Source organism: Artemia franciscana, chromosome 18 (assembly GCF_032884065.1).
Source record: "Artemia franciscana chromosome 18, ASM3288406v1, whole genome shotgun sequence".
Taxonomy (NCBI): domain Eukaryota; kingdom Metazoa; phylum Arthropoda; class Branchiopoda; order Anostraca; family Artemiidae; genus Artemia; species Artemia franciscana.
The window spans coordinates 232,811-304,899 of NC_088880.1; the positions used below are offsets into that span (position 1 = coordinate 232,811).

At 34.5% G+C, this 72,089-nt stretch overlaps 1 protein-coding gene across 2 annotated transcripts; it reads left to right on the forward strand.

Annotated features, from left to right (window-relative positions):
- Positions 1-11,874: 11,874 nt before the first annotated feature.
- LOC136038468 (uncharacterized) lies at positions 11,875-43,909 on the forward strand. Of its 2 annotated transcripts, none has more exons than XM_065721534.1 (4): positions 11,875-12,073; positions 31,667-31,929; positions 35,820-35,901; positions 42,053-43,909. In XM_065721534.1, the coding sequence occupies exons 1-4, from the start codon at positions 12,058-12,060 to the stop codon at positions 42,136-42,138; spliced, it is 447 nt and encodes a 148-aa protein (XP_065577606.1). In that variant the 5' UTR covers positions 11,875-12,057; the 3' UTR covers positions 42,139-43,909. The 2 variants fall into 2 exon arrangements, with proteins under 2 accessions (XP_065577606.1, XP_065577605.1); XM_065721533.1 differs by having other exon boundaries at positions 11,958-12,073; positions 31,664-31,929.
- The last annotated feature ends 28,180 nt before the right edge of the window (positions 43,910-72,089 follow it).

Sequence of the window (72,089 nt, forward strand, 5' to 3'; positions counted from 1 at the left end):
AAAACGTATTGTGAAGTTGTCATATTTTTTTATTGTTACTATTGTAAGTAATGAGGCTTCTGCTGTATAAAACGTAATACTTATGGCTGATTCAAAATGATATTTTGATAATATCAAGATTTAAATTGATGAAATGTAACTGACATATGCGTCTAACAAAGCAACAGAAACGAAGCATTTTCATTAAGACCTCCCGGAAATATCTTTTAATATGACTTCAATTTACTTCTAATAACAACCCTTCCCTCTGGAATTACTTGCTAAGGCAGACCAGCCACATATGTCATGGTTACGTGAGAATGCAGAGTTTTGGCTCAAAGAAACGTGTCATTTTCATTAAAACCTCTTAGAAATATCCGAATACAAAAAATTATCAGTTTTTTCTTTGCTTGTATGTTTCATTTACTAGTGAAAACGTATTGTGAAGTTGACATTTTTTCTTAATATTACTATTGTAAGTAAGGAGGGTTCTGCTGTATAAAGCATAATACTTACGGCTCATTCAAAATGTGATTTTCACAACGCTAAGATTTGAATTGTTAAAATTCAACAGGCAGGCTCACTTAATAGGACAACAAATCAATAGCATTGAGATGCTTGCGCGCCCTAATGTTAAAAGGCTTGGAAACTTGCGATCCATGGATTTTTCGAAACGCACCATTATAAAGTATTCCGAGGATAATAGTAACATCAATTGATTCTTGATCCAGCCATCTAGTAAACAGTTCCATCGGGGGATGTCTCATTTGAATCCTAATGTGGACAAAAATCTTTGGTTATAAAGTTTCCCCTTAAAAAAAAGAAAATGAAATCCTGAGAAAAAATATCTTAAAACATTATGTAACATCCCACTCTGCATCGTCATTACGCAACACCCACACATGTTCCGTGCTCAAATACAAACGAGGATTCCGCATGGGCCCCCTGAAGAAACATGTCATGCGAGAACGCGTTATCCTTAAAATAAGCAAACCTTCCCCTATTACGTTACAACCGAATAAATCTTGAAGAAAAATATCAAAAAACATTTTGAAACGTCTTCAAATGTCATGGAAAAACGTCTTGAAGAAAAATGTCTTAAGAAACGTCTTGAAATATCGTGAAACGTTTTGAACAGTAGATGCTAGAACCTCGGTAGAATCGGCTGTTAGGACACCGTTGGATTGACTGCAAGACCCCCCCTCGTTGGAATTGACTTTTAGGTCCCCCTTGCAATAGGTTTCTAGGTTTCTCTGTTTGAATTGACTGCTAAGGCCCCCGTTGGAATTGGTTGCTATTACTCCTCCTGATGGAAAAGGTTGCTAGGTTAAATTACGGGCTCCTGGTGGAAAAAATTGCTAGGGGCCTGATGGTATTAGATGCTAGGGCTCCATTGAAATTGGTTGTTAGGGGTCGCCTTGGAATTGACTGCTAGGGCCCCCGTTGGAATTGGTTACTAGGGCCCCCGTTGGAATTGTTTAGTATGACCCCCATTGAAACAACTGATAGGTCCCCCCCGTTGGAAATGAAATCTGGGTTAGGGTATGGGCCCCTCTGGTGGAAAGGCTTGCTAGGGACCCGTCAGAATTGCTTACCAGGTCCCGACGTCTTGAAGATCCCCCACTAGTGGGTCCTCGAGGTTTTTTCTTTGGACCTGGTTGATTTTTTAATCAAAGAAAAACAATCCCTATTATATAACGAGCACCTGCATCTCTTATAAGACATTCCCTATTACGTAACAAGCACCTACGTCTTGAAGAAAATTAATAATACATGGGTCTTGAGGTATCTGCCGTTAAACTTCTTCGTGATCTTAAATTATTAAAGGAAGAAAAGAGTAATGACTATGGGCCTTGTCAAATTAGTTATGCCCTCACTACTTATTTATAACGTTTTAAGGAATAAATGTTGGCATATGGACTGTGAACCGATAATGCAAATTCATTTTTGTTTTAGCAGTAAAGTACAAGCTATATTCTGGCCTTGGGAACGCAAAGGGTTTTTGAGCCGTACTAATGTTAATTTCTGCTCGTTGAGCTTGATTTAGCCATTTATCGTAATTATTTAAAAAAAAACTTTTCCCAAAATAAATTTTCAAAGAAAAGCAAATAACTCCAATAAGCCAAAAATGAGCTGAAATAAAGTCAAATAATCTTCCAAGCGTAAAACTACCACAAATAACGATTGATAAATAAATGAAACTCAAAATAAACGGAAATTACAATAAATAGCCGATGCAAATTCAAAACGAACAAAAATCAACATTAGTACGGCTGATAACCCCCATGCCTTCTCAAGACCAGAGCATAATTTGCGTTTTAAGGAAAGAAAAAAAAATGAATTTTTATTGACAGTTTAATGTCAGTTTAATTGACATATGCTAATATTTATTCCTTTAAGTTTCGATAAAAATTTTTATCTATGAAATAAAAAAGTGACTTGACTTACTTTGACTTAAGTCTCCTGCTGGGCACTGCTCGGCGTAGAGAGTGACGCCTGCCTCCTCCATCAGCTTCAGTCCATGACGAGTATTTGCTCTTCGCCTTGTCTGATGTTTGCCATCGTCAAAAACTCGCACAGGCTGTCGGACCAACATTTCTTCAGTTGGCCACGAGCGCGCTTCCAAACGGCTTTGATAGGGTTGAAGTCGTAGATCGTCTTTGCGGGTAGATATTTTTGCATTTGAAGCAGGTGCCCGAACTACCGTAATGTTCACTTGGCTGCTTGAGTCGAAAACCGAGACTGCTTTGTGAGCTGCAGAAACTTTTCATTGCTGACGAAGTCGGACCGTCGTAGGCCCTCGATCATCCTCAGGCTCTTCACATGAAATACGTCGATTTTCTTGAGGATTGCAGCTGATGCTTGCCATGTCTCAGCTCCGTAAACCATCACAGAGCCGACTAGAGCGATGAAGATCCGCAGTTTCGTTTTACGACTGTTGTTAGGTTTTCGCCAGAGGTGACGATTCAGTCTGCCCATGACAGAAGACGCTTTGCAGATCTCGCTTGCAGCTCGGTGAAAAAGTGAAAACATTTAAAATATGTCTTGTTTTCAGTAAAGCGCAAGTTTTCTGATTGCCAGCCCAATGAGCCCCCTTCGAAGTTTATACGAACACCCTTTCTATAAAAAACTTTATGCCCCCATGGCGTAACTTACGACCCTTGTGCTGAGGGCTATGTTGGGGGGGAATGATCCTCAAAGACATAATTTCCGGAACTTTTAACTACACTGAACAATATGGCTATCTCAAAGTTTTTATTGGATATGTTTGGGGAAATGTTGGGCATGCGAGGGGGGTTGGTTGCCCCCAATCATTTTTGAATATTAAAAAGGGCACAAGCTTCTTTAATTACCAATCGGATGAGCTTTTTTTGAAGTTTCCACTACAATAAATGGCCATCTCAAAATGTCTATCAGATGAAATTTAGGGAAATACGAGGTTCAGAGGTATCCACCCTCTGTTCCCTCTTAATCTTAAAAGAGGCAATAAAACTTCTAATTATCAATCCAATGAGCCTCTTCCAAAGTTTATACGATCACCATTTCTATCTAAACTTTATATGCTCCAATGGCATAACTTATAACCCTTTCCCTGAGGGCCGTGGGGCGGGTTAGTTCTCAAAGATATAATTTCCTGACCTTTCAACTACGCTTAAAAAAATGGTTATCTCAAAATTTTGATTAGATGTGTTTGGGGGAATGGTGGCCCTGGGAGGTGGGTTAGTTGCCCTCCAATCACTTTTGACTATCAAAAAGGGCACTAGCCGTTTCGATTTTCAATTGAATGAGCCCTTTTCGAAGTTCCTATGACAATTTCTTCGATGCGAAGTGCCCTTGTCTAAGACCAAAAATTAATAAATTCAGAAATAACATGTTGTGGCCTTTGATTTCTTTTTGTTTTGGGTTTCATTTATTTTTCCATGCTAATTTGTGGTAGTTTTACGCTTGGTGTATTATTTTATTCTATTTTTGCTCATTTTTGCTTTAGTGGAGCTCTTTACTTTTCTTTGAAAAATTTAGCTCGTAGCCAAAAGCTTTTCTAATTAATTTAAAAAAAAGGCTTATGAAGTGTTAGAGAGAAACGTTAACTAAGAACAGAATTGTGGGTCAAAAGCTAGCGTATTTGACGCACCAGTGACGATGAAAGTTGATCGATTTTAGCAAGAAAAAGGTAAATCTTCGACTAAATTTTCAATTAAATCTCTAAAAAGTCAAAATTTAGTCCAAATCTTCAGGAAATGGCAGTCTTTGTTGTGTAAACCAATCTTATATTAGCAATTTTTATTGATATATTTTGGAAACTCTAGTTGTGGGCAAAATATTTCGCTTTTGCTCAATTTCATTATATTTTTATGTTATTTGTTCATTTAATGATCTTTTACTGTTATCATCCTTGTGCTTGATTTAGCAAATTTTTGACATATAAAGCAAGTTCCTCAACCATGAGCTTAGAAATAAGCACTTGAAAATAAATTTTGTTGCGAAAACCCTTTAATTCACCTAAACAATGGGCAAACTATTGTAATTTTGCGCCTATCGTTCAAGATAATTTTGAACACCACACTGCCTTTTTATGACGGTAAATAAAAGCTCACCTAGATCTACGTTGCATGGGCAATGTGCGGTGTTGCGGCAACCTTTGTTCGGCTTGGCCGAGTAAAGTGTTTCGAGAGAAACACTTTGGTTTTGTTTCGTCGATTCGATTAAACGCTGAAGTTGTTAATCTGTAAGTATCTTAAAATAAATACTAGATACACCAACTCACAAAATTTGCAAACTTCTCATTGCAACTAGCAAAAGTTGCAAACCCCTCATCGCTGAAGATGATTGTAGCCTAACAGCCGATCATTATGTACACGTCCCCTAAATGTCTTACCACTGGAACCAAATTGGTCTTACCATCAAATACACCGGAAACAAATAATAGGTATACCAACTAGCAAAAGTTGCGAACCCCTTATTGCCGAACATGATTATGAGCTATTAGCTGACTGTTGCTTAAAACTCCCCTATATGTCTCACAATTGGTATCGGCCTATTTTTGGTTTTAGTGTGTACCTTACCACTGAAGTTGTAAACCCCTTTAAACTTTCAAACTGGTATATCTCATGAAGGAACTTTTCTACCAAAAATAGATGACATATACTCTGATCAGCTCGTCAATAGCTATCGACTGCCTTCGGAAAAAAAGGTCTATCTGTCTTAGTTCAAAAGTTGACTATTTTCCCGTAGGCCAAGTTTCTAACGTCATCACTTAGAAAGGAGCAAAGGATACACTCTAATTTCTTTAGCAATGAGAGAACTTTTAAAGTTTAAGAGGCCCATCTGATACCATTTCTATATCAGCCTATTTTTGGTTTCAGTGCGGTCCTTACTACTGAAGTTGTCAACCCCTCTAAACATTCAAACTGATATATCTCATGAAGGAATTTTTCTACCAAAAAATGGATGACGCGTACTATGATCAGCTAATCAAGATCTATCGACTGCCGTTGAAAAAAAATCTATCTGTCTTAGTTCAAAAGTTGACTTTTTTGCCGTAAGCCAAGTTTTTAACGTCATCACTTAGAAAGGAGCAAAGGATAAGCTCTAACTTCTTTAGCAATGAGAGAACTTTTAGAGTTTAAGAGGCACATCTGATGCCATTTCTGTATCAGCCTATTTTTGGTTTCGGTGTGTACCTCACTACTAAAGTCGTCAAACCTTTTAAACTTTCAAACTGGTATATCTTATGAAGGAATTTTTTTACTAAAATATGGATGACACACGCTTTGATCAGCCCATCAAGAGCTATCGCCTGCCGTCGAAAAAAAAGAAGTCTATCTGTCTTTGTTCATTAGTTGACTTTTTTGCTGTAGGTCAAGTTTTTAACGTCATCACTTAGAAAGAAGCAAAGGATAAGCTCTAATTTCTTTAGCAATGAGAGAACTTTTAAAGCTTAAGTGATATATCTGATACGATTTCTGTATCAGACTAATTTTGGTTTCGGTGTGTACCTTACTACTAAAGTCGTCATCCCCTTTAAACTTTAAAACTGATATATCTCATGAATGAATTTCTCTACCAAAAAATGGATGACATTTACTTTGATCAGCTCATAAAGAGCTATCGACTGCCGTCGAAAAGAAATCTATCTGTCTTAGTTCACAAGTTGACTTTTTGCCGTAGGCCAAGTTTTTAACGTCATCACTTAGAAAGGAGCAAAGGATAAACTCTAATTTATTTAGCAATGAGAACACTTTTAAAGTTTAAGAGGTATATCTGAGACCACTTCTGTATCAGCCTATTTCTGGGTTCGGTGTGTACCTTACTACTAAAGTCGTCATCCCCTTTAAACTTTCAAACTGATATATCTCATGAAGGAATTTTTCTACCAAAAAATGGATGCCATGTACTTTGATCAGCTCATCAAGAGCTATCGACTGCCGTCAAAAAAAAATCTATCTGTCTTAGTTCAAAAGTTGACTTTTTTGCCGTAGACCAAGTTTTTAACCTCATCGCTTAGAAAAGAGCGAAGAATAAACTCTAATTTCTTTAACAATGAGATAACTTTTAAAGTTTAAGGGGCCCATCTGATACTATTCCTCTACTGCAATCCCAAGTGCAAAAAACCGAATGATAAACTCAGCTGAAATCACGAACAAAAATGGGTAGACACAATAGATTTTTGGCCCCAGGCAAGAGTTCTACGAAGCTTTCCAAAATGCAAAGTCGTGTTCATCAATCCGGCCGCAGGTCCACGCTTCCTGTAAAAACCGCAGAGGGCAGACCCTTACCACTTTCAAGGAATAAGCTGAAATCAGGGTGCTAGGAAAAAAAAACACGACAAAAGCAATTTGTTGCTCTCGCAACACAAATAGAGGTAAATCCTTTTAATTGACAGTGATAAATTTTACAAAATAATAGTGTATATTTCGATCACCTATGCGGTGACCTCCCTCAGTACTAATGGTGTCATTACATCAGTATATCACTACTGATGACGATCACTGCATGTGTGACCGAAATATATAGCATTTTTGTGAAATTTGTCATTGTCTATTAAAATGATTTATCCCTATTTGACCTTTTTTTCACCTATTGTTCTAGATTATACTTTTATTTTTTGAAGTTGGAAGTGAATTTAGTGGACTGAATTTTAGCAAGTTATGATCTTTAAAAAATAAATATCATCTTTCTCTGTACCGGTTAGCGCAAGCTTAAAAGTAAGCAGTGGTTTTTTAGAAAAGAAAAAATGTTATTCCCTCCAGTTTTAGGTAAAGAAATCACTCCGTTACCTTCTTTTTCTTTTTTTTGCATTATATGTTATTATAATTATCATAAATCTTATCAATAAATACCGTCTTCGTTTTACCTGTTTTCAGAGGCAGTTTTGCAGTTTGACGAAAAAACTGTTACTTCTGCTAACAACTCACTCCCCAACTCACTCTGATCACTCCTGCTCCCACCTCCTTCCACCCAATTCGCAGACGACCTGCTTTTTGTTTGACCCTAGATGGATGACTGAAAAGGACGATTGTTTGGATAGCTGAAGAGAGTGATCTCCAGAACGTGTCCTAAACATCTCGTCCTTTTTCTTATTATAGCCCTAGGAAGCAGGATAAAATCACAGTTTTCGATCAGCTTACTGTTTTAAATACGGTCACTGAGACGGGTGCCCAGAACAATTCGTAGACAATTCGTCTGAAAAAGATATAATGAATCTTCTCCGTCCTTCGGAGTGCCCACGTGTCAGAACAATTCTTGACCATTGTCATTACTGTGACTTATCATCCTATTCTTACACACTTTTTTTCAGATGGAAAAAAATACTCTGTGCCTTGGCACCGTGGCACACTGTGCCGTGTGCCTTGGCCACATTTATAATTTGGAGAAAAAAAAATCACTGCCATGGATTTTGCAGTAGCTCTGCAGTGACTTTGCAGTCGGCATCTCATCAAGACAGACCGGCAACAAAAATGAAAACTTTGAAAATTTTCATGTTACGTCTAAAATAGCATTAAATATAAATTTCAAAATGACATACACATAGATCATTTTTTCATTATTGTTTTTTAGATAGAGTTTAATAAGCATGCTTTCCTTTCCCCTCCTTCACAAGCCATTTAATCGTTTTGGGAATCAGCACCTTCTAATAATAGCCTACTCCCTCTTCCACGGAGTTGTCAGATGCTCCTGCAGAAACTTTTTTCAGCCAAAAATGAACCTACCCTATACATTAATTGGATAATTAGCTAGCAAATTAAAAATTGTTCATTGCGCAAGTTGTGCAGGTTCTGCTTGTAAAACTTGCCTTAATAAATGACTTAGCCTATAGCCAAACCCCGAAAGTAATCAGCAATCACCGGATTTTTAAAACGTGTTAACTATAGATTAGGCTTATATAAGAGCTATTTGTTACAAAAAAATGTTATATAATCAGGCAACAGTGCTAATTCCAAGGAGCCAACTGGGGAGAGGGAAGGGCCCCCTAAATTTTTCGTCTCCATCCCCTAGATTCTGAAAGCCTTTTTGAGAACTTCTTTTCAGAAAATTCAGAATTTTTTGGACATTCCTTATTAGAGTTATAAAATAATTTTCCAAGTATTTACACCCCCTCCCCCAGCCCGAAAAAATCTCGCGTGCGTGCCCGATTGTAGATACTTCTAAACCTCTAAAAGGGGATATGGGGCCAAAATACTCTATATTGTTTAGAGATTCGAAAAAAAGATGAAAAATATAAACAATTGTACGGTAGAAGAGAAGAAGGAGAAAGGGATAGAGGAAGAGTCTTTGCGATTCAAAACAAAAATGACTCAAATTTTTGTATGACCAAGCTTCCTTTTCAATAGAATAACTTTGCATTAGTGAAACTTTCCTTATGCTATGCCTCACTCCCAAGTGAGCTCAGATTAAATATATGGTCTTTGTAGGGAATTTTTTACAGCATATGTGAACAAGGAAACTAACGAGATCCATTGCAATAGAAAGAGAAAAAAGAAAGGGCCGCTCCTTCTTCTCTTCTCTTCGTCATTGGGATTCCTCATAAAGTCTGTATTTGTTAAGACTTGAGGCTACTCGTCCCTCCTCTTGAAGCTCCTCGTGAGGTTCCTCAGCCCGGTAAAGGCCAAAAATCGTCCGACAGATGGTTAAATAGATGTGAAACTATATTGTATAGTGTAAAGCAGTCCTTGTCAGGAATTTCCTCATAGCATTTGTGATCAAAAAAGTTACAAGAACCTATGTGATAAAAGCAATAATTAAAAGGTTGATAATTAACCTTTTTTTCCTTTTTGTGAGGCTACATCTATAATTAGTATGGGAATTTTGACCCTCCTTTACATTTAATGGAACCTTTGTGAGAATTATTGCCTTGTAGTTGTTGAATGATTTCTGTTTTTTGTTTGAGACCATGTCTTATCTGCTCTACAAAGATCTAACATTGTTTTGTGCTTTCAGTAGATTTCTACATAAGCCTTACGATAATAGGGTATGTTATAGTTAATTTATTGGAGCTAGTTTTACAGATTTTAGCTGCAAAGACTAAAAAGTGGAGATTTTTGTTTGTTTAAGTTTCAATTCCGATCTTTTTTTCCTAAGTGAAAATTGTTTTTTCGTTAATAAAAAAAATGAGTAAGTAAGCAAGACAGCACTAGACCCTTAAGGTCCAAACCGGCGGTGCTGATCTCCGTTTCATGGCCCTTCAGCCAGAAAGTGCAATGGGGGGTTGGAGGCCAACCATCCTGTGCTTTCACACACCGTTAATGCATGTCGAGGACACAACCCTTTCAACAGAAGCCTGCAAGATCTTTATTTTATCTTTCCTTTTAATCAAAATTTTCAGAACTAGGAGGAGGTCTGCGGATGAAGGATGACAGATTGTCGAAGATTCCTTTTCGACTAACCTTCTAGGGCTAACGGAAAGCAGGTCGTCCTTGTCTGGGGTGAGAGGATGTCATAAAGAAAGATTTAAAGGCAATGGGAACTTCTTGGGAGGGTGTAAAGAGGGAGGCTCTGAATAGATTGGGATGGAGAAGGAGCGCCCGCAGCTGTGTTGGCCTCAGGAGGCTTGGTGCTACATTGAGCTGCTAGTAGTAGTTGTTGTAGTAGTAGGGAGGGAAGATGAAGCCCTTTTGACAGCGATAAGAGATTATATTTTAAGCTCACTCTATAAGCCTAGTAATGTAATCCTAAAAATACATGAATTATCCTAACATATCCATCTACTGGATTATACTAAAGAACAAAAATTTCTCCGTATATGAAAGGGGTTGTCCCTTCCTCAACGCCCCGCTCTTTACGCTAATGTCAACTCTATCTTACAGCTCTACTTTTTAAAACAACAAAAAATTTTGGCGTAAAGAGCGAGGCGTTGAGGAGGGGGCAACCCCTTTCATATATGGAATAATTTCTGTTCCTTTTAAGTTTTAATGTCGCTCCTTACTTGCAGTTTATTTAAAAAAATAAAAAAATATTTTTTATTTAATTTCTGAACATTTTTATAATTATGCATGTTTTGATTTTGCCTCACCGCTAATGAATAATTAAAACGAAATTTGCATATTAATTTTTTTGGTTTAATGGCTTTCTCATAAATTTGATCGGATAAATTTGATAAAAAAAGAGGGTTGGGGAGAAGGTCTAGTGGCCCTCCAAATTTTGGTTACCTAAAAAGGCAACGAGATTTTTACTAACGTTTTTATTAGTAATAAATATGCGTAACTTACGAATTAACTTACGTAACGAGCTTCTATATTTGTATATTTTTGTTGCGTATATGAGGGGGCTCGCCCCCTCGTCAATACCTTGCTCTTTCTACTAAAGCTTGAATTTTGTCCCAATTCTTTAAGAATGACCCTGAATCACAAAGGCCGTAGAATAAATAGTTGAAATTACTAAAAATACTTTAGCGTAAAGAGCGAGGTATTGAGGGGGAGACCAACCCCCTTATATACGTAATAATTTTTGTTCCTTTTAAGTTTTAATGCTGCTCCCTACTTCAGTTGAAAAAAAGTTTTTATTTATTTTCTCATTGTTTTTTTTTTAATAATGCTATAAATCCTGCGCCCCCTACATGGAAATTCTCTTCCCTCATGATGAATTCCTTCATGGAAGTATCCTCCCACGTAACCCCCCACCCTCCCAACGCGAAAAAGTCCTCCTGAAAACGTCTGTACACTTCCCAATAACCATTGCTATATGTAAACAATGGTCAAACTTTGTAACTTGCCGCCCCTCCCCCGAGAAATGTGGGGATTTATTCGTCCCAAAGACATAGTTACTAGGTTTTTCGACTATGCTGAACAAAATGGCAATCTCAAAACTTTTATTCGGGTACTTTGGGAAAAATGAGCGTAGGAGGGGGCCTTGGTGCCTTCCAATTTTTTGTCACTTGAAAAGGGTTCTCTGATATGTTGAATCGGATGTTGTGATTTTTGTTAGGAATCTATTACTTTTATCGGGTGTTTCCCCCTATTTTCTAAAATAAGGCAAATTTTCTCAGGCTCTTAACTTTTGATGGGTGGGACTAAACTTGATGAAACTTATATATTTAAAATCAGCATAGAAACACAATTATTTTGATGTACCTATTGAAATGAAAATTCCATTTTTTAGAGCTTCGGTTACTATTGAGCCGGGTCCCTCCTTACTACAGTTCGTTGCCACGAATTGTTTGATAAGAAAAATATAAGAATTTAAATTACAGGGAGGGGGATAAAGCACATAAACTCACTTGCTGAAGGCATTGAAAGGAGTTTTATCCTCCCAGTCTTCAGGATTGTATATTTTTATTATCTAATGTCGTTGGAATAACACGAAAAAAAGGCATTAGCATGCCGAAAGTTAAGCCGTACCCGAATATGGTTAATAGTATTAGAACTTCAAGTTCAGAACCCTGCTACTTATACGGAAGTTATTTAAAGATACAAATTATCATTGATAGGTACCCGTATGTTTTTTAGCGTGGGTACATGTAAATAACCTCAAATACCGTTGCAGGTGCTTGGTTAGTTTATATTGAAGTCGTTGTTAATCAATGATCAGTCATCAAAATATATCGACAGTGATAGCATTTATTGAACTAACTTGGATAGAAATATGAATGCCTATTTAAGTAAGACTATTACTTTATCTACTTTATGTTTTTAGCTATTATCGTATGTTGTTTTTTAGCGTGATAAAGCACAAATACCTTCATATACAATTGCAGGGCCGTACGTAAGGGAAGAAGGGGTTTCCCCCATGCAATACTTTGCACTAGTTATTAAAATATTTTTTTGTTTTATCAGTTTCTCCCCCCCCCCACTGTTTCGTAAAAACGCTTTATTTGGCATAAAAATGCTTAAAAAATTGTCTGTTGAATTAAATTGGATAGATCTTTAAATGCTCATTTACGCAAGCCTAATGCTCTATCTACCTTATTTTTTTTTCTTTAACTTCATCATAAGGTATCTTTTTAGCGCGCTTACACATGATAACTTCATAAAGAATTGCAAGAGCGAACGCAGGGACAGGGAGAGCTCCTTGGAATGCAAACGTTTCCTAAATATGTGGGTACTTGTTATTCAAAGCATCAGTTTTAATTTTATAATCCTCCTACCATACGAAAAAAAAAATCGGGCGTCCGTGTCTGTGCGTTCGATTAGTTTATACTGTAATCGTTTCTAATCAAATGATCAGACATTAAAATGTATCACTGTATCATAAAACCAAATGGTTTGACATAAAAGAACTTTTAAAAGTATATTCATGGCAATCGTCTATTTAAACTAACTTGGATAAAAACCGGCTTGTCTCCGTAAAACTTCAACTTTATTTATCTTCTAATATCTAGAAATAACTGAGTACAGTGTTCTACATTCCAAATTGGCTCAGGTACAGAGCCATATATATATATATATATATATATATATATATATATATATATATATATATATATATATATATATACATATATATATATATATATATATATATATATATATATATATATATACATATATATATATATATATATATATATATATATATATATATATATGTATATATTTATACATAATTTAATTAGTTTGAATTAACATGGATAGAAATGTGAGTTCGTATCTAAGTAAGCCTCTGCTTTATTTATCTTCTAAACATTTATTTCTGACATAAAGAAATGACTGAAGATAGTTGTCTAAATTGACAAAGGTAAATAACTATGAATAAAGTATTACCTTAATTTACTAAAACGTTAGTCTACGCTCTTAAAGCAAACATAATTTTGTGTTTTAATTATGAAGCTTTGTGTGAGTGGGTAGATTACTTAATAATTGAAATGCACAAAATAAAAGAACATAGATCCGAATTAAGGAGATATTTAAGGCGTTTCGTCTTGCTGTAAACAGATTTTTCGGTCGCGTGGGGAGGGATGACGGAACTTACTCCAATTTACCCTAAATAGGTAAATTTATAGGTAAATGTGAAAATCAGGCACATTTTCTCAGGCTCGCAGGTTTTGATAGGTACCGTTAAGCTTAATTAACCTGTTTAGAATCAGCGTGATTTAAATTTAAATAAATTTAAATTTAAATAAATGATTTAAATTCTTTTGATGTATTGACCGTTATCAAAATTCTTTTTACTTAGATTTCTGCTTGTTATTGGACCTATTTCAATTTAATTTTGATTATATTGATTTCTAATTATGTTGATTTTTAATTTGTTTCGGCTTTGAGCGCAGCTGTGGATACCCAAGTGGACTAGTTTAGACCTACTTATTAGGACTTGGCAATAAATTTGATACTTGCTTAAAGGTGTTTGTTTATTTAACTAGATTATTTAACTATTATTATTATTATTTAAAGGCTAATCCGCAAACCGGATTAGCCTTTAAATAACTTGATCTGCTTCTCTTGTTTTCCTCTACTTCATGTAAAATCGTCATTTGTGTATCTATGACCTATACGTATTTGATATATGTCTTAAGTACTTTTATCATACTTAGGAAGTCATTGTTTTTGGCTCTGCGTAAACTAAACTCAAATGCAGAATGATTCTTGAATTTTTCAGAATGGACTGAAAATAGAGAACTAATTTTTTCTCTATAAATCTATGAATATAAGGGAAAACGAGGGTCGCAAAACGGATTAGTAGTTACATAAGACATATATCCAATGGGTGTAGGTCATATATGCACAAGTGACAATTTTAGATTTACCAAAATTTTAGATTTATCAATACTGGATAAATTTTAGATTTATGAAAATTTTAGATTTATGAATACTGGCGAAATTTTGCACCTTATTTTTTCCTCAGACAGAGAGGATTAGGACAGTGGATAAGGCTTTAAATAAGACATATATCAAATCGGTGTATGTCATAGATGCATGAACGAAAATTTTAGATGAAGTAGTGGAAAAAGAGACAAAAGGATCAAGTTGTTTAAAGCCTAATCCGGTTTGCGTCCCTCCTTCTGACTAATATTCCATAAATTGTATAGAGAAACAAGAGCCAAGAGCTCGTATGGCATGAGCTCTAGTAAATTTCTAAGAAGCAATAGATTGATTTCAAAGGAAAATCAGATGCTTAATGCCGGTATGGATTTAAAATAAGAGCTTTGAGACACGAGGTCCTTCTAAATATGAAATTTCATTAAGATCCGATCACCCATTCGTAAGTTAAAAATACCTCATTCTTTTCAATTTTTCCTCTCCCTCCAGGCCCACAGACGGTCAAATCCGGAAAAAGACTCTTATCAAGTCAATTTGTGCAGGTCCCTGACATGCCTACCAATTTTCATCGTCCTAGCACGTCCAGAAGCACCGAACGCACCAAAGCACTTGAAATCCCCCCAACTCCCCCAAAGAGAGCGAATGTGTTCCAACTATATCAATCACGTATCTAGAACTTGTGCTTATTCTTCCCGTCAAGTTTCATCCCGATCTCTCCACTCTAAGCGTTTTCCAAGATTTCCGGTTTCCAAGATTTCTGTTTCCCCCTTCCAACCCCTATGTCCCCGGATCAGATTCGAATTGAAAATTGAGCATAAAACATAAGATATTTCTAATATCAAGTCTCATTAAGATCCACTCACTCACTCGTAAGATAAAAATACCTCAATTTTCACATTTTACAAGATTTCCGGTTTCCCCCTCCAACTCCCCCCAATATCACCAGATCTGGTCAGGATTTAAAATAAGAGCTCTGAAGCGCAAGATCCTTCTAGATATCAAATTTCATTAAGATTTAATCACCCGTTCGTAAGTTACAAATACCTCTTTTTTCTACTTTTTCGAATTACCCCCCCCCAGCTCCCCCAAGGAGGGCGGATTCGGTCCGCTTATTTCAGGCACCTATCTTGGACTTGTACTTACTCTTACTCTTCCCACAAAGTTTCATCCTGATCTCTCCACTCTAAGCGTCTTCCAATATTTCCGGTTCGCCCCCTCCCCAACTCCCCCCAATGACACCGCATCTGGTAAGAAGTTAAAATAAGAGATCTGAGCTACGAGGTCATTCTAAATATGAATTTCATAAGATCCGATCGCTCCTTCGTAAGATAAAATACCTCATTTTTCTTATTTTTCAGATCCGGACAACCGCTCGTAAGTTAAAAATACATACTTTTTTTACCGTCCCTCTACTCTCCACCAGATGGTCGAATCGGGGAAACGATTATTTCTAATTTAATCTGGTCTGGTCCCTAATACGCCCACCAAACTTCATCGTCCTAGCTTATCTGGAAGTGCCTAAACTAGCAAAACTGGGACAGACAGACCAACAGACAGACAGACAGACCAACAGAATTTGCGATCGCTATATGTCACTTGGTAAATACCAAGTGCCATAAAAATTAGTTTTCTATTTTTAGTCCATTCTAAAAACAATTACTATTGTTTAAATTTATTATTTAAATATCATTTTTGCATTTGAGTTACGTTTTTGCACAGTATGGCAAAAGTAGGGTCTTCCAGAGCTGAGACCTGGGTTTGGAGATATATATTTCCATATCCGCTTCCTTAGGATTTTTATAATATTTCAGTTCTAATGTAAACGAACATGACGGGCTATATATTGGCTACATCTTGGCTATAGCATGATGGGCTATATCTAGTGACACTAGATCTTGGAAGCTAAGAACTGGAAGCACAAATCCCTGATCATCTCCTGGTTCGAAATCTCGTTATATTTTTGGGTTGCATACTATACCGTATACCCTTCGACAGCTCTTTTTTAAAATATTTTGACTGTCTAATTTTCAATTCTTTATACAGTCAACAAAAACAAAACCTTTAGAAACTCTAAATAAAGAATCAGGGATTGGATTTTTTTTTCTTTTTACGACAGGCTCTGGGTTTAATTTCTTTTTACGACATTTTTGATTGAATAATAGTTTTAATTTGAAACAACCAAAATACTATACATTTTTTTTTCGGTTGTCTAGGCGTTATAGCTATGACAGTTCTGGCCAAATTGGCATTATACTGGTTACTGAAGATTAGTTTAAGCAGAATTTTATCTCATAATGACACATAATCGTAATAGCAGCGCAACCATCTTGCGGTTTAATTCCTTTGGTTTTTGAGTAATTTCAAAGTCAGTCTGCATTGGAGAAAAATATCCTATTTGTTTCTTTTATTTTAGTTTTTGCTTTCTACTCTCTGCAAAATTTTGATAGATTCCATTTTATCCACATAGAAGTAAGTACAGCTTGGAAAAATTTTTTCTGGGAATTTTTCAGGTTAAATATTTGCTATAACAAGACAAAAATTTACTCCAAACTAGAACTATGAACTCAGAAAGGAGCAAATAAAACCAAACTGTACTAAAAATTCGTATTGTACCAAAAAAATTTCAAATGAATTTCTCTCAGACATATATCAAATTGGTGTAGGTCATATATGCACTAGTGAAAATTTTAGATTTATCAAAATTTTAGATTTATAAGTACTGGTGAAATTTTGCACCTTATTTTTTCTTATAATTTCAAATGAATTTCACTTAGAAAAGACAAAAAAACGGAGAATAATAAATTTTAGCTTTTTTTAAACTCGTTTTCTGAGTGACCTGAAAGGAAGAAAATAATTTTTTTTCTTTCGAAATTTGTTTTCTTTACAATCTATGAATATTAGTGAAAAGGAATTTTTTCTAGGAATTTTTCAGGTTAAATATTTGCCATAACAAGACAAAAATTTACTCCGAACTAGAACTATGAACTCAGAAAGGAGCAAATAGAACCAAACTGTACAAAAAATTTGTATTGTACGAAAAAAATTTCAAATGAACCAGAACCTCTAACTTTTAACAAAACGTTACAATTATATCGCGCTGACAACGTTGCATTGAATCATAATTTTAGATGATCCATCACTTACAATAGTTTTCTGCATTGTCTACATTTGGCTGATAAGACAACGACTTTCAGTTCAAATAAAACTGGATCGTTTACTTTTGTGAACGGTTTTAAACCGTTTAACTTTCCGTTTAAAATTAAACCGTTTAATTAAACCGTTTAAAATTAAACCGTTTAATTTAACCGTTTAAAACCGTTAAACCGTCTACTTTTGTGAACGGTTTTAAAAACAAAAGTTTAAAACTTTTGTTTTTCACAAATGACTACTGAAATATCAATTTCGACAAAAATTGTTCCGATCTTCACAAAATTTTAGAAGGAGGTGTCCCACTGAAGACAACACTGTCTGTAATTACCCCTTATATATACTCCTAGACCATTTTTTTTTCTAGTTGATGCTCAATGAAAGAATTAGCTTTGTCGTAATTGAGAATAATTTGTCACTTATAACAATTTCCTGCATTCTCTGTATAAAATTTACAAATTGTTCTTTTTCTTTTGTGAAATATCTCCCATTTTCCTTGTTTCACGTTGAGTTTGTACACCTTTTATTTAAATTAATAAGACCTCCAAAATTATTTCGCTTTTAAATATTTTTTGTTTTCTAATTTATAAAATTATGACTGACATGTGTTGTCTTACCGTCTAAGATAACTTTCTTGTCTTTTTGCTGAATTTAGAAGCGATGATCTACGGATTAGAATTTTTTGGCAGTTCGTCACTCATAACAGCGTCCAGTCTTTTAATGCTTTTGGCTAAAAATTCAGTGGCACAGACTTCGATTAACGTCTTACCGCACTTAAACTTTTTGATAAAGTTTTTTGATAATTAGACTTTTTGATAATTAGATAGAATTTTTTTTTGATAATTAGACTTTTTGATAAGGCAAACGTGACTTTGAAACTTGTTTTGACTGTTCATGCTTTTTTTAGCTAGAAAGAAATTAGGACTGGTTTGTGGTTTCTTAACATTTAAATCAATTTTTTTCTTTTCGCCAAATCGTGCAACGACAAGATCATTTTTTTTGTAGTTCTTCAATTATAGAAGTTTTTTTGCCTCGTTTGCAGGTTAAAAGTCAGCAACATATAATTCAACTAAGACTTGTTTTGCTTTAAGATTTTATTTTTATTAAGACTCTAATAAGACAAAAGACTTTAAAACTGGTTTCGCATTTAAATTAGCTTATTTTAAATTTGTAAAAAAATTGAACTAACAATCTGTTTCTTATCAACTATAGCAATGATTAAACTTCAAATCATAACTTTTGGGCAACAGTTTTCCATTTTATTCGCTAGAAAGTCAACGACATAAAATTCAGCTGAAATTTTATTTGTTTTTACGTTCTATTTAATACTTCGAACTTTTTAATAAGACAGATACAGTTTCGAAACATGTTTCACTATTAAATTGATTAATTTTTAAATCTTAAAAATAGAAATTGCATATTGTAGTTTAGCATTTAAAAACACTTTTTTTCTTTTCACCAAATATAGCAATGAATGCTTTGAATCGAAATTTTATCTATTTGATATTTCATCTTTTTATCTTTTTTTTTTTATCTTTTTTGATATTTCATCTTTTTATCTTTTTTTTTATCTTTTTTGATATTTACAACAGTTTTCCGCCTTGTCTTTATTTGGCTTTAAATCGAGCGATACAAAGTTCAAATAAGATTTGATCATTAACTTTTGGATGCTGTAAACTTTTTTATAGGACATATAAAATTTTAAAATAGGTTTTACTTTTAAATTAATTAGTTTTGTAATCTTAAAAAATAGAACTTGTATAAGGTATTTTAGCATCTAAAACCCTTTTTTTCCTTTTACCAAATATAACAATGAATGCTTTGAATCACAATTTTTTTGTTATTCATCTCTTATAAAAGTTTTCCGACTTGTCTGTATTTGGCTTTAAATTCAGCGGTACAAAGTTCAAGTAAGACTTAATCATCTACTTTTTTGTTAATGTATACTTTTTAATACGACAGATTAAATTTTAACACAAGTTTCACTTTTAAATTAATTAATTTACTAATCTTAAAAAACAGAACTTGTATAAGGTATTTTAGCATCTAAAAAGCCATTTTTTTCGTTTTGCCAAATATGTTAATGAACGCTTTGAATCATATTTTTTTTTGTTATTCACCATTTATAACGGTTTTCCGTTTTGTCTTTATATGGCTTTAAATTCAGCGATACAAAGTTGAAATAAAACTTGATCATCTAGTTTTGGGTACTTTAAACTTTTTAGTAAGGCACATAAAATTTTAAAACATGTTCACTTTTAAATTATTTAGTTTTTTAATCATAAAAAATAGAACTTGCATAATGTATTTTAGCATCTGAAACCTCTTTTTTCTTTTTTTACCAAATATAGCAGTGAATGCTTCGAATCATTATTTTTTTTGTTATTCGTCATTTATAACATTTTTGTGTCTTGTCTTTATTTGGCTTTAAATTTAGCGATACAAAGTTCAAATAAGACTTGATCATCTACTTTTGGGTACTGTAATTTTACTATTTATACGGCATAAAACACGCCACACGAGTTTTGATGTCTATGTATGAAACTGAAAGTAGTAACACTTTTATTTACGTCATTCAAGAACTATTATGTCAAGGTTTATTGCATTTACAATAAACTTTATTTTCATTGACTATGATATAGGTGTAGCTTAAACCCTTTTTGGCAAAAGTTACCAGGAACTTAGACGAAAAAGGGGGATTAGGGCACAACCCCATTCTGGAATTTTAAATTCTCTCGGATTCCTGGGTCTTTTAGGGGCCGCTGAAGTACTGAGGCTTACACTCCACTCCCTGTGTAAAACAACCTATAAAGATTATAAATTAAACAGTTATCTGTTTGCATCCTACTGAAGATCGTCCCGGAGAAAATCTTATACTTTGATTCTCCCTGGGACGATAATATTCAATCGCCACGATGCTCAGTGTTAGCTGGGAAAGGGTTATCCCACAGGTACAAGAGAAGGGATATGTCTTATCTATACTCCAAAATTCGACTTGGCTGTTAGAGTTGTATCCTGGATGTCTTCCGTTGAGAGATACTTTAAAACCAATATAAGAGTTGTTACTTTCCTAAAGCAAAAATTTTGGCAAAACTTCAAAAAAAACTTCATTTTGGTAACACTTCAAAAAACTTCATTTTGGCAAAACTTCAAAAAAAGCATATATAGACACAGTAAACTCTAAAAAAAATACTAAGCAGGGTTGCCACCAGGTGATCGAAATAATCATTGGATTCTTGTGATTTCTGGTTGATTTAGTGTTTTCTTTAATAATGCAGAGATTTGTATGCAAATTTAGGGATTGTTTTGTTTAGGCAGTGTAAATATTCTCAAGCACAAAATTAGACTGAAACATAAGGTGAGAGACTTCTTCTTGTATTTACAAGGGTGTGTGCCGTATGGTTTTCTGACCAATTAGGGATGCCAGTTCCCTTCCAAAAATCCACCCCACGAATCCAATGAAAAAGTATCTGCTTTTCTAACCAACAGGACCAAACAGTAAAAATCCCCTGGAAATAGCGATAAGTCTCTAGGGGTGACAACCCTGATTTCAGGTGCAAAAAGAAGACTAAAACATAAGGTGAGAGACTTTTTTGGATTTTTGGAAGGGAACTGGCATCCCTAATTGGTCCACCCCACGAATCCAATGAAAAAGTATCTGCTTTTCTAACCAACAGGACCAAACGGTAAAAATCCCCTGGAAATAGCGATAAGTCTCTAGGGGTGACAACCCTGATTTCAGGTGCAAAAAGAAGTCTAAAACATAAGGTGAGGGACTTCTTCTTGTATTTACAAAGGGCGTGTGCCCTCTGGTTTTCTGACCAATTAGGGATGACAGTTGCCTTGCAAGAAACTACCCGACCAATCCAATAAAAAGGTATCCACTTTTCTAGCCCACAGGACCAAACGGTAAAATCTACTGGAAATAGTGATAAACCACTAGGGGTGGCAACCCTTATCTCAAGTACAAAAAGTAGACTAAAGCATAAGGAGAGAGACTTCTGATATTTACATGGGGCGTGTGTCCTACGGTTTCCTGACCAATTAGGGATGCCAGTGCCTTGCCTGAAGCCACCCCACCAACCCAATAAAAAAGTTTCGACTTTCTGACACATAGGATCAAACGGCAAAATTCCAGTGGAAACAGTGATGAATCATTAGGGGGTGGAAACCCTGATCCCTAGTACGAAAAGAATATTAAAATATAAGCTGAGAGACTTCTTCTTGTATTTACAAGGGGCGTGTACTCTTCTGTCTTCTGACCCATTAGGGATGCCAGTTGCCTTGTAAGAAACCACCCAACCAATCGAATAAAAACGCATCCATTTTTCTGAGCCACAGGTAAAAATTCAACGGTAAAACGGTAAAAATCAAACGGGAAAAGTCCACATTATTGAAAAAAACACTAATCAACCTAGAAATCACTAGAATCCAGGATTTTCAGACATTAACTGATTAGCAAGTCTTGAAAGATGAAAAATATTCTTAGTCGAGTAAACAAGAAATGAGTTTAGTGGGAAATAAAAAAAGGACAAAACATTATCTGAAAATCAGGGCTAGAGGGCCAACAGCACTGTTTACTCAAATTATCGAAAAAAAAAATTATTGACCCCCTCCCCCTAAAAACAAGTCCTTCACGTTTGCCTAAGCTCTGGCATTATAAAGACAAAATAATTTCGATTTTTGAATTAAGAGTCAGGTAACGCATGCAGGATTTCAATCGGGAGGTCAGGGAGATAAATATTTAAGAAATCACTAAAAGCAAAAATAAATAATTAAAAAAGGCCTTATGTTATCGAGAAATATCCTTTTTTTAAATTACCATTCCCCTCAGTAAAATTTTTTAACGGGGGACTTTTTCAGGTATGACTGTCTTCCAAATATATCATCTTCAAATGCACGAACATAAAATAAAATGAACTACCTATGATTAAAAATGTATCTTACTTTGTACAATTTATAAATGTCCACAATTTATAAATGTCGTTTTGCCAAATATGTTAATGAACGCTTTGAATCATATTTTTTTTTTGTTATTCACCATTTATAACGGTTTTCCGTTTTGTCTTTATATGGCTTTAAATTCAGCGATACAAAGTTGAAATAAAACTTGATCATCTAGTTTTGGGTACTTTAAACTTTTTAGTAAGGCACATAAAATTTTAAAACATGTTCACTTTTAAATTATTTAGTTTTTTAATCATAAAAAATAGAACTTGCATAATGTATTTTAGCATCTAAAACCTCTTTTTTCTTTTTTTACCAAATATAGCAGTGAATGCTTCGAATCATTATTTTTTTTGTTATTCGTCATTTATAACATTTTTGTGTCTTGTCTTTATTTGGCTTTAAATTTAGCGATACAAAGTTCAAATAAGACTTGATCATCTACTTTTGGGTACTGTAATTTTACTATTTATACGGCATAAAACACGCCACACGAGTTTTGATGTCTATATATGAAACTGAAAGTAGTAACACTTTTATTTACGTCATTCAAGAACTATTATGTCAAGGTTTATTGCATTTACAATAAACTTTATTTTCATTGACTATGATATAGGTGTAGCTTAAACCCTTTTTGGCAAAAGTTACCAGGAACTTAGACGAAAAAGGGGGATTAGGGCACAACCCCATTCTGGAATTTTAAATTCTCTCGGATTCCTGGGTCTTTTAGGGGCCGCTGAAGTACTGAGGCTTACACTCCACTCCCTGTGTAAAACAACCTATAAAGATTATAAATTAAACAGTTATCTGTTTGCATCCTACTGAAGATCGTCCCGGAGAAAATCTTATACTTTGATTCTCCCTGGGACGATAATATTCAATCGCCACGATGCTCAGTGTTAGCTGGGAAAGGGTTATCCCACAGGTACAAGAGAAGGGATATGTCTTATCTATACTCCAAAATTCGACTTGGCTGTTAGAGTTGTATCCTGGATGTCTTCCGTTGAGAGATACTTTAAAACCAATATAAGAGTTGTTACTTTCCTAAAGCAAAAATTTTGGCAAAACTTCAAAAAAAACTTCATTTTGGTAACACTTCAAAAAACTTCATTTTGGCAAAACTTCAAAAAAAGCATATATAGACACAGTAAACTCTAAAAAAAATACTAAGCAGGGTTGCCACCAGGTGATCGAAATAATCATTGGATTCTTGTGATTTCTGGTTGATTTAGTGTTTTCTTTAATAATGCAGAGATTTGTATGCAAATTTAGGGATTGTTTTGTTTAGGCAGTGTAAATATTCTCAAGCACAAAATTAGACTGAAACATAAGGTGAGAGACTTCTTCTTGTATTTACAAGGGTGTGTGCCGTATGGTTTTCTGACCAATTAGGGATGCCAGTTCCCTTCCAAAAATCCACCCCACGAAACCAATGAAAAAGTATCTGCTTTTCTAACCAACAGGACCAAACAGTAAAAATCCCCTGGAAATAGCGATAAGTCTCTAGGGGTGACAACCCTGATTTCAGGTGCAAAAAGAAGACTAAAACATAAGGTGAGAGACTTTTTTGGATTTTTGGAAGGGAACTGGCATCCCTAATTGGTCCACCCCACGAATCCAATGAAAAAGTATCTGCTTTTCTAACCAACAGGACCAAACGGTAAAAATCCCCTGGAAATAGCGATAAGTCTCTAGGGGTGACAACCCTGATTTCAGGTGCAAAAAGAAGTCTAAAACATAAGGTGAGGGACTTCTTCTTGTATTTACAAAGGGCGTGTGCCCTCTGGTTTTCTGACCAATTAGGGATGACAGTTGCCTTGCAAGAAACTACCCGACCAATCCAATAAAAAGGTATCCACTTTTCTAGCCCACAGGACCAAACGGTAAAATCCACTGGAAATAGTGATAAATCACTAGGGGTGGCAACCCTTATCTCAAGTACAAAAAGTAGACTAAAGCATAAGGAGAGAGACTTCTGATATTTACATGGGGCGTGTGTCCTACGGTTTCCTGACCAATTAGGGATGCCAGTGCCTTGCCTGAAGCCACCCCACCAACCCAATAAAAAAGTTTCGACTTTCTGACACATAGGATCAAACGGCAAAATTCCAGTGGAAACAGTGATGAATCATTAGGGGGTGGAAACCCTGATCCCTAGTACGAAAAGAATATTAAAATATAAGCTGAGAGACTTCTTCTTGTATTTACAAGGGGCGTGTACTCTTCTGTCTTCTGACCCATTAGGGATGCCAGTTGCCTTGTAAGAAACCACCCAACCAATCGAATAAAAACGCATCCATTTTTCTGAGCCACAGGTAAAAATTCAACGGTAAAACGGTAAAAATCAAACGGGAAAAGTCCACATTATTGAAAAAAACACTAATCAACCTAGAAATCACTAGAATCCAGGATTTTCAGACATTAACTGATTAGCAAGTCTTGAAAGATGAAAAATATTCTTAGTCGAGTAAACAAGAAATGAGTTTAGTGGGAAATAAAAAAAGGACAAAACATTATCTGAAAATCAGGGCTAGAGGGCCAACAGCACTGTTTACTCAAATTATCGAAAAAAAAAATTATTGACCCCCTCCCCCTAAAAACAAGTCCTTCACGTTTGCCTAAGCTCTGGCATTATAAAGACAAAATAATTTCGATTTTTGAATTAAGAGTCAGGTAACGCATGCAGGATTTCAATCGGGAGGTCAGGGAGATAAATATTTAAGAAATCACTAAAAGCAAAAATAAATAATTAAAAAAGGCCTTATGTTATCGAGAAATATCCTTTTTTTAAATTACCATTCCCCTCAGTAAAATTTTTTAACGGGGGACTTTTTCAGGTATGACTGTCTTCCAAATATATCATCTTCAAATGCACGAACATAAAATAAAATGAACTACCTATGATTAAAAATGTATCTTACTTTGTACAATTTATAAATGTCCACAATTTATAAATGTCGTTTTGCCAAATATGTTAATGAACGCTTTGAATCATATTTTTTTTTTGTTATTCACCATTTATAACGGTTTTCCGTTTTGTCTTTATATGGCTTTAAATTCAGCGATACAAAGTTGAAATAAAACTTGATCATCTAGTTTTGGGTACTTTAAACTTTTTAGTAAGGCACATAAAATTTTAAAACATGTTCACTTTTAAATTATTTAGTTTTTTAATCATAAAAAATAGAACTTGCATAATGTATTTTAGCATCTAAAACCTCTTTTTTCTTTTTTTACCAAATATAGCAGTGAATGCTTCGAATCATTATTTTTTTTGTTATTCGTCATTTATAACATTTTTGTGTCTTGTCTTTATTTGGCTTTAAATTTAGCGATACAAAGTTCAAATAAGACTTGATCATCTACTTTTGGGTACTGTAATTTTACTATTTATACGGCATAAAACACGCCACACGAGTTTTGATGTCTATATATGAAACTGAAAGTAGTAACACTTTTATTTACGTCATTCAAGAACTATTATGTCAAGGTTTATTGCATTTACAATAAACTTTATTTTCATTGACTATGATATAGGTGTAGCTTAAACCCTTTTTGGCAAAAGTTACCAGGAACTTAGACGAAAAAGGGGGATTAGGGCACAACCCCATTCTGGAATTTTAAATTCTCTCGGATTCCTGGGTCTTTTAGGGGCCGCTGAAGTACTGAGGCTTACACTCCACTCCCTGTGTAAAACAACCTATAAAGATTATAAATTAAACAGTTATCTGTTTGCATCCTACTGAAGATCGTCCCGGAGAAAATCTTATACTTTGATTCTCCCTGGGACGATAATATTCAATCGCCACGATGCTCAGTGTTAGCTGGGAAAGGGTTATCCCACAGGTACAAGAGAAGGGATATGTCTTATCTATACTCCAAAATTCGACTTGGCTGTTAGAGTTGTATCCTGGATGTCTTCCGTTGAGAGATACTTTAAAACCAATATAAGAGTTGTTACTTTCCTAAAGCAAAAATTTTGGCAAAACTTCAAAAAAAACTTCATTTTGGTAAAACTTCAAAAAACTTCATTTTGGCAAAACTTCAAAAAAAGCATATATAGACACAGTAAACTCTAAAAAAAATACTAAGCAGGGTTGCCACCAGGTGATCGAAATAATCATTGGATTCTTGTGATTTCTGGTTGATTTAGTGTTTTCTTTAATAATGCAGAGATTTGTATGCAAATTTAGGGATTGTTTTGTTTAGGCAGTGTAAATATTCTCAAGCACAAAATTAGACTGAAACATAAGGTGAGAGACTTCTTCTTGTATTTACAAGGGTGTGTGCCGTATGGTTTTCTGACCAATTAGGGATGCCAGTTCCCTTCCAAAAATCCACCCCACGAATCCAATGAAAAAGTATCTGCTTTTCTAACCAACAGGACCAAACAGTAAAAATCCCCTGGAAATAGCGATAAGTCTCTAGGGGTGACAACCCTGATTTCAGGTGCAAAAAGAAGACTAAAACATAAGGTGAGAGACTTTTTTGGATTTTTGGAAGGGAACTAGCATCCCTAATTGGTCCACCCCACGAATCCAATGAAAAAGTATCTGCTTTTCTAACCAACAGGACCAAACGGTAAAAATCCCCTGGAAATAGCGATAAGTCTCTAGGGGTGACAACCCTGATTTCAGGTGCAAAAAGAAGTCTAAAACATAAGGTGAGGGACTTCTTCTTGTATTTACAAAGGGCGTGTGCCCTCTGGTTTTCTGACCAATTAGGGATGACAGTTGCCTTGCAAGAAACTACCCGACCAATCCAATAAAAAGGTATCCACTTTTCTAGCCCACAGGACCAAACGGTAAAATCCACTGGAAATAGTGATAAATCACTAGGGGTGGCAACCCTTATCTCAAGTACAAAAAGTAGACTAAAGCATAAGGAGAGAGACTTCTGATATTTACATGGGGCGTGTGTCCTACGGTTTCCTGACCAATTAGGGATGCCAGTGCCTTGCCTGAAGCCACCCCACCAACCCAATAAAAAAGTTTCGACTTTCTGACACATAGGATCAAACGGCAAAATTCCAGTGGAAACAGTGATGAATCATTAGGGGGTGGAAACCCTGATCCCTAGTACGAAAAGAATATTAAAATATAAGCTGAGAGACTTCTTCTTGTATTTACAAGGGGCGTGTACTCTTCTGTCTTCTGACCCATTAGGGATGCCAGTTGCCTTGTAAGAAACCACCCAACCAATCGAATAAAAACGCATCCATTTTTCTGAGCCACAGGTAAAAATTCAACGGTAAAACGGTAAAAATCAAACGGGAAAAGTCCACATTATTGAAAAAAAACACTAATCAACCTAGAAATCACTAGAATCCAGGATTTTCAGACATTAACTGATTAGCAAGTCTTGAAAGATGAAAAATATTCTTAGTCGAGTAAACAAGAAATGAGTTTAGTGGGAAATAAAAAAAGGACAAAACATTATCTGAAAATCAGGGCTAGAGGGCCAACAGCACTGTTTACTCAAATTATCGAAAAAAAAAAATTATTGACCCCCTCCCCCTAAAAACAAGTCCTTCACGTTTGCCTAAGCTCTGGCATTATAAAGACAAAATAATTTCGATTTTTGAATTAAGAGTCAGGTAACGCATGCAGGATTTCAATCGGGAGGTCAGGGAGATAAATATTTAAGAAATCACTAAAAGCAAAAACAAATAATTAAAAAAGGCCTTATGTTATCGAGAAATATCCTTTTTTTAAATTACCATTCCCCTCAGTAAAATTTTTTAACGGGGGACTTTTTCAGGTATGACTGTCTTCCAAATATATCATCTTCAAATGCACGAACATAAAATAAAATGAACTACCTATGATTAAAAATGTATCTTACTTTGTACAATTTATAAATGTCCACAAGTTTCATTATACCAATAACCTGAAAACAGACTACCTGACCTTTTAGAACGGCTACCTGAAACTGCGTCTACAATGACTGCACAACCAATATAGTAGATTTCCGATATTCACCAGAGAGTATTGGTATTTCCTTATGACTAGGATCCGAAATGCTATACGGTTATTTCCAAAATAAAATACTGAGAATTGATGATGCTTTTGATTCTTAGAAAAATTGATGATTTTTATCAAAAATGATGATTTTATTATTTATTAAAAATTGATGATGTTTTTTATTCTTTTTTATATCGAGTTAAAAATCAAGGGAGATAAAACCCAGCGTGGATTTTAATTGTTGATTAACGTTAATGTTTCAACCGGTTGGATTATAATTTTTGCGAAGTTTCACCCAGTTTTGCAGGTCTTGTTTTATATCTGAAATTTAGTATAAAATTTCTTGCGTGGGTCAACTCAGTCTTAGCACCAAGCGGAGAATGCCTCAATCGATTTTCCCTAAATCCTGCGGAAATTTGGACAACCAGTTTTGTTGTTGGAAACTAGCATTTCCACTTCAAAAGTTGCCACTAACAATTTTTTTGGAGAAATCTACTGAAATTTATGGAGGGTTTTCTAAGAATTGGTCAAATTTATGGCTGTAGTAGGCTGCAGCATTTTTATTCGTGATCTAATTGATTTCCCTGATGCGTTTCTACAACCAACTGTTCTAATAAACCAGAGAAAAGGGGGAGTGTCACTCTTTACTAAGTCAATACTATTGCCCTTTTCTTTACAACGAGCAAACTTAAGCTTTAAAATATGCTTTCCTATGATGAGAAACCTAATGTAACAATGAGAGTAAAAGCCTTATCAAGCCTCAATCCTATTAATATTGAGCGAGGCTTTTATTTCGCGGAGAAACTTTGGCAGACAATTTTTGCTGCAGAAATTTTGGCACACAATTTTTCGCTTCGAGAAATTTGGCAGTAATTCCTGCTTTGAGAGCTATGAAAATACAAGGACTTTCCCTAAGAACTGGTTAAACTAAAACCATTTTATAACTAAAGTTAGAATTAGTAAAACCAGATTCTCTAAGAACTAGTGGAACTAGAGGTTGTAGAAGTAGCTTCCCTAGAATCTAGTAGAATTAGAACCAGTTTGTATCTAGAAATAGAACTAGTACAACTATTTTGTTAAAAAACTAGGATTTTGTTTACAGTTAGGTCAGCCTTATTATTGGATTGGGATATAACTGATCATGACATTCTAAAGTCTCAAATTGACACAGCCATTACCGTTTACAAGTTAAAACAATTAGCAAGATTTTTAATATAATACCTTATTGGCCCCCTCCCAACTTCTACTAACATCTGCTCTATATGATGAGTCCAAAATGGAACACACAATGAACAGGTCGCTCTTTACGAAGTAAGCCCTATGGTGTTAACTATAATACGTTTCTTTCACGAAACGTAAAGTTGTTTTTTTAATTGTCCTTGATCCTTGATTTCACGATAAGCAACCTTGCTATGAAACTTAGAGTCTTTTATGTCTTCAAATATATGAAGTAGCAAGAGGATCAAATAAAAATGCGTTTTACCCATTCGACCAGGGTTGTATCCAGGATTTTTTTTCAAGGGGGGATACAAACAGATTTTTTTGGGGGTGGGGTTGAAGAAAAAAGCTTTAAAAATGCATCAAAAATGTACGAATATTCATTTTTGCAACACTTTTACGAGCCGGACAAACATTTTGGAGGGAGGACTCCAAAATGTCTCCAAAATGACCATATGGCTTTTCGGAGGACTCCAAAATGGCCATATGGCTTTGGCTAGGACTCATCTTAGGTCTAATTAAACCTGAAAACCTTCATTATCTGCGATATTTCGTTTGGTTGCTTCAAAAACATGAATTTGCTGGAGCAGTATCACATTTTTGGTCAGTGTTGCCACTTTGAATTATGAAATTAAATAAGCAAAACTAAATTTTTAAATACGACGCTGCTTTTCGTTGGTAGAAATTCAAACATTAACAATCAGTTGACTCCTAGATACAAGTAAATCTTCAAAGGAGAGTAGTAACTTCATAGGCTGCTGGGTGCCATACGTTTTCAGCGTTCTTTTTTTTTTGCTGATTTTTCGCCCATGATTTCTCTTTTTTATGATTTGACACCCACTGCTTCAAAGACTGCAGGACTGCATATAAGGGTCATTTTTATTAATCATTAAATAAAAAAAACGTTTTTTTTTAACTGAAAGTAAGGAGAGACATTAAAACTTAAAACGAAAAGAAATTATTCCGTATAGCAAAAGGGTTGTCCCCTCCTCAACACCTCGCTCTTTACGCTAAAGTTTTTTTAACTTTGGGGGAAAATGAGCTGAGAGAGGGCCTAGGTGCCCTCCAATTTTTTGATCACTTAAAAAGGACAGTAGAACTTTTAATTTCCGTTAGAATGAGCCCTCTCGCGACATTCTAGGACCACTGAGTCGATACGATCACCCCTGGAAAAAAAAAACAAAAGAAATAAACACGTAAAAAAACAAATTAAAAACATATAAACACAAATAAGGCAAATTTTCTCACGCTCGTAACTTTTGATGGATAAGAGTAAACTTGATGAAACTTATATATTTAAAATCAGCATTAAAATGCAATTCTTTTGATGTAACTATTGGTATCAAAATTCCATTTTTTAGAGTTTCGGTTACTATTGAGCTGGGTAGCTCCTTACTACAGTTCGTTACCACGAACTGTTGGATTAAATTATTGATTTTTCCGAATTTTAAAGATATAAATGGTTCTGAAGTGTCTTCTTCAACCATTTAAACATTCAGATTTCATTTTCACCACCCTTCGGACTTATTGCCTCGGAGGAAGTTTTTCATTTCTGAAGAAAAATTGGCAGGCAATTTTTGTTGGAAGAATTTTGTCAGCATTTTTTAATATAAAAAATTACTTCGGAGATAATAACAAAGTTTGGCAATCTAGAGCCTATAGACGATTCATCTGTTACTTTTTAAATTAATGCTGTTTTACCAGTGTTATTTTACTGTTATTTGAACATCCATTTTATTTTATTTTACTTTAATGCTGTAATATGATATAAATTATTTAACATATATATATATATATATATATATATATATATATATATATATATATATATATATATATATTTGTGTGGGTGTGTGTGTACATATACGTGTGTAATGCATAAAATATAAGCAAGTTAGCATAAGAATATATAAAGGTGCATAGATACGTTTCATCTAGCAGTAAAAGGGTAACTGAGAATTGCAATTTACCTTTTCACCAGTACATGGGAAGGGTCTTCTTTTATTTTAGTGATTGTTTTTTTACGGTTTGTTTTTATTTATTTTATTTGTTGTTTATTAGTGTATTTTATGATTTTTCTATTTTTACGCTGAGCAGAGGTCTTGGCCGAAATATTTGCATTTCAGTTTTGCTTCTTCACTGGCTGGAAATATTCACTTTTTTTCTCCTGCTTTAGATTTTCTCACTTTTCATTCAACACTTTTTATTCTTTTCCAGCAGTCCTACTCGTCGCAGTTGCCCCATCTGTACTTTCTGCAGCAATTGCAGAGGCACAAGATCGTGACGTAATTGAAATCAGTATGCCTCAAAAAAGAGCTGGCCCAAGACGTATTGGAAGGAAACCAAATGCACTCTTGTCAGAGTGGCCCTTTGATGATGGTCAACTATCGCCATACAGTGGCTATCATTCACAGTATTTTCTAAAAGCAGCAAAGGCCATCCCAAGATTGGGAAGGAGATGGGATGTTTCTCCACGAGATGAGGTTAGCATCCTTTTAAACATTTTTGAAAGATTAATATTAAGATTTCACTTATAAGAAGTTTTTAGTTATACTCGAAATTATGAAGACCAAAAGCATAAGTGACATATAAAATAATATTTTTAATTTGCACGTTCCTGATCATATTCAAAACTATGAAGGCCACAAGCATAAGTGACCTATAAAATAATATTCTTCAAGTTGCAGATTCATGCTTATATTCTAATATAAGATTGCCATAAGTATAAGTCATCTATAAACTAATTTTCTTCAAATTGCACATTAAAGCTCACATTCGAATTTGTGAAGGCCAAAGCATAAGTGATCTGTAAACTAATATTATTCAAGTTGCACCCTCAAGCTCACATTTAAAATCGTGAAAGCAACAAGAATAAGTGACCTATAGGCTAATATTCTTCAGGTTGCACATTCAAGCTCATATTCAAAATTATAAAGGCCAAAAGCATGAGTGATCTGTAAGGTATTATTATTTAAGTTGCACATTCAAGTTCACATGTAAAACTGTGAAGGCCACAAGCATAAGTGACCTATAAACTAATATTCTTCAGGTTGCACATTCAAGCTCATATTCAAAATTATAAAGGCAACAAGCATGAGTGATCTGTAAGCTAATATTATTCAAGTTGCGCATTCAAGCTCACATTTAAAATCGGGAAGGCAACAAGAATAAGTGACCTATAAACTAATATTCTTCAGCTTGCACATTCAAGCTCATATTCAAATTTATGAAGGCCAAAAGCATGAGTGATCTGTAAACTATTATTATTTAAGTTGCACATTCAAGCTCATATGTAAAATTGCGAAGGCAACAAGCATAAGTGACCTATAAACTAATATTCTTCAGCTTGCACATTCAAGCTCATATTCAAATTTATGAAGGCCAAAAGCATGAGTGATCTGTAAACTATTATTATTTAAGTTGCACATTCAAGCTCATATGTAAAATTGCGAAGGCAACAAGCATAAGTGACCTATAAACTAATATTCTTCAGGTTGCACATTCAAGCTCATATTCAAAATTATGAAGGCCAAAAGCATGAGTGACCTGTAAACTGTTATTATTTAAGTTGCACATTCAAGCTTATATGTAAAATTGCGAAGGCAACAAGCATAAGTGACCTATAAACTAATATTCTTCAGGCTGCACATTCAAGCTCATATTTGAAATTATGAAGGCCGCAAGCATGAGTGAGCTGTAACCTAATATTCTTTAAGTTGCACATTCAAACTCACATCCAAATTTGTGAAGGCCACAAGCGTAAGTGACCTATAAACTAATATTCTTCAAGTTGCACATTCAAGCTCATAAACAAATTTATGAAGGCCATAACATAAGTGACCTATAAGCTAATCCTTAAGTTGCATATTCAAGCTCATATTCAGAATTATGAAGACCAAAAGCATAGGTGACCTGTAAACTAGCATTCTTAAGTTGCACTTTAATTTAAATCAATAAATTTTGCTGCTGGCATGGTCGTAGTTTCGACCTAAGAATTTCAAAATATCAAGAAAGGTTTCTTCCGCATAAAGTTCTAACATTTGTTCCCTAGACTGTTTTGCATATATCTCCTTATTCCAAGTAACTGTAGTACGAAGTAGGGGCAGCTGCAAATTTTTATTTGAATCGATACGGAGATACTTGAAAATGTGAATGTCACAAAAAATTATGAATTCAATTTCGCTCTTTACAATTTATTCTATTTTTCTAGAAAACAAACTTGTTACCTTCATATATTGCTTATATAGTTTCTCTACATTTCCTTTCATTATTCTAACTTGTCTAACCTTTACTCATATTAAATATAAAAAACAACTAGTTTTTTTAACTGAAAGTAAGGAGTGACATTAAAACTTAAAACGAACAGAAATTACTCCGTGCATGAAAGGGGCTGTTCCCTTCTTAACGCCCCGCTCTTTACGCTAAAGTTTGACTCTTTCTCTCAATTCTACTTTATTAAACAGTAAAAAAGTTAAGCGTAAAGAGCGGGGCGTTGAAAAGGGAACAGCCCTTTTCATTATCGGAGTAATTTCTGTTCGTTTTAACTTTTAATGTCGTTCCTTACTTTCAGTTAAAAAAAATTAGTTTTTTTATTTAATTTCTGAACGTTTTTGAATTAATGCATGTTTGATTTTGGCTCTCTGTACATAAATTATTAAAATGAAATTTGCGTGTTAATTCTTTTTTTGGGCTAAATGGCTTTCTCTTAGTTCTGATCAGACGATTCTGAGAAAATAAGGGTGGGGGGGAGGCCTAGTTTTCAGTTACTTAAAAAGGCAACTAGAACTTTTAATTAATAACAAACGTTTTCATTGGTAAAAAATGTACGCAAGTTAAGAATTAACTTACGTAACAAACTTCTATATTTGATTATTTTTGCTATGTATATGAGGGGGTTTGTCCCCTCGTTAATACCTTGCTCTTTATAATAAAGCTTAAATTGTGTCCCAATTCATTAAGAATGACCCCTAAATCGAATAAATAGTTGAAATTACTAAAAAATACTTTAGCGTAAAGAGCGAGGTATTTAAGAGGAGGAGAAGAGCCCCTCATATGCGTAATAATCTCTGTTCGTTTTAAGTTTTAATGCTGCTTCTTACTTTAAGTTAAAAAAATTTTCATATTTATTTTTTTGTTTTTTTTTATAATAATGCTAGAAAATCCTGCGCCCCCTTTATGGAATTTCTCTTCCCCCATGAAATATTCCTCCAATGAAAGATCCTCCCACTTAGCCCCTTCCCTCAGACCCTCCCCCCAACAAAAAAAATCCCCCTGAAAACGTCTGTACACTTCCCAATAACCATTACTGTATGTAAACACTGTTTGAAGTTTGTAACTTGCAGCTCCTCCCCCGGGGACTGTGAGGGAGTAAGTCATCCCCAAAGACATAGTTATTATGTTTTTCGACTATGCTGAACAAAATGGCCATCTCAAAATTTTGGTCTGTTGACTTTGGGCAAAAATGAGTGTGGGAGGTGTCCTAGGTGCCTCCTTTTTTCGTCGCTTAAAGAGCACTAGAACTATTCATTTCCGTTAGAATGAGCTCTCTTGCAACATTCTAGGGCCACTTGGTCGATACGATCACCCCTGGAAAAAACAAATAAACACGCACCCGTGATCGGTCTTCTGGCAAAAAATACGAAGTTCCACATTTATGTAGATAGGAGCTTGAAACTTTATAATAGGGTTCTCTGATACGCTGAATGCGATGGCGTGATTTTCGTTAAGATTCTATGACTTTTAGGGGGTGTTTTCCCCTATTTTGCAAAATAAGGCAAAATTTCTCAGGATCGTAACTTTTGATGAGTATGACTAAATTTAACGAAACTTATATATTTAAAATCAACATAAAAATCCGATTCTTTTAATGTATCTTTTAGTAAAGAAGTTCCGTTTTTTAGAGTTTTGCTGACTATTAAGCCGGGTCGCTCCTTATTACAGTTTGTTACCACGAACTGTTTAATAAAATCCAAATTAAAAAAAAAATTCCTTCCGTTATCAAATACGTTACCTATGCGTTCCATAGCCACCGTAATCTACTATTTTTTTGTTCCTCTACCCATTTTACTATCCTTTTTGAGGTTTCAATCGGTGAATTTCCTTCACAAAAATTTCTCTTTTATTTATTATTGCCCACGACAGGAAGGGTCGGCTCCCTTCATATTAGAATAAAACATTTTTTCACTTTACATAAAAACACTATATATATATATATATATATATATATATATATATATATATATATATATATATATATATATATATATATATATATATATAGATATATATATAAATGTTATATAGTCAAAATTTTACTATTTACTTTACTTACTTTTTTATATTTACTTTAATAGTAAAGCTGCTTCTCTTCTAGTTGATTCGTGAACTTTCGGAAATTGCTAACCAAGATTCCTCTGAAGACCTGAAAGCATTTGAGGATAGTAGTGTTCTAGAAGGTGAGTTCAAAGACATATATAAAATTACAGGTCTAGATAAATGAAGGGGGAGTTGAAGATAAGTGCTTGCCCCCAACCATGAGAAGGTAACCTACTCTAAAGAGGGCTATTCTCTATGATTTTATCGTATTAAGTTCTTTATTCTTCTTAATTTTTTTTCCTAATCAAAATCAGTGTTTAAAGGGAGTCAGATGGGTGTGTTTGTCGAGTTTTTTGGTGCAAACACTTCCCGGTGGCGTTAATTAGAGGGAAGAGGAGTATTTTCTCCTACTCCTTCAAAGATATTTTGCCCCCTTCCACTTGATTAGAAAATGATTTTTTTTATGTATTTTCGTTGAGAAACTGAAAAAGCTACCAAATTACCCTCACCCTAGATTTTGAAAATACATTTAGCCCCATCTCCTCCCACATTAAGAAATTGACGCAATTAACGCCTCCTTCAAGATCGCGAGAGCTTTATATGCCTAATGACCTGACCACAAAATGGTCACAATTATCAATAAAACCAAAATTACGTATGACTATAGTACCAATAATGCACCCCATTAATAATTTCTCGAGATGAACATTGTTCAACTTCTAAGCATAAAATTCTTGATTGACTGCTAAGAGTCAAGAGTTAGGAAGAGTTATTAAAACAGGAAAAGATGAAAGCTTAAGATAGTAGTTTATCTACCTGTAATACGAATCTGATGAAGATAAGAAGACGTTGCGTTAGTAACGAATAGTTGGTAACAAAGTAATGATGGTACAAAACTTTCAAAACTGATTTTTTGTCATTTTAATTTTGAGCTTTTAACGTACAAGATTGGATTTTTCTCCTAATGAAACTGATTTTGTTCATTGAATTTGTTGCTTGCTTATGAACCCGTTGCTCATTGTAGAATGGCCCATATTTTGACTTTAGAGGCTTGTTTGCTTCTATTTCTTGGCAAAATTATTGTTCTCATGTTTCAATTCTAAATTCTTGGTTCAACCTGCTAAAAACAAATTTATTGGATAATTTTCCAATATATTTGCCCAGCCGAGCGTGATGAACAGCGAATCTTCTGGTAGAACCTCCAACAGCTTGACTCTATTTCGGCATTGTGGAGTGACATGATAGGTGTAGCATAAGTGGGAGATGGTAACGTCGGTAATGCAGGGGAGGAATTAATGCCAAGTTTTTCTTCTCACTCAATTGGACTATCTGTCTTGGCTTTTTCTACAATTAGCCATGACTTGATGCCCACAACTATTCCATTCTAATTCAAAAATCAACGGTGTCATGATCTGTGTTCATGAAACTTGTTGTATGTTAATTTTTCTCTTCGAGAAATTTGAACACTGATTTGTTTTTCCTCCTGAAAAAGATTTTATTCACAGAACTTGTTGCGTGTTGATTATTGTTCGTGGAACCTATTGTGTGTTGTCATGAATGACTCCATGTCATTCATGACACTTGGCTTTTTCGTCGACATATGTGATTATGCTCTGGCATAAATCTTCATAAATTTTATCCCTTCAAATGTGTTGATCTTTCTAATCCCACACTCCCAATACATCCCTATTTGTATTTTTTTTGTTCTACTTCATATTATGTGTTAATATTCCAAAAACAGTGTTTTGACTTAGAAATCAATGCTACGCCTAATCCTAAATAATAACTGCTCAACCCTGCCTCTAGAAATCTACCCAGTATAATCTACACACGTTCTTGGATAACAGCTACCAAAAATTAAAGAAAAAAAGTTAAGGCTTAAAAGTGAGCATAAATGGTACAGCAATCCAGGATAGATTCTGGCCCGATACGTTCTTGATACGTTCTGGCTTGTAAGTGTTATATATGTTTAAAAGTAACTATTGAAAAGTAACCAGATAATCAGTTATCTATAGCTAACTAGAGCAAAATTATGGTTTACTAGATGGATCGGTATAACCTACGGGGTGATTGTACCATTACTAGTATTGTTCTGCTGATGTGGATCAGACATGGTGTTATCATTTGATTATCAAACAGTGGTAATGAACTGTAAGTAGAGAGCGAGGCGGCTCGACAGTAACCGAAACTCTAAGAAACAGAATCTTGATAACTATAGCTACATCAAAAATCGAATTTTGATACTTATTCAAAGTAATTACAATTCAAATTTAACGTTACCCCTCAAAAGTTACGAACCAGAGAAAATTTGTCTAAATTTTATAAAAGGGTAGAAAATCCCCCAAATCACCAATTGATATTGATGGAAATCATATCATCTGATTCAGGACACCAGAGAACCCTGCTGTAGAGGTTTCAAGCTGCTTTATACAAAAATGCGGAATTTTGCATTTTTTGCCAGAATCAAGATCACAGATGCGAGTTGATTTGTTTGTTTTGGTTTTCTGTTCTTTTTTCCCAGGGATGATCATATCAAAGCAGTGATCCTAGAAAATCGGAAGAGGGGTCATCTGATCGGAAAAAAAAAGTTTTAGTGCCCTTTTAAAGTGGCCAAAAATATTGGTCATTCACGCCCCTTTTTTCTAAAGTCATCCGATCAAAATTTTGAGATAGCCATTTTCTTCAACATAGTCGAACGATTTAAAATCTATGTTATTAAAGTCACTCAGTTTCGATTGATCCTTCAGCCCCCCGGGAAAGGGCTGCAGGCTGTGAACTTTGTCCATTGTTTATATAGTACTGGCTGTTGGGAAGTATACATGTATTTGCGGGAGATAATTTCTGGTGTGGCGGGGGGGAGGGGGAACTGTGTGGGAGGATCTTTCTATGAATGAATAGCGAGGGGAATATATTTTTGACATTACTTAAACAAGTTTTTTCAACTGAAAGTAAGGAGCAGCATTGAAACTTAAATCGAACAAAGTTTATTATGTATCTGAGCTGGTTTGCCCCCTTCTCTATACCATGCCCTTTAACCTAAAGCTTTTTTAGAACTTTTACAAAAAAGCTTATTCTAATCAAACGGTGCTTGTGTTTTAGCAGTCATTCTTAAATATTTGGAGCAAAAAGTCAAACTTTGGCGTAAAGAACGAGTTATTTAGGAGGGGGCAATGTTTCTCATTTACGTATTAATTACTGTCCGTTTAAAGTTTTAATGTTGCTTATCACTTTAGTTTACCAAAACTCTTTAATATAATTAAAAAAGAGAATCAAGAATTTTTAACTAAACCCCACTTATAAGCGAATACGCCAGAAAAGGAATGGGATATACATCTTCCAGAGTCATTGATGGCGCATAGTGCATCGAATCGAAGTTCCAAGTGATGGCTCTTTTACAAGGACAATTGCAAGCCTGTTGCCCAACTTTGCGGTAGCAGGACTCGATTCCTGGGCCCAGTATACCAGTATTACGGTAATACTGGGCCCAGTATTACCGAGTAGATCATCAATCTACTCTGCTACCTCCGGGTCTTCTATGAGTTTTGGGTTTTAAAATTCATCCTGATATTTTCAAAAATAAAAAGTAATTTTCTAACATTTTTCTATTTATGGAGATGAAAAAAAATTTTCACCTTAGGTTTTTTTTCTTTTCTAACACCAAACACATAAGCATAATATATGATTCACAGGAGTAACTTAGCCAAAATAAGTTAGGTGTGTTTTAAATGACAGAAAGAATAATGCTTCAAAGCATCATTCCCAGAATCATCTCCCCCCCCCTATGAAATCTTGAAATTATATATATATATATGTATATATATATATATATATATATATATATATATATATATATATATATATATATATATATATATATATATATATATATATATATATATATATATATATATATATATATATATATATATATATATATGTATATATATATATATATATATATATATATATATATATATATATATATGTTAGCTTTTAAACAAGTATCAGCTAATTAAAAGCATACCCCTCAGCTGACAAATACTTACAAAGGGTGGACTTCATTTGGGGAAGCAGGAGGCCCACGCCTCCAGGACCCTCTTGGTTTTAAAAAATACCTTTTTTGGGGAATGATCTTTCAAAGTGTCTTTTTTATGGTATTGATATTAAAATAAAAAAAAGATATTCCTGCCCCCCTAGATGTTGAAAATAGAATGTGTTTCCCCCCAAAAAATTTTGTGAATTGGTGTCATTGCTTATGCATGGCCAACCATCCGCCATTATATATAGTGGTGTGCATAAGTTATAATGTTATTATTTTTAAATCTGTAAATTAGTCACTCAGTTTTCAAAACTCCTAAAAATACGTTTTATCAATCAAACAGTTCGTGGTAACGAACTGTAGTAAGGAGCGACCCGGCTCAATAGTAACCAAAACTCTAAAAAATGGAATTTTGATACCAATAGCTATATCAAAAGAATCGCATTTTAATGCTGGTTTTAAATATATAAGTTTCATCAAGTTTAGTCTTACCCATCAAAAGTTACGAGCCTGAGAAAATTTGCGTTATTTTAGAAAATAGGGGGAAACACCCCCTAAAAGTCATAGAATCTTAACGAAAATCACACCATCAGATTCAGCGTATCAGAGAACCCTACTGTAGAAATTTCGAGCTCCTATCTACAAAAATGTGGAATTTTGCATTTTTTGCCAGAAGGCAGATCACGGATGCGTGTTTATTTGTTTTTTTGTTTTTTTGTTTTTGTTTTTTTTTTCCCAGGGGTGATCGTATCGACCCAGTTGTCCTAGAATGTTGCAAGAGGGCTCATTCTAACGGAAATGAAAAGTTCTAGTGCCCTTTTTAAGTGACCAAAAAAATTGGAGGGCACCTAGGCCCCCTCCCACGCTAATTATTTTCCCAAAGTCAACGGATCAAAATTCTGAGATAGCCATTTTATTCAGCGTAGTCGAAAAACCTTATAACTATGTCTTTGGGGACGACTTACTCCCCCACAGTCCCCGTGGGAGGGGCAACAAGTTACAAACTTTGACCTGTGCTTACATATAGTAATGGTTATTGGGAAGTATACAGGCGTTTTCAGGAGGATTTTTTTGGTTGGGGGGAGGGGTTGAGAAGAGGGGGATATGCTGGAGAAACTTTCCATCGAGAATTTGTCATGGGAGAAGAAAACTTCCATGAAGGGAGAGCAGGATTTACTAGCATTATTTAAAAAAAAAAATTTAAAAATAAATGTGAAAAAGCTTTTTCACCTGGAAGTAAGGAACAGCAATAAAACTTAAAACAAACAGAAATTATTACCCATATAAGGGGCTCACCTCCTTAAGATACCTAGCTCTTTACGCTAAAGTATTTTTAGTAATTTCAACTATTTATTCTACGGCTTTTGTGATTCAGGGGTCATTCTTAATGAATTGGGATAAAATTTAAGCTTTAAGGTAAAGAGCGAGGTAGTGACGATGGGGCGAATCCCCTCATATATGTAATAAAAACATGAGAATACAAAAGTTCTTTACGTAAGCTAATTTATAAGTTACGTAAATCTTTTACCAATTAAAAGATTCGTAAAAAATAAAAAGTTCTAGTTGCCTTTTTAATTAGCCAAAAAATCGGAGGGCAACTAGGCTTCGCCCCCGCTCTTTTTTTCTCAAAATCATTCGATCAAAATTATGAGAAAGCCATTTAGCCCCCCCCCAAAAAAAAAAAAATATGCAAAATTTCGTTTTAATTATTCCTCTGCGGAGAGCCAAAATCAAAACATGCATTGATTCAAAAACGTTCAGAAATTAAATAAAAAAAACGAGTTTTTTTAACTGAAAGTAAGGAGCGACATTAAAACTTAAAACGCACAGAAATTACTTCGTATATGAAAGAGGCTGCTTCCTCATCAACGCCCCGCTCTTTACGCTAAAGTTTTTTACTGTTTTAAAAAGAAGAATTGAGAGAAAGAGTCAAACTTTAGCGTAAAGAACGGGTACGATTTTTATTATGTTTCTATGACTTTTAGGAGGGTGTCCTCCTTTTTTTGAAAATGAGTCGAATTTTCTCAGGCTCGTAACTTTTGATGAGTAGGATTAAAATTGATAAAAATTATATATTTAAAAGCAACATAAAAATCCAATGTTTTTATGTATCTATTGGTATCAAAACTCCATTATTTAGAGTTTCGATTACTATTGAGCCGGGTCGGTCCTTACTTAAAGTTCGTTACTACGAACTGTTTGATGAACTGAGTATAGTTTATTTTGTAGTAAAAGTCTTTTCCCCATTTCAGATCCGCTGAACGAACTGCTGTCTAGATACTACGAAATATGGCTGAAGAGAAGGAGACAAAATGAAATAAATGAAATTGAAATGTGACAAATGTTCCTGAAAAGCTCCAACGTCCTTCGTAGCCATATTATCTATACATATTATACATATTTTTATTTTATTATCACAATGTACCTCTTTTACATTTATATAGGAGTTAATTTTTTACGCCTTATTTTTGCGACAAACTTTACATATCATCAAGAACTCTATTCAGCATATCCATAGCATGTAAATAAGACCTATGTAAGGTTAAAACAAATCTTAAATTCATTTTTTTATAGCCTTTTGATTTTAAAATTTATACAATTGAACAAGTAGATAATATTTGCTACTTTTTGCATATACAATTTTGGGGAAACATTAGATCGAGATTTTAAATAAAGTGCAAAGCCGGATGGAGATTTAAGTCCATGCCCTTCCCCCCACCCCAAAGTTTGGGTAGTTATCCTCCTTATTTGCTATATTTTTCAAATCATTGTGTATATTTTTTGCTCAAATTTAAATAAGTTCCTGGATTTGCATTTAATATTCCAAAAAATAATGTTAGGCACGTCGATATTCTATTTTTGTGTATTTTTATTTTATCTTAAGAACCTTGGAGGGAATGACTTTCAAATAAAAAAAAAATAACCTTTCCCTTTAAATTGTTCATAATTTCAAAGTTATTCCAAAATTTCATATTTTTTGTGCATTTTTAAATTTTATGCTCAAAAACATTATCTTAAAAACTCAGGAAGGAATCACTGTTAATTAAGAAAACAAATAACAGAGCACTGATATAAAATGCACGTAATTAAATATTTAAATTTTTTGGTCGAGTCTTTAAACTTATAATTAATCAATTCTATTTTACCCTCAAAATGTCTCTCAGATATGTCAAAACGTTGGACGAAATATTGGACATTGGACTTTACAGTTCCTACCAGCTGTGCTAATCTTTCTTTCATGACCCCTTAAGCCCGGAAGTGCAATTGGGGTTGGGGTATTGCAAAGGGCTATGCAGTTAAATAGGAAATTAAATTCAGAGTCCTTAAGTCATAATTTTTTAGTATTTAAATTGGAAATTTTTAGCATTTTAAAAATGTTATTCTCGATCGGCCAGTTCGTAGGGTCAAATTAAGAGAGTAGTTTAAATAATGAAAACCTTTCTTTTGTAATTTGTGTTTTTGTATTTTTTTCCTTTTTTGTAGCATCAGTTCTTTTCATCTTCTTATTTGAATTATATGGATATGCTGAGTAAACTTATTAAATACAAAAAAATATTTTAATATCCTATTTTATTTGATATTTTCTACCGATTTTATAATTTATTGTGTTCTTTCAAATAATATACTCTTTGTGCCGTTATCATACCCTTTTTCTTTAAATAACTTTTTTTTATAAAGATCATGGCCAAGGACTGGAAATGCTAAATTAAAGTATTTTAGTTTTTAGAATTTATTTAAAGTTGTTCATTTCGGAATCAGGAAATTTTGATAATGTAATCATCAAAGTGAAATTAATTTATTGATCCTTTTTATCTGATTTTAGTATATTTATTTTAACTATTTTCTATTCCCTGTTTTTGTTACAATTGCTGTGCTCTTATACTTTTCTTTTGTCTTTTGAATGGGTTGATTTCAATGGCTTCCTTAAAGTTTTACATATAGTGCGGAGAGGGTAAGAGAAAAGAGGGATAGCCTGCACAAAATTTTTTCGTGGAACTGAAGTTCAAAAGCAACAATTTTGATAGAAAATCATCAATTTTTCCAGAACACTCAACAATTTTTCTTTTTTTGCAAATATTTTGCTTTCTAGATGGAAAGGGATAAAGTTCCATTCTTCCCAACATTCAATATCAATCTTAGCCCCATTAAACCTTCCAAAATGTAATAGATTATCAGAATTCCAATTTGATCACCAAATTTTCTAATTTTTACTAAAAAAGCGAACAAATCCTTCATGACATTATTATAGTAGCCTAAATATAACTTTAGTGAATGTATTAGAAGACTCCTAGGATTTCGTAATAGGCTTTTTTTTGCCTAAAAAGTTTTCTACTTCAAATATTATACAGTTTTTCCTTTGTTTTCATTATTTCATAGAGGTGCTGCTTCCTTCCGACAATTTTGTAGCTGGCACCCACCCACCGTTTTAAAATTATGACATATCTAAGCTTAATGTGAATCAAAACTAAGTATAAAAAACTGTTTGTACAGGGAACTGTGTCATAATCCCCTTCATTTGAACTTCGTTCTGCTTATAATAAGAGTCATTCGTTGTTCTTGTGTTTCTTGTAATTTTTTGTGTTTCTTGTGATTTCCTTTGTGTTTTCTAAGGGTGTTTTTTTCTATCCTGTTTCTTATACTATTACTCTAGTCACATTAAACATAAGTTAAAAAAAAATTACAATGTTTATCTGTTTACTTCAGGAAAGAACAACTTTTTCAGCAGCGGGGTATACAGAGCAGGAACTCGGGGTAGTTTGACGACTGCAGGAACCATGAAGTCTTTTTTTTCCTATGCACGTGTTTGTGTCAAACAACTATTTTTATAAAAGAACAAATTGAAGATAAAACATACAATTTTTTTTTTCTTTTTTCTTACAAAAGTCAAAAGTAAATAAACCAAATAAACTACGAAAAAAACTGTTTTGGCAACAGTCTAGTTTAGGCAACAACATCTGACAATAAAATACAGCAATATTTTTTTGAAAAAAAGTGAGTCTTTGAAATGAAATGAAAGGCTTATTAACTTTGATAAGTTAGTAACCCTAATTCAAGGTGTTATCACCCAGTATTAATGGAAAATGATTGACCCTTCATGTTCCCACTCCCCTATTTCGTGTTGCCCTCTCCTTCAAATCTTGACAAAAATACGCTTTGGGGTATTTCAGTTAAAAAGCAAAAAAAAAAGAAAATCACTCTTAAAGAAGGGGTTTCTCAACTGTGCGTTTGGTGTACATAGGAGAACCGATGGAGCAGAGGGAGAACCGAAGGTATGGTTGGAAACTAAAAAGACAAGGTTCGGTTCAGACCTGGTTACTTGTGTAGCAAACGGTACGGTGGGACAATGACAACCCAAAAAGATTTTTGAATTCTATGTAATGTTAAGAATGCGTTCTCTAAACAACGATCAAACCTGTATTTGTTGCGTGAAGACCCCAATTATACCCCAAGGTATAATGTTTTAAAGAAGACAGAGGATAAAAAAAGGGAAATTTCAATAATAAAGATCCGAATATTACGGTTTCACATCTAAAAGCCTTTATCAGTCTTAAAAACAAAATTTAAAGAAAAGAATTTAGCTTTAAAAAAAACATAAACACAACTAAAAACAAAAAATACAAAATATGAAAAAAGAAAGTTTACATCACAGACACTGGATGAAAAAAACAACGAAAACTAAAGTTTAAATAAATAAAAAAAAAACACGACACAAAGCACAAAACCAAGATGACTGCTGTTTAAAACGTTTCGTCCTTTTCTATTGGTATGTTTGAAATATATACTCGTTTTCCATTTTTTTTTTCATTTGTAAAGAGAGAGGCATTCTGATCTAAGGAATTATTTTTGTATACACTGAGGGTTTGGAGTTGTACATTTACACCAATCAACGGCAATAGGATGTTAACATACGAAATAGAGTAATTATTAAACAGTCTCAAAATAGGTAAGTAATAGCGATCATAGTTATGCACACATAGATGATGACAGTACCGGAATCCTTATCCCGCCATGGCGTCAGATTTGTTGCAATTGAATTTCTAATTTAAGGCATTTAACAGACAATAGCAAGTTCATTCAAAAATACTTCCTAAAACCTATGAAGTTTCACTAATTATTCGATAATTGTGCTTTAAAACTCAATAAAGTGCAATTTATTAAATAGAAATTTGAGAAAGGAAATTTGAAAGAATAGACGGACTCATGGAAATTTCCTTTAATCTTCAAATTACTTGCCTAAAATTAACTTTGTTACCTAAACTGTATTGACTTGAGCACAATAATAGTTAATCAAATAATTATAAATAATTATATATATACAATAATTATATAATTATAGATAATTATTCTAAAGCTTATTCAATGAATAATTGCAGTTAAGTATAATTTTTTTTAGATTTATCTCAATTAATCTACAATTGAGTCAAGTGTTTACTAGTAAAGAGCGATGTGGCTTGTATGCACTTTTAAAGTAAGTGTCTGTTTTCGATTTTTTTTCCTGGCAGCTTTAGAATGAAGATGTGATCGAATAAACCTTGTAGGGGAGTTTCCCCCAGTGAACTGGATATTAGCCCCCCCCCCCTGGTTGTTAGGTTAAGTTACAGAAGCTTCGATAAAATTGGATACTAGGGGTCCCATTGCAATGTTTGTTAGAGTCAAACGTCTTTAGGATCCCCCAATAGTGGGTCTTAAAGGTTTTTCTCACCTTGCCTTCATGGGTTTCTTAAGTATTAGATAAACTATTGGGTAAGAACTAAGGAAATCATAAAGAAAAACGTTTTAACGGAAAATGTCTTAAAAACGTATTGGGATGTTGTCCAAAAGTCTTGAAAACACATTTCGAAAAAAATTTCAAAAAACAACTTGGGATGTCTTGAATAATCTTGAAATATCTTGAAGAAAATTATCATGAGAATATCTTGAAATATCTTGAAAAGTCTTAAAAAATGTCTTGAAGAAAAATTTCTAAATGAAATGTCTTGTAAGCTCTTGAAAAAATGTCTTGAAGAAGAATGTTTTGACCAAAACCCCTTGAACTTTTGCTAGTGGGTTCTAACATTGCGTATGCAGTGACAACCAAAATTAAACAAAACTCTATTACGTAACAACAAAAAGTAAAAACCCATTACATTTTAGCCTTTTCCTGGCCATTTAACAAGTCCTATTACATGACATCAAAAAGTAAACAAATCCTACTTTACATTAGTATTTTTCCCAGCCCTCTACTAAGTCCTATAACGCAACAACCAAAAGTAAACAAACTCTATTACGTAACGGTTTTTTCCTGGCGCTCTTACAAGTCCACTTATGTAATACGCAAACCCTATTACGCACCAACTAAACTATATTAGATAACAATCACGGTGATTCTGGAGTAAGGAAGCCCCTGAGGGTTTTTGAAGGAAACATCTTCGGGTTTTACCTACACTCTTAGGTTTTTTAAGCCTAATAAACTTGGGAAAAAACATTCCCAATGACGTATATGCACCTGCATCTCTTAAAAAAGCCCCTTGACATCAAATGATCCTTGCTCTATGGGAATCGCCACTAAACTTATATTATTAAAGTAAGAAATGAGTAGTGACTATGAGGACCCTTTGAAGCAGAGGGGCATCACTACTCATATTTGATGAGAAGTAAACGCAATAAAAAAAAAACATCTGGCAATATTGTCAAACTTATCCTCTTCTCTTAATGGTACTTTTTTCTCTTTTTTCCAAGAAATGTTTTATTTATGTAACACCTACAATTGTAGGTACCTAACACCTTGCCAGTTGTAGGTACTTTGTAACACCTACATCCATTGAGAAATTCTAAAATTATACCATTTGAAAACCTTCTTCAAATTTGAGCTGTGAATCATCCGCAAAATTAATTTTGGGGCGTTCTGCAAGCATTGGGCAATAACAAACATATGCTTAGCTCTTTTGTAAGTAAATCATTAATACCCTCAATTTATCCGAATGAAAATCTATGCCTTTACAAAACCTTACATTGTAACACTCAAAAATTGGACGATGTTTTTTTTCCAATTTTCTACTTTTTTAATTGAACATATTGAAATATTTGAATTGCTGAATTTCTAGAGGGGATTTGTTTGATAAATTGATTCGTATAAGTTTTACCAGGGGGGAAAAGTACAAATATAACCTAAGTTCCTTTTTCTTTAAATTACCTTAGCGCATAGAGAATAGCTAATTGCTTTAACTGTATTCACTACTTACGTTTTTTTATATCAATCATTAGTTGAGCTTTTTTTGCGAATAACTTATTTCTTACTGAAGGGCATCAAGTGCACCTGCAGAAATGGGCGAGTAGGGAAAGGTGACCACCCCCCTAGGAATTAGGCAGAATAATTCTTTTCACCCGAAAACTTTGAAATTGGCGACTTTCATAATTTCTTGGTTTCCATAGTTTCCATAGTTTCAGCACTTTATAACATTTATACCATGTTTATATTTCTGAGGAAATTTCCTATTGTCACTCTTATGTGTATGTTTGGTTTTGCAACTATAATTTTGTTATTTCTCATTTTTAAGTCCTATACATTGATACGAAAAAATTATATCCTTTTTCAAAAAATGAATGAAAAATGAACCTTGAATGCGATTAGCCTAAAAACATAGGAGTTATAGATGATACAGACGTAATTTTTCTATAGGGTATGTATCTACTGTACAGAAAAGATGACAAACCTTTCTATGAAAAAGGGACCGACACCGAGTCACTTAGGCAGTCAAGCAACAAATTAACAAAAACTGCTGCGATTGAAAAAAAAAATGTAAGACGACAAGGAAGAGTAGCCTTCGTTCTTCCCGGCAAATTTTTCATATTACTCTTATTTTCTCCCGAGGAAATTTGCTTTTCAAGCATATTTTCTTTTATGCTGCGCTATATAATATCGTAAATCTTGCAATACTGCTTTTTTATGCTTGCACAGATATATTACTACCTAATATGCTAGAATACACATCCGAAACTGTTAGCCTTGCAGAATATTAGAAAAAAAAAATAGAACAAAAAAGCCAAAATTTCAGGTGGTAAAAACCAGAATACAATGCTACGATTTTAGCCGAGACATCTCCATGAGCATTCCTTAAAGCAAAAGTAATACCATAAAATATGCCGAAAAAAATAGAAACAAAAAGGCCAACCCTAAAAATTCAATAGCTAGAGCTTCCTAATCCCATCAGCAGCTAAAATACGACTAAGAAATATTTTTGATGTTCGAAAATTTTTTAATGCCCCCGCGTGATTGATATCTCTGTGTCGAGGTGAAATTGTGTGTTATATTGTTTGTTGTGCATGACACTTTGCTCCGAATTGGTTTTTGGTGGGTTGCGATTGGAAGGCAGCTACTCTTTATTTTATTTTTTAATATTTGGTGGTGTTTTTCACTCTTTTTTCTTTTGTTCCTATCATTTTATTTTCTCCGTGGATTTCCGGCCATAGACATGCGTATGGTATTTTATGGTGTATGTACTTTTATTGTTTGCTATAGTTGGTTTCGTGTTTATCAATACATACCCAATATATCTGTCAATATGAATCATAAGCAAAAAATATCAAATGCTACTTTATCAATATAAAAAACAAATTTATATTGCTGTTACAAACTGTAATTAGACTTTTACGGTAAAATAGTAGGTCCGAAAATTCTAGCAAGCTTGCGAAAAAACTACATACGCATAGGCATAGATGTATTGGCCTATGTAATTGGTTACCTCGGTAGTTCTCACTTGTTTTCTTACCTTTGGTGCTCTTAATAACCTTGTGAGGTTACGTAATAGATATTTGAAGCCTGAGGTGTAGTGACTGTGTCTCTTTACGCAGTCAGTAGATCTTTACTCAAATGATAAGATATTTTATAAATAATTTGGCCTCAAGGTTTCTGGACAAGGGAACCTAAAATTTTTATAATCTTTGGCCCCCTACAACTGAAGCTGAAGGATATTTCATTGTTTTAACTTATTAGAGATTATGAATGACTGATACTGATTTTCCTCTACCAAGCTTAGGATGGTAAGTGAGCTGATTGCGTGGCTAATCTTGGATGCCCAATGCCCTAAAGGTGCAGAAGTATGCAATTGATTCCGTCGGCACCTTTTTTTGGAGTGAAAATACAAGCCCAGGTTACTAGACTTCATGCTTTCTTTTATTGATTTTTTAGTGAATAAATTATGTCTCAATTGAAAAAAAGCTTTAACTTATTAGGTACTGTTAGTAATCTTGTGAGGTTATGTAATAGATATCTTAAATCGAAAGCCATGTGGTTGCGCCTCATTACACAGTCAGTAGATTTTTACTCAAATGGTAAGAGATTTTATAAACGATTAGGGTAAACCAACCCTTTTTATCTCAAAAGAGGTGGACTGAGTTGAGACTTCCTGTAAATAATTGTATAGCTCTTTTTAAAGGGGAGGAGTAAATGCATCAATACACGAATTTGATTGACTATCTTTTTTGGCTAAGGGACTTAGTTGGAGCCTTCAAAGAAAGTCTTCCCAAGGGATGAGGGTTAGGGGGTATTCAAAATACCACTACCAGCGACCAAAATACCGCTCCATGCTACCAGCAAAAGTTTCAAGATATGTTTGAAGCTGGCAACACCGTTCTTCTAGTTCCACTTCCTTATCACCTGCTTGATGGCCACTATTGTTGCTGAATATCTGATGCCAGTGTACCTGCTCGAATAAAATACTCTTTCTACATTAGTCTTTTTTTCTACATTATATTCTACATTTTCTACATTGTCTACATTATATTTTCTACATTTTCTACATTACTCTTTGCTTTCTTCTTTTTGTTTGGACACGCCTTGCAAAATCTCTGTGCATTTTGGACCCTGAGCCAGTTAAGGTCAAACTCGAGTTTTGTTGATATTACCTGAAATCCGTTGATGTAATACTTTTGGAGCATTCGACATACAGCACCATAGTACATATAAATAAGCCACTAGGGATCCGGAAACAAAATACTCTAATAGAAAACTTTTCAGAATCACTAGTAAAGACCTTAACTATGCACAATAAAACGACTTTATCGGCTCATAATTTATTTATTTATTACTATATAAAGACCCAAAATACCTTTACCGCATTGAAGAATATTAAATTGATTTTATTAGCCATTTTATAGTCATTCTTTTGGATGAAATCAAAATTTTGCAACAGCCCCGGATCGGATAGGTGCGGGGCACGATTGGAATTTTTCGTGGGGCCCTCTTTATATTAAATACTTGAATAAACTTTTAGTATATATATATATATATATATATATATATATATATATATATATATATATATATATATATATATATATATATATATATATATATATAAATGCCAAGGATCATAAAATAGGTAAACTTCTACATAAATAAAAAAATGAGAATGTTCAAACGAAAAAAAAAACGTTTATTGAATATTATTTTACAGCACTGAATTTGAAATGAATTTTAACTGATCTCTCCCGAAGCAACAATTACTGGAATTGTTAAGTATATTTCAAAATTTTTAACTTTTTACTGTTGTTTTTATGTTCAGTTTAATGCTATATTTTTTACTTAATACCTTAAATTAGTTATTTTCGCCAAGACCGCACTGCCTTTCTATGACGAATAAATAAACGTTCGAATGGGGATACATCCATTTATTAGACAGTGAAAACAGATATAAAAGTCTGGATAATTCAACCACATAAACAGCTATCATCATCAGCAGAAACAGTATCGTCATCAGAGTCCATTGCTCTTCTGCTAAGGACGATCGCTGTATGTGGGCAAAATACCCTGACTTTATATCCATTTTCAATGTCTAATAAATGGACTAATCCCCATTTGAGCGCTTTTTTGTTTATTTATTTTGCTGGTGATGTGGGGCCCTTTCAAATGATGGGTCCGATTGGGCCCAATTGCTCCCATAGACATTTTTCCTGCCCTGTTATGCACAACAACAATTGTGCAAAGAAAAATTGCAATTTTGCTGGTCAATTTATGAATAAATGTTTTCCTATCTGTGAAATGAACCTGGCAGAACATATAAGGATATAGCCTTATTAAGCAATCGTTGTGAAGAGATTAGAGTTGATACAATCCTTTCAAACTAATTCCTGACCATTTGGATCTTTCAATTTTGTGAGAATTCATAAATATCAACTATTTTGTTGACATCTATGACCATGTCATGCCTCGGACATAAGGCCCAAAATAGTTTTCAAGTGCCAAGAGTATTATACTAACATACTTTTCGCCCTCTGAAACCATCTTAGGTTATTTCATGAGTGTAAACCGAAATATTCGAAGATTTTCCTTTTTTTTATAAATTATAAAGTTCTTCGGACAGTGCCACATGTTCCCTTGTGTTGCCACGTTGAACCATGGAAACAAAAAAGCCAACAAAGTGCTTAAATTTAGAACCCCACTATTCTTCCGTAAAGTTCCAACATAAACAATCTGTTGTTACTCAGGTACAACTGCACCTTCAAAAGAAATTTTCTCCTTCTTTGTATGATTTAATATATGTTTTTTGGATTTTCCGCCATTTTGAGCTTGGCGCTAGCTGCCACGAGAAAGTGTACAAATGAAGGTCCATTAAAGGTCAGTTCATTAAAAACTGATTTCCCAATTTGTGCTAATTTTTTAAGATTAATTGTTGTTGACCAGTTAACCAGTTAACCATTGAATTAGTTCAAACAATCAAAATTTAATTTCTACTTCAATTAAAGGATATTGCCTGCTGGTCAAAAGTCAGGTTCTACATTCTCAAGTTTTGTGCAATTTACAAAAACGGTTCGACTCTTGAGAATGTTCTTGTTCTGCCTAGGATTGAGCTAGATATGGATTTGCGTAAATATTGCGTTGACCCTTCAGGCTATGAAAACTATTAGCAATCCTTATGCCAGAAGATTCACACGCATGGGAATTCTCATTGGTAAACCAAAAGAAAAAGCCCAATACTTGCTAACGTCGAAAATTTTTGCATTCATCACTGATAAATAAAATCCGAATAAATTGTCCTTAGTTTTAAAACTATGTATTTCTCTATAGTGCCTCCCTTAGTTCCATACATATCGTTTAGTTTAAAACAGTATAACCATGTACATTCTTCCTTGAAAGCAGTCAGGGTATTTCTTATAGTAAGGAGCGACATTAAAACTTAAAACGGACAGAAACTATTCTGTATACGAAAGGGGTTGTCCCCTCCTCAGCGCCCCGCTCTTTACGCTAAAGTTTTTTATTGTTTTATAAAGTAGAGTATAAAGTAGAGTTGTGAGAAAGAGTCAAACTTTAGCTTAAATAGTGGGGCACTGAAGAGGGGACAGCCTCTTTCGTATACAGATTAATTTCTGGTCGTTTTAAGTTTTAATGTCGCTCCTTAATTTCAGTTACAAAAAACTTATTTTATATTTAATTTTGAAACATTTTTGAATTAATACAGGCTTTGAATTTGGCTCACAGTGCATAAATAATTAAAACGAAATTTGAATATTAACTTTACTTTTTTTTAACTAATAATAACCTTATAATAACCTAAGTTTGATTTTTGCTCCAGCTGTTTAAGAATGACTCCTGAATCACAAAGGCTATTTAATTAGAATAATGGTCTCTTTTAAAAGTTCAAAAAGAAAATTTAGAGTAAAAGTGAGCTACTGAAGAGAGTCGACCCATCTCATATACGTAAAATTTTCTGTTCCTTTTAAGTTTTAATGTTGCTTCTTACTTTCAGTTGAAAAAACCAGGTCCCCTTCAATGGAAAATTCCCTTCCCCCATGAGAAATGTCTCCATGGAAATATTTTCCTACGTAACTTAAATTAGCGATATTGGCGGAACTAATCTTGCAAGGCATAGTAACGAAACGGCCAAAGAGGTCGAAATTTTTTATATGAAAATGAGATTGACAAGTTGAGTAATTCTCATATGACTGAAATGAATGAAAGAAAAGATCTTTAAATGATATGTGTAATAATTTATGTTCGTTTTAAGTTTTAATGTTATTCCTTACTTTCTGTTGGAAAAAAATTGTTTTTTTTCATTTAATAACAGCCACTAGCCGAAGACATACAATATTTTTGGTCACAAAAAGCATAGTTATAAAGCTGCTTAAGGTAAAATTAAATGCTAAGATTGGCCAAAAAATAACACAAACAAATTATTACTTATATCGACCATTATCTTACAAAATTCTTACTTTAGCCTAAAGAACGAAGTATTGACGAGGGGGAAAACTTCCTCACATACGTAATATGAGGGGGTCCACTCTCTCGTCAATACCTTGCTGTTTACACTAAAGTTTGAACTCTGTTCCAATTCTTTAAGAATGACCCCTGAATCACAAAGGCCGTTCAACTAGAATAAATAGCTCTTTTGAAATTACTAAAAATAATTTAGCGTAAACAGCCAAGTATTTTCGGGGGGTCTAACCCCTTATATATGTAATAATTTCTGTTCGTTTAAAGTTTTAATGGTACTCCTTACTTTCAGTTGAAAAAACTTTTTTTTCATTTTTGATCGTTTTTTAAATAACACTGGGATATCCAGCGCCATAGAAATCATCTTTGCCCATGAAAAATTCCCCCATGGAAAGATCCTCCCACGTAACCCAATCCCCCCCCCCACCAAAAAAAATCCCCCTGAAAACGTCTGTATACATACCAATAACAAATACTATATGCAAACAATGGGCAAAATTCATATCTTGCAGCACTTGCCCTGGGGACTGTGGGGGATTAAGCCGTCCTCACATACTTAGTTATTAGGTATTTGACTATAACAAAAAAGCAATCTCAAAATGTTTATCTGATGACTATGTGAAAAAATGAGCAGAGGAGGGAGTCTATTTGCCGTCCGATTGTTTTGGTGCTCAAAAAGGGCACTAAAAATTTTTATTTCTCTTCGAATGAGCCCTCTCGCAAGATTCTAAAACTACCAGGCTGATACGACCATCCCTGGGAAAAAAAACAACAAAAAAACAAATTAAGACGTATCCGTGATCTTTCTTCCTTCCAGAAAAACACAAAAATCCACATTTGTGCAAATAGGAGCTTGAAACCTCCTCTGCACGGTTCTCTGATACGCTGTATCTGATGCTTTGATTTTCATTATGATACTATGATTTTTAGTGTGTGTTTTCCCCTTTTTTCGAAAATAAGGCAAATTTTCTCAGGCTCAAAACTTTTGATGGGTAGGCCTAAACTTGATGAAACTTAAGTATTTAAAATCAGAACAAAAAATATGATTCTTTTGATGCATCTGTTGTATCAAAATTCCATTTTTAAGAGTTTCGATTACTATTGAGCCGGGTCGCTCCTTACGCAGAGTTCATTGCCACGGATTATTTGAAAAGTCTAGTTAGAAAGCCCGTGGTAACTAAAGGTAAACAAAACAGAAAACCAACGATTTTTGTTTAAGGTTTCTCCCATTTGTATGAATTAGGCACTATTGATTAAAATGACGCTTTGATTCTAATTGACTTATATGCCATCATCAGAAAACCCGTACTCGTTTCAACAGAAAAAGATGGCACTGCTTAATGTGCTTGAGCCCATTTCCATTTAGTATTATCCACAAACTTTCGAACGCACATTACCTCGATGTAATCGGTTGCCCGTCTTACTTTTTCCACCAATCCTTTTAGATAGAAAGGGGATGGAACTTCTCTATAGCTGCTTTTCTTCAGACTGGGTAAACCGGGACAGTTATGCCAAATTTTATTGAGGTCTAAACACACTACGCCTTAAACCTTTACGGCCAGCACAACGCAAGACTTTACGTTACCTTATATAACCTAATAGAGTAAATCTTGCCCACTTGGCAGAGAGAATTAACAAGACTAAGTAAAAATCACAAATTCAGTAAAATAGACATAACTTTAGAATCGGAATTTCATCCTGGATTCAAATGAATATTCAATGCACAATGCGCAAATGAATATTCATTTACATTGCAAATTCACTTTAGTCCACCCCTTAGTGGTTCTGTATTATCTTTCATTTGGGGGAGGGGGAAATCAATTTGGAACATAAATGGATGTTACATTTGGATTTAGGATGAAATCCTGATTTGAACGATATATCTATTTCTTAGCTATCTGAACATTCCGTTAATCTGTTTTTAATACTGTTTTAATCCTTGTAACCAGTTTCATAAAATTGTTCTTTTTTTCTAAGGACAGTACAATTTTACGTTACGCAAGTTTGCATTACGAATGAATATAACAGGGACAAAGTGGAATTTCTCAATGACCTACGTTATGCACCAATTTTAACCTCTAATGGCTTACGTGACCTTTCTCACGGGCAGACGTAACAGAAGAGTGCAAGACGAGTAACGAGAACGAATCGCTAGTATATCAGCAAATGTTTACAAATATTTTATTAGCTGAATTTCGACTTCTGATTAAAACGGTTTATAATATCAGTTGACTAGCGGTGGGATCCATTTCCAAGGTAAGTTCTTTCTTTCCGGGTTCTGTTTCCGATCACTATTTTGTGTCTCTGCTTCCGGGTTTAGTTCCGAGCAGAAAATTCACTAATATGTCTCTACTTCCAAACAGAAATCTCTTTCTTGTTTTCGTTTCTAATTTCTATTTTCTAGTTGACTTTCTAACAGAAATTCCTTTCTTGTTTTCTTTCCTGACTTCTGTTTACGGGTTTACTTCCGAACAGAAATCCACATTTTTTTTATTTCTGTTTACAGATTTACTTCCGAACAGAAATCACGTTTTTTTATTCGCACTTCTGTTTTTGGGTTCCCCTTCTTGTTTTATTTCCTGATTTCTGTATACGGGTTTACTTCCAAACAGAAATCCCCTTTTGTTTTCTTTTCTGATTTCTGTTTACGGGTTTACTTCCGAACAAAAACCAATTTTTTTTTTTCTGATTTCTGTTGACAGGTTTACTTCCAAAACAGAAATCCACTTTTGTTTTCTTTCCTGATTTCTGTTTATGGATTTTCTTCCGAACAGAAATCCACATTTTTTGTTTTGTTTTCCGTTTTAGGATTCACTTCCGAACAATAATCCCCCCTTCTTGTTTTTCTTTCCTGATTTCTGTTTACGGAGTTTACCTCCGAACAGAAATATACATTTTGCTTTTACTTTCTGATTTCTGTTTACGAGTTTACTTCCGAACAGAAATCCACTTTTGTTTTTCCTTTCTGATTTCTGTTCACATGTTTACTACCGAAAAAAATTCATGTTTTGTTTTTCTTTTCTGATTTCTGTTTAGGTGTTTTCTTCCAAACAGAAATCCACTTTTCGCTATTCGTTCTAATTCCTTTTCTCTCTAACTTCTTTTTTCTCCTTTCTTGTTTTACAGCTTCAAGTTCTAACTCCGGGCTCATAGCGATTAGACACCCATAAGTTAAGACCATCTAATTTTACATTTTTACTCTACGACAAGGAGGCGAAAAAGAAATCCAGGGAAGCAGGAGCTCGAAGGACTGACTTTGTTCTCTTCCGTGCAAGGTCGAGAACTAAGCATAATTCTGAAGGGAAAGATCTAGAGACAACACTCAAGCTGGACCAAACCGTCTTGAACTCGTTGCTAGAAGCCTTTTAGCATTGCTAGAAGCCAAGTCAACAAAAGCCTTGGTGAAAAACCAGCAGAAACTATTAGGGGGTAGCTTTAATGGTAGAGGGAAGCTGACCTAAGAAAACCAGCTGTCTCTAGTACATCACTGAAGAAGGAAATGAAACAAGACTGATAGCTTGTAGAAACTAGGATTCAGACTCTCACTGAGTCTAGAGCCACAACCTTCTACATGGCCCCACTGAAAGACAGTATGGAAACCTACTTGATGGTGTGGAGGCCTCATTTGCCTATCACAGATCAGTATAACCCCACAATTAAGGGACTCATTACGGACACAACAACCCAAACTGGAAATCCTGGTTCTGATCAGGATATTAGGCAGTAACATAGCAACCTGCAGTGAACGCCAGACAACCAGATCTGGAGCACTTTCTCAACTCCAAGCATACGATCCAACTTTGAGTTTTGTAGGGGAGAAAGCATTGCGGAAATTCAATGGTTTATTTCCTCAGCAGTTTTTATTCCAGGACGGAATTTATTACCAACTTTTGAATGTTCGTCTTAGTAGAAGAAACAAGCAGACTATTGTTCCCAGTGAGCATAGATCACTGATTATCAAGATAGGTCATGACAACGTGATGAGTGGTCATTTAAGCAAGGCTTGGACCACTGACTACACTCCACTTCGGTTTTGGCAGCGCAGAATCTACAAGGACACTGGTAGCTGCATGAAAGTTATACACAGCTTGTCAAATGACCGTCAGGTGCAAACCAAAGGAAAAGGTACCACTTAGGTCTCTTACCACAGTAAATAAGCCATTTTTAGAAGCACCATGCACATAGTAGGTAAAAAAAAAGGCCAGCCATCCTGTGCTTTCGCACACCCTTCCTGTTTACCTTCCCCAGATTTCTCCAGGTACCCATTTAGAGCTGGGTCGACTCTGGCTAAGCTTATAGATTCACGCCACCGACCCCCGTCCCAAACTGAAGAATTGGGTATACTGGGACTCGAACCCGCGTCCTCTCAAATAAAGGATTCCGAATACAGCGCACCAATCCACTCCTCAGGTTATCGGAAACTTCTAGCTATTACTTACTACGCATCTAAATATCCTGAAGCAATACCACTGCGGTCAACAAATTCACCTGTTATTATAGATGATATTGCCAAGTTTGTCTGGCGTTATGGAATTCCTGACATAATCTTTACAGATCAAGGAACTCAGTTCTTATCTTCTGTCTTAAAGAAATTGTACCAGGTACTGAATATAAAGCCAATACGGACAAGTCTATACCACCTGGAGATGGATGGCCGAACTGAAGGATTCGATGGGACTCTAATATCCATACCTTACAAATGTGTAGGGACATTAAGTAACGACTGGTACCAGCTTATGCCATTCTTACTATTCGCATATCGAGAAACAACTCATCCGCATATCGAGAAACAACTATACGGACAGAATATTCGTGGGGTCCTGGACTTAATGCACGAAGAATATAAAGATAAGACCAAGGAAGACCCGATAATTATTCACAGATGCGACAGATGTGCGTACGATTATCCAAAATATACGATTTTGCCGCAGAAATAAAAGTGTGAAGCAGGAAAAATGAAATGGTACTAGGACCAAGCAATTGAGCCAAGGACCTTGTCCATCGGTGACCAAGTACTACTTTTATTACCAGAAGGAAGTAATAAACTTAATGTCTATGGTAAGGACCATTCAAGGTGCTACTTATTATTTCTCCAGTCAACTACGAAATAGACCTTGGAGGCTCAAGGAAAAAGAAAGTAATCTATCACATTAACCTCTAGAGAAATTTTTAGGAAAGAAATGAGAAAGATAGCAATGAAGTTTTCGTTGCAACGGTCTATGAAGAGAAGGGAAACTTAGCTGCTATTCAAACCTATGAAAGATGGAGATTTTAAGTAATGCTGAACATAAGCCCTGCCTTGCCATACGAGACGAGGGAAAAAATCCTAAATCACATCATGGCCCAGAAGAAAGTACTTTCAACGAGTCTCGAGACTACAAACGTAAGACACGAAATTTACACTGGAACCCTCCATCCCATTTGAGTTCTAACCTATCGTGCGTCGCAGTCTCAGAGGTGAGTACTGAACAGGAAATAGAAAAAAATGTTATAAGATGGCATTGTCAAACCTCCACATAGTGAACAGCCATCCCCTGTAGTTCTTGTGAAACATTGTTACAGAAATGTACTGATGGGATAAAAATACAATTTTAAAACGCACAAGTATAGGACATAAATATATAATTTTTTCCTTTGAATTCCAGCATTAAATAGACATTGGTGGTGCATCATAAATACAATAACAAAAAAAAAAAAAATATCATTTGTCAAATACGGGACAGGTAATCAAATTTAGAGTCACAAATGGATTTTGCACAAGATTGTTTAAAGGTATATATATGTAAGGTTTCCCAGAGGAAGTTTGAATTCACGAAATTTCACATTACTATAATGGTCTTATTTTCTCCAGAGAACTTTTCCCAATTCCCTTTTGCGATTCAAATGCTTTTTTCATCCTTTTCCGTTAGTTAGGATAAGATACGAAAAGTGCGTCAATAAACCAAAAAAGATGATAGCCGTCAAGACCCAAATGTTTTTTTCAAGATAAAAATCTAATTTAATTATTTAATATTTGTATGTTAATCATAAATAAATTGTTGATTTTCTAATAATTGTTTCTGAAAATAATTACTTTTGACCAATTTAAAAGAGAAATAAAAAATAATAAATTTGAGATTCAGCGCCACCACCACTTCTTATAAAAATAGAAAGTTTAAGTCAGCTAAAAGTGTTGAATAGACACTGGTGGTGAATTATAAATTGAATAACAGAAAAAAATTTCATTTGTCAAATATGGGACAGGCAATCAAATTTAGAGTCACAAATGGATTTTGCCCAAGATTTTTCATTAAAGGTAAATATATGCAAGGTTTATATTTTTTGCTATTGTAGACAGAGGTGTACCCAGCCTCTTTTCATTAAGGGGCTAATACCTTCCAAGGATAAATTTAGAACAGTCAATAAAGACTGGGGTTAGAATAGTGAACCCCTCCTCCATATAAAAATCGTTAGATCCCTGCATTTCAGGATTGGATCAACAAAATGAAAATAGGTTTTTAGAAAAAGTTAAATGAAATCGTACTAGAGCTTTAACACAGCCAAAGGAGAAAGGTGAGGAAGAAATAAGTTCAATCAATGAGTTGAATCCTTTGAAAGATTAAATAAAAAAAAACAAGTTTTTTTAACTGAAAGTTAGGAGTGACCTTAAAACTTAAAACGAACAGAAATTACTCCGTATATGAATGGGGCTTTTCCTCCTCAACGCCCCACTCTTTACGCTAAAGTTTGACTCTTTTTCTTAACTCTACTTTTTAAAACAGTAAGAAACTTTAGCGTAAAGAGTGGGGCGTTGAGGAGGAAAAGCCCCTTGCATATACGGAGTAATTTCTGTTCGTTTTAAGTTTTAATGTTGTTCCTTACTTTCAATTAAAAAAAATTGTTTTTTTTTATTTAATTTCTGGACGTTTTTTAATTAATGCATGTTTTGATCTTGGCTCTCCACACATAAATAATTAAAACAAAATTTGCATATTAATTTATTTTGGCTAAATGGCTTTCTCATAGTTTTAATCGGAAGATTTTGAGAAAAAAGGAGCGAGGGAGGACGCCTAGTTGCCCTCCAATTTTTTGATTACTTAAAAAGGGCAACTAGTACTTTTAATTTTTTACGAACACTTTCATTAGAAAAAAATATACGTAAAAAATTTACGAATTAACTTATGTAACAAACTTCTATATTCATATGTTTTATTACGTATATGAGGGGGTTCACCCCTCGTTGATACCTCGCTCTTTACACTAAAGCTTAAATTCTGTCCCAATTCCTTAAGAATGACCCTTGAATCACAAAGGCAGTAGAATAAATTGTTGAAATTACTAAAAATACTTTAGCATAAAGAGGGAAGTATTTATCACCTCCTAAATACCTCGCTCTTTATGCTAAAGTATTTTTAGAACCCCTCATATGCGTAATAATCTCTCTTCGTTTTAAGTTTTAATGCTACTCCTTACTTTCAATTGAAAAAACTTTTTTCGTGTATATATTTTCATTGTTTTTTGTTTTTTAATAGTAATGCTAGAAAATCCTGCGCCCTTTTCATTGAATTTCTCTTCCCCCATGAAATATTCCTCCAAGGAAAGACCTCCCACACAGCCCCCTCCCATCAACGTCATCCCCAAACACATAGTTATTATGGTTTTCGACTATGCAAAACAAAATGGCTATCTCAAAATTTTGATGCGTTGACTTTGTGGAAAAAATGAGCGTTGGAGGGGGCCTAGGTGCCCTCTTGCAACACTCTAGGACCACTTGGTCGATACGATGACCCCTGGGAAAAAAAAAAAAACAAACAAATAAACACGCACCCGTGATCTGTCTTCTGGCAAAAAATACGAAATTCCACATTTTTGTAGATTGGACCTTGAAATTTTTTCTATAGGGTTCTCTGATACGGATGCGATGGTGTGATTTTCGTTAAGATTCTGGGACTTTTAGTGGGTGTTTCCCCCTATTTTCCAAAATAAGGCAAATTTTCTCAGGCTCGTAGCTTTTGATGACAACGACTAAATTTGATGAAGCTTATATTTTTAAAATCAGCATAAAAATCCGATTCTTTTGATGTATCTTTTAGCATCAAAGTTCCGTTTTTTAGAGCTTCGTTTACTATTGAGCAATCCCTCGCTCTTTACGCTAAAGTTTTTAATTGTTTTAAAAAGTAGAATTGTGGCAAAGAGCCAAACTTTAGTGTAAAAGCGATGGATTGCGGAGGGGACAACCCATTTCATATACGGAGTAATTTCTGTTCGTTTTAAGTTTTCATGCCACTCCTTACTTTCAGTTAAAAAAACTAGTTTTTTTTATTTAATTTCTGAATGTTTTTGAGTTAATGCATGTTTGATTTTGGCTCTCCGTACATAAATAATTAAAATGAAATTTGCATATTAGTTCTTTTTTTGGCTAAATGGCTTTCTCTTAGTTTTGATCAGACGATTTTGAGAAATAAGGGATGGGGAAGGAAGCCTAGTTGCCCTCCAATTTTTTGGTTACTTAAAAAGGCAACTAGAACTTTTAATCTTTAACGAACGTTTTTATTAGTAAAAAATATACGTAGCTTAAGAATTAACTTACGTAACAAACTTTTATATTCTTATATTTTTGATTATATATATGAGGGGGTTGTCCCCTCATTAATACCTCGCTCTTCACACTAAATCTTAAGTTTTGTCCCAATTCTTTAAAAATGACCCCTGAATCAGAAAGGCCGTAGAATAAATAGTTGAAATTACTAAAAATACTTTAGTATAAAGAGCGAAGTATTTATTACCTCCTAAATACCTCGCTCTTTATGCTAAAGTATTTTTAGAACCCCTCATATGCGTAATAATCTCTGTTCGTTTTAAATTTTAATGCTACTCCTAACTTTCAATTGAAAAAACTTTTTTCATGTATATATTTTAATTTTTTTTTTTAATAGTAATGCTAGAAAATTCTACGCCCTTTTCATTGAATTTCTCTTCTCCCATGAAATATTCCTCCAAGGAAAGATCCTCCCACATAGCCCCCTCCCATCAACCCCACAACCAAACCAAAAAAATCCCCCTGAAAACGTCGGTACACTTCCCAATAACCATTACTGTATGTAAATATTGGTCAAAGTTTGTAACTTGCAGCCCCTCCCCCAGGGACTGTGGGGGAGTATGTCATCCCCAAAGACATAATTATTATGGTTTTTGACTATGCGGAACAAAATGGCTATCTCAAAATTTTGATCCCTTAACTATGAGAAAAAATGAGTGTGGGAGGGGGCCTAGGTGCACTCCAATTTTTTGGTCACTTAAAAGGGCACTAGAACTTTTCATTTTCGTTAGAATGAGCCCTCTTGCAACACTCTAGGACAACTTGGTCGATACGATGACCCCTGGGAAAAAACAAACAAAAAACAAACAAACAAACAAATAAACACGCACCCGTGATCTGTCTTCTGGCAAAAAATACGAAATTCCACATTTTTGTAGATTGGACCTTGAAATTTTGCTATAGGGTTCATAGATACGCTGAAAACGATGGTGTGATTTTCATTAAGATCCTATGACTTTTAGGGGGTATTTCCCCCTTTTTTCCAAAATAAGGCAAATTTTCTCAGGCACGTAACTTTTGATGACAATGATTAAATTTGATGGACTTATATATTTAAAATCAGTATAAAAATCCGATTCTTTTGATATATCTTTTAGCATCAAAGTTCCGTTTTTTAGAGTCTCGTTTACTATTGAGCCGGGTCGCTCCTTACTACAGTTCGTTACCACGAACTATTTGAAAGTTCAAATTATGTTTTGGTCTTCTGAAGGCAAAGGGGGAGTCATCCCTACTCATGTTAATTTCTTCTCGTTTTGAGTTTGACTCGGTTACTGAATTTGATTTCTGTTCGTCATTTATTTCATTTATTTGTTGATGATTTGTGGTTGTTTTACACTTGAAAGTTTATTTGACTTTATTCCTGCTCATTTTTGGTTTAGTGGAGTTCTATACTTTCCTTTGATAAACATATTTTGTGGGAAAAGTTCTTTAAATTAATTTCTGCTCGTTCTTATTAAACTAGTCTTTTTCATGATATATGTTTTTTTAATCTTTTCATTTTTCTCCTATAAAAATCCATATTTTGGCTTGCTAATGCATGTTCGCAATTTTTTTAGTTTTTTCTTACAATTTTTAACAACGCACACCCTTTTGAAAATCTGGGCACAAATAGTATTGTTTTATTTATTTTTATACCGTCTCAAGTTGACCTGAAAAAATAAAGCTTAATGCCACTCCCCAAAAATTGCATCTATGCTCTTTGACAACCTGGATATACTTGCATTCCTTGCCTTTGTTAAACTGTAAAAGCAGAAGTAGTAATAGTAGTAACCTTGGAAGTCTCAACTTCATACCCTCAGTCGTTCTTGGGATATTGCTGTGATTTAGATATTGCCTTTTGATTTAGTTTTGAAGGAAAATTTAGTTTTAAAGCATAATGGGCACCTTGTAAAACTGTCGGGCGGTGACATACCCAATAATCCCTAGAGACATAGTTACTGCACTGTTCAACTATGCTGAACAAAATGGCAATTTCAAAGATTTAATTGGCTATGTTTGGCCAATTGATGGGCTTAGAAAGAGGTTTGCTTGCCCAACAACAACTTTTGGCTCTTAAACACGGCACCAAAACTTTTAATTTCAAATCAAATTAGCTCCTTGACAGATTTCAATAAGATTGCTATCTATGATAGTGCTGCACTTCCTATGATATTGCTTTAATGCCCTTTTTTAAACCTGCATGCAAATAGTTTTTTCGTTTAATTGAAACTTCAATTGCATTTTCGAAATCCGATACAAGTTACCCTGAAAAGTCAAACTTAATAATGTAAGCCCTTCATGAGATATTGCTGTGTCACCCTTTCGACAATCAACATGCTCATAGTTCGTTTTGATTTAGATCAACACCCGCCGAAATATTCCTTGAATACTTTTCATTAATACCCTTATTTTGCATAGTAGCAATAATTGTAACAGAAGTAATAGCTTTAGTAAGAGTATGCACATAGCACCTTTGGTTTTCTTCAATACCTGCTTCAAAATACGATGAAAGTTTCAACTTAACACGGTAAACCATTCCTGAAGTACTGTGGATAAGTTCTCTTGACAGCCTGTATGCCCATAGTGTGTTTCTATTCAGTTGAATACAGTTTCAATACTCCCCAAATTTTTCGTCTTAATACCCTTAGCTTTAGTAGCAGTAGTAGCAGTACCAGTGGTGGTAGTAGCTGTAGTAGTAGTAGTAGCAGTATAAAAAATAGTAATGGCCTTAGCTTTAGTAGCAGTAGTAGAGGTTTTAATAATAGTAAGCAGTAGTAGTAGTAGTAGTAGTAGCAGTGTCAATAGTATTAGTAGCAGTAGTATTAATAGAAGCAGTAGAATTAGGATGCAAATGGTGTCTTTTGGCTTGTTTAACATCTCCCACGACATGTCCTGTAAGTCTCAACTTCACGTGCCAAACTGTTCCTAACTGCCCTTTTGACACTACTACTACTACTAATAATAACTCACTGCAGCACCAAGCCGCCTGAGGCCAACACAGTTACGCACGCTCCTCCTCCAACCTAATCTATTCAAGGCCTCCCTCTTTACACCCTCCAAGGAAGTTCCCATTTCCTTTAAATCTTTATTTATGACATCCTCCTAACCCAGACGAGGACGACCTGCTTTTCGTGTAGCCCCAGACAGTTGGCCAAAAAGGACAATCTTCGTCAATCTGTCACCCTTCATCCGCAGAACGTGGCCTAGCCATCTCAACCCTTCTTTCATTATAGCCCTAGATAGCGGGATTGAACCACATTTTTCGTACCACCTACTGTTTGAAATATGGTCAGTCAGCCGGGTACCCAGAACAATCCGTAGGTAATTTCTCTGGAAAACATCTAGTAAATTTTCGTCTGCTTTTCGGAGCGCCCATCCTTCAGAGCCATTTTTGACCACTGTCATCACTGTAGCTTCCAATATTCTAATCTTGGCTTGCAGACTTATCTTCCTTTTCTTCCAAACGTTTTTTAACTGTGAAAAAAAAACCCTGATCCTTAGCTATTCTACTTTTAACATCTTCACCGCTCCCACCGTCTTTACTAATAATACTACCAAGGTAAGTGAAGCTGCCAGCCTGATCAATATTTCGTTACCCAATGTCACCTTTTCATCTTCACTTATTCCTAGCCTTAGTGACTTAGTCTTCTTAACATTAATTTTCAAGCCTATTCTAGCATCCTAAACTCGCAAAACCTCTAAAAATTCATTCATTTTGCTCACACTTTCATCTAATATGCTTAAATCATCAGCATTACTCTAAGTCTAGGAGTGTTTTTCCTCTCCATTTGATAAACAAATACAACGTAGAAACAATAGGGAAAGTTTTTTCAAGACAATGGAAATTATTTATGTAGATATTTCGGCCCTATGTCCAAGGGCCGTCTTCAGCACAATACAATACTATATATATATATAAAAGAACTTACATCAAATTGTGAGAATTAAAACTGAATATAAAAACACTTATTAAAACATTTTTTTTTAAAAATATAGCCCTAGCATCCTTACTTCAGCGAAGTTCAACCAGGACTGGTGAAAAGAATGAAATGAAGAAATATAAACTCATTCAAACTAAAGAGAATAAAATGATTAGATGCAATTTCTTAAAGCTACTCTTGCTTGTTTAGCAGCCTGTCTCAAAGGCCTTTTCGTAGTTGGTTCAGTACTATTATAAATTGGTTTAGTAAAATATTTTGTTAGATCATTTTTAATTAAATTTGAGTATAAAGAATTTAGTGAGTATTCCCCCAAGTCCCTGTTCAAAGAAATATTTTTATTTATTTTGAGATTAATTTCAATTGATTCTCGAACCACCTGTTTTATTCCCAAATCATTACTAATGAGTGAAGAGTTTTCAAAAAGTATCATGTGGGACGGATTATTAAATATATGCCAACCTAGAGCAGAATCAAAGGAGTTGTTGGAACCATTTGAAATTAAGGCCTTGTCTATGTCATTTTTATGCTGTTGTAACCTTTTGTCTAGATTCTGATGGGTCCTGCCGACATAGTATTTTCCGCAATCACAGGGTATTTGATAGACCCCTCTTTGGCGAGTAACTGGGGTCTTATCTTTACCCGAATTTAAGAAATTGATGATTTTAAAATTATTAGTAAAAACTACGTACAGATTATTTTTTGTGCAAATATTTTTTAATTTTGTTGTAATCTTTGGGATATACGGAAGATAGACAATATTTGAGGGCTTATTAATAGCCTCACATTGTGAAGTATCTTCTTCGATTTTACAAGAATGTCTTTTTATTCTACGGCTAATTATTTTATTTACAAAAGGAATGGGGTATCCATTACCAAAAAGAATATCTCTGATAAAATTTATTTCTGCATTTATATATGAATGGGAGCAAATATTTAGGGCACGATCAATGAGGGAAATTACAACTGCTCTTTTAACTTGTGGGGGGTGATTTGAATTAAAGTGAAGATATCTATCGTTTTGTGTTGGCTTTCGATATATAGTAAAATCCAGTTCATTAGCATTACGAATAATTAATACATCTAAAAACGGTAGTTTATTTTCAATTTCAACTTCAAGGGTGAACTGCAAATTTCGGTCATAAGTGTTAAGATGATCTAAGAAGCCCCGAAGTTCAGCTTCCCCATAATTCCAAAGTGAAATTACGTCATCCATATAACGACCCCAATAGACATGTTTTAGAAAATTCAATGCCCAATTCTCAAGATTCTCGACGTAAATATTTGCTAGTAGCCCGGATAAAGGTGCCCCCATGGGTAATCCATTTTTTTGCTGATAAAAAGAATCGCGAAATTGAAAATACATAGAAAACTTATTACAAATTTTAACAAGAGTCATTAAAACTTCACAATCAGTTCCTGTCGCTGAAGTCTCGATCAAGTGGTAATTTTCTTCTATTTTGTTTTTTAATAATTCCTCTGAAATAGTTACATCTATATTTGTATACATGGAAACAATGTCGAAACTACTAACTATTGTGTTTTCTGAAATACTTGTGTTGCTAAGTTTTTTAATCAAATCTGCCGAGTTATGAATATAGGAATTTTGAGAATACAATAAAGGTTTGAAAGCTGCACAAAGCCATTTTCCAATATTGGCAGCGGGATAATTTCCATTGTCTTGAAAAAACTTTTCCCTATTGTTTCTACGTTGTATTTGTTTGTTATGGAAAGGCAGTGTGGTCTTCGTTGCTATTTTCTCCATTTGATGCCGTGGTGTCCAATTGCCTTTCCTGTGCTCCTTAAGACAAAGTCCATCAAACGGATCCATATAAAAGGGGATAGAACACAACCCTGCTTAATTCCTGATTTAAAACAAAACCAGTTGCTAACCTCATTTCCTACCTTAACCACAGCAGTATTATACTCGTACATAGCACAAATCACTTTAATGTGTTTTTCTGGTATACCAACTAAGGATAAGACCTTTGCTAACGCTCCTCTATCAACAGAATTGAAAGCTTGCTCATAATCGATAAAACTGAGGACTAAATGTGTTTGACAACGAAGGGACTTCTCAATTATTGACCTAAGAGTGAAAACTTGGTCGACACATCCTCTACCTTTTCTAAAACCGCACTGTTCCTCCCTGAAAACTTTGTCTACAGTATCTCTCAGTCTTAAAAGTATCATATTACTAAGTAGTTTGCCACCTACAGAGACTAGACAAATGCCTCGATAATTACGACACTAACTCTTGTCATCTTTCTTATGCAGTGGTTTATTTAAGGTTTTCCTAAAATCATTAGGTACTTCCCCTTTTTCAAAAATTATATTCTTAATCTTCAATAAATTATTCCTAACCTTAGAGCCACCATATTAAAGAAACTCATTTATCACACTATCAGCACCTGGAGCGTTATTATTTTTTAATCCTTATAGTACTGTCGCTAATTCTTCCTAAAAAAAAAAAAACCTTCCTTCGCATCCAAGGTACCACAAAGTTTTATATTTTTATCTATATCTTTTCCTGCAAATGCATCTCGGTTTAGTACATGCTCAAAATGTTCTACCCGTCTTTCTTTAACTTTTTCCTTAACACTAATTGTGGCCCCATTCCTATCTTTAACTGGGACTAGTCTGGATTGACTAATTTCTCTCAATTTATTAACATGTCAGTATAATATTTTACTATTATGCCGTCTAGCTGGTTGTAGTAGTAGTAGTAGTAGTAGTAGTAGTAGTAGTAGTAGTAGTAGTAGTAGTAGTAGTAGTAGTAGTAGTAGTAGTAGTAGTAGTAGTAGTAGTAGTAGTAGTAGCATCAATAGTAGTAGTAGTAGTAATAGTAGTAGTAGTGGTAGTAGTAATAGTAGCAGCAGTAAAAGTAGAAGTGGTAGTAGTACTAATTGTAGCATGCACATATTATCTTTTGGTCGATTGATCTTCCCTTTTTGGCTTCTTCTGAAAATTCCATCTTAATACCCAAATCCATTCTTGAGATACGCCCTTTTGACAATTTTCATGCACACAGTGTGTTTTAATTTAGTTTAAACCCCCCTCGCAATTCTTTCAAATTTTTGCTTTAATATGCCTTAACACTACAAGTATTACAGTAGTAGTGGTGGTTGTAGTAGCAGTAGTAAAAGTAATAATGTTCGATTAGTAGTAGTAGTAAAAGTAATAGCAGTAGATTTAATGGCAGTATTAGCCTGTGCATGTTGTCTTTCAGTCAGTTGAACATCCACCTTACGATGCCCCAAACATTCCATCTTGTTACGGCAAGTCGTTCCAAAAATGTTTTTGACACGCCCTTTTGACAATCACTAGACACATAGTACATTTCAATTTAGTACAGCTTCCCCCTCAACGTTTCCTCAGATGACCATTCCAATAGTCCCAGCCTTGGCTGAATCATCTCCCTTATCATTTCCAAAAAAGTTCCAAATTAATATGCTCAGTCATTCATGAGTCACGTCGTTTTGACAATCTGTATACACATAACGTGTTTTGATTTAGTTAGACACTCCCTTCAACCTTCTCTGAAAGACTCATATGAATACTCTTTGTCGTTTCGGAAAGTAGAAGTCAAACATGCCCCCCCCCCTTGCTCAATAACATATAATATATATAAACAATGGACGAATTGTAGCGCTTGCCCTAACGACTGTGGCAAGGGGAAGGGGTTGATATCTAGAAAGACATAATTACTGGACCTTTTAACCATTAAGAATCAAATTTCCTCAAAATGTCGGTTGGATGTGTTTTGAAAAAAAATTGACACTGGGGAGGGAGGAGATGGTAGCTCTTCAATAACTTTTGACTCTTAAAAAGGGTACTCAAATTTTCAATTTCAATAAAAGCCTTACATCACCAAGGAACATAACTTATAATCCTTACCCCTGGCTCTGGGGGGTAGTGTCAACCCTGAAGGCAGTGTTATACGATCTTTGGTTTATTTTGAACAAGAAGACAATTCCAAATTTTGATTGGATACATTTGGGGAAAAGATGGCTTTGGGGGGACTAGTTACCCTCCAATTCCTTTTGTTTCCTAAGAAGCGCACTAGAACTTCCGATTTCCCATTAAATGAGCTCCCTCCAAAGTTTTTAGGACCTCTCAGTCCACACAAATCTTATATACAACTCAGGCATTGCTTACAACCCTTACTCCCAGGCTCTGGGGAGTTTTTTCAACCCTCAAAGCCTTGTTATATAATTTTCGGATTATTTTGAACAAAATTACTATTTTAAATTCCAATCAATATTGAATATTAAAAAGCACACTAAAACTTCCGATTTCCAGTCAAATGTGCCTTTTCAAAGTTGGTCGTACCACATCTTCTACAAAATCCTTAAATACCCCTGGGGGCATATCTATATATCCCGCGATAATCCTAACCCTCAGATTAAGGGGAGTTTTGTCAACCCCGAGGGCCTTGTTATACAATTTTTGGACTATTTTGAACAAAATTGCTATCTCAAATTCCAATTAATCTATCTATCTACATATATAAAAACTAGCTGTTGGGGTGGCGCTTCGCGCCACCCTAACACCTAGTTGGTGGGGACGCTTCGCGCCCCCCAAGCCCCCCCGCGCGCGTAACTCGTTACGCGCCATATTAGTTACGCGCCATTGTAGTTGTGTCCCTGTGTCCCACCTGTGAATATATATATATATATATATATATATATATATATATATATATATATATATATATATATATATATATATATATATATATATATATATGTATATATATTTATATATATATATATATATATATATATATATATATATATATATATATATATATATATATATATATATATATATATATATATATATATATATATATATATTTTTAACTTCGTAAAACTTGCGAATATACAACATTCTTGGCTCTCCCATTGTCTGTGCATATAAATAGATTGTCAGGTTTAATTTATATATCCCCCTGTGCCACCCGGCGTCCCCGTTGTTGTTGTTTCCCTGTGTCCTGGTCGTCATTTGTGTCCCGGTGTCCCAGTCTGTAATTTCTCTTTGAATGTTCCGGTCGTCATTTTTGTCCCGGTCGTCATTTGTGTTCCGGTGTCCCGGTCTGTAATTTTTTTTGAGTGTCCTGGTCCACCAGAGCAATAGCAACCAATTCCAACAGGATCCCAAGCGAGCAATTCCACCGGGGTCCTAGCAGGCAATTCTAATGGGGGCCATAACAGGCAACTTCACCGGGGTACTAGCATGCACTGGGATTCTTGTTATGAAACTGACATAACCTAAAAGCAATAGGTTAAATTAGGTTAGATGGCGCGCCATCTAGTCTAGCCTAGCCTGCCATGTGTAGGTTATGTTTGTTAGGTTAACCTAACCTATTAGCATGAAAGGAAGATGCTGGATCCACTGACCATGTGTGTTTGTGTGTGTTATTGTATCTCTCTCTCTCCATCTCTCTCTCTCCCTCTTTCTCTCTCTCTTTCTCTCTCATCTTGCCTGTTTATCTGACTGTGTGTTTGCCTGTCCGCGTGTTTGTGGGTCTGACTCTGTGTAAATTTAACGAAGAAAAAATACTAACGTAAGACAAGTTTCGTGAAAGAAAATCAACATACAAA

Coding starts and splice junctions, on each gene's coding strand:
- LOC136038468 (XM_065721533.1), top strand. Junction 31,930..35,819: donor ATGTTTCTCCACGAGATGAG/GTTAGCATCCTT, acceptor CTTCTCTTCTAG/TTGATTCGTGAACTTTCGGA. Junction 35,902..42,052: donor GGATAGTAGTGTTCTAGAAG/GTGAGTTCAAAG, acceptor TCCCCATTTCAG/ATCCGCTGAACGAACTGCTG.